General features: G+C 50.3%; 1 protein-coding gene across 3 annotated transcripts; it reads left to right on the top strand.

The window, feature by feature from the left end:
- The first annotated feature begins 570 nt into the window (after positions 1-570).
- Positions 571-35,312, top strand: OLFM1 (olfactomedin 1). 3 transcript variants are annotated; one of them, XM_075170690.1, is made up of 6 exons: positions 622-1,147; positions 14,680-14,829; positions 20,273-20,428; positions 22,913-23,132; positions 30,259-30,365; positions 33,558-35,312. In XM_075170690.1, exons 1-6 carry the CDS (start codon positions 1,082-1,084, stop codon positions 34,230-34,232), a joined length of 1,374 nt encoding a protein of 457 aa, XP_075026791.1. In that variant the 5' UTR covers positions 622-1,081; the 3' UTR covers positions 34,233-35,312. The 3 variants fall into 3 exon arrangements, with proteins under 3 accessions (XP_075026792.1, XP_075026791.1, XP_075026790.1); XM_075170689.1 differs by lacking the exon at positions 622-1,147 and adding an exon at positions 12,262-12,675; XM_075170691.1 differs by lacking the exons at positions 22,913-23,132; positions 30,259-30,365; positions 33,558-35,312 and adding an exon at positions 22,354-22,712 and having other exon boundaries at positions 571-1,147.
- Positions 35,313-70,382: the final 35,070 nt, after the last annotated feature.

Consider the following 70,382-nt stretch of genomic DNA (forward strand, 5'->3'; position numbering starts at 1 on the left):
AAAATTGTGGTTTGGAAAGCACTCAAGGAGTGTGTGTGAGAGAGAAATGAGGGGTAAACAGTTCCCACGGACCCTGGGGAGGGGAAGGGCACAGCCAGAGCAGTGTGGGGTGGGCACTGCCTGCAGCCCCCCTGCCCAAGCCCCTGGTGCACCAGCAGGACCCTGGCAGGGTGCTGAGAGCAGATGCAAGGGAGGATGCCCTGCAGAGCAAGACGGTTGTCACCTTGCTCCTACTGCCTTAAATTAATTTGGATCTGAGCCCTCCGGGAGGGCTGGGTTTAGGAAGGCATCTTTGCTCGGGGGTTGATACTTCGGGGGGATGAGATCCCTCTGCACCCCCCCACTCTGCCCCAGGCACCCCCGGAGAGCGGGGGCAGCTGAGCAGCTCCTGGAGCTCCGGGGTGGCAGGGAGGGAGGGGGTCCCCCCCCGCTCCAGCCCCAGCGCTGCTCCCCGCGGTGCCGCAGCAGCATCCCCCCTCGCCCGGCCCTGCACCGCCGCTCCCGAGGCTGGTTTTCCCCTTCTCCCTTTGCCGTGTTTAGTTAAATTTCCCCCGCCTTAGTTGATGTCACATCCTGTTCCACAGCCATCCCCTGCTAGTAGCCAGCCCTACCAATTCCTTTCTTTTTTTTTTTTTTTAATCCCTGTCCTCTCCCCATCACCCCCCCTTTTCAAGGCAAACTTTTGGCAATAGCAGAGATAATCATTTCGTGCTCCGTTGAATTTCTCCTCGCAAATGTCTTTCGATCAAGGGAGCCATTAAAAAAAAAAAAAAATTGCCAGAGAGCCAGCACCGAGAGCAGAGGAGAGAAACTGGGATCCCAATAAATATGCAAAGTGAAGGCTCTGCTAAGCAGATTTCTTGCATTGCTTCCTGGGGGTGCTGAGAGCCGCCCGGAAAATCATTCTGATTTTTTTTTTTAAATTGCATTTTGTTGTCTTTTTTTCTTTTTCCTTTTTTTTTAATTAAAATAATAATAACAATAAAGGACTGAGGAGGCAGCGAGGCGCTCGGTGATCGGCACAGGGAGGCTCGCCCGGGAGGTGATCTGTATGCAAGGTGCCTAGAACTGGGTGCGAGACATGCAACCGGCAAGCAAGCTCCTGACCCTCTGCTTTCTCATCCTGATGGGCACAGAACTCACTCAAGTAGGTTTCTCTCTTGCTTTTCGCACACCCCCCTTCCCTTCTCTCCCTTTCTCCCCAACGCCATTTTCTATTAAACCTCGAGAGCACAAAAGAAAACTGGAGTAGGAAGCTGCACCTTCGTGCCGCCCCCTCCCCGGGCACCCCCCTTTGCTCAGCCCGCGGTGCGGGTGGACACTCCGGGCTGGTGCGGGGGCGAGCAGGTCGGGGGGCTCAGGAGAGCGGACCCCAGCGCCGGGGAGAGAGGGGGGCTGCCCTGGCGTGCTCCCCCTCCCCGGGGGGCGTGGGGGGGCCCCCACCTGCGGGGAAAGTTGCCGTGCGGGGCAGGGGCGGCAGCGGGACCCCCGCTGCCGGGCTCGGCTGGCCACGACTGGCACCGCAGGGTTCGGGCTCTGCGAAGTTCGGGGCTCCCTGTCCCGGGTCCCCGCAGGGACGCGACGTGAGTGCGCGGTGGCGGTCCCTCCTCGTCACACACACCCCCCCCAACTCCTCGTGTGGGGGTAGCTTTGCTGATTTTTGGTGACATTTAAACGTCCCTGGACGTTTCCATCTGTGACAGGCTTGTGGGAGAGGGGAGCATCTTATTTATCTCCCTCTCCCCCCTCCACTTTTTTTTTTTTTCCTGTGTTTTAATGCTTGCCTTTACTGTCCCGGCCCCGGGACTGAGTGAGTAGTGGGACTGGGGCGGGGGAAAGGAGGCACACAAAAGCCATCTCTTGCAAGTGGAAATAAAACTCCATTTGACTTTAAGATAATTGGGTAGAGGCAGGCAGGGAGGTTGTCTTTTGGTTTTTTCCCAGTCACTGAGGAAAGCAAGAAAAGTAATTGCAAGAGGATGCTCTAGAATGTGGGGTTAATTGTGATGCTGCCTGGAAGCAAAAAAGAAAGAAAAAGAAGCTATAAATAGGAGGGGAATGGAGGCTTCTTAGTGTAGGAGCAATTAGCAGCTGGGCTTTCATCCTGGATGCTTTGTGTAGACTGTGTAGATGCTGACAATGCTCTCTCCTGTCACTGCCCTATTGCTGAAGTTTCAGTAGCTGAAGCCTTTTGGCTTTGCACCCTCAGAGTATTTCTCCTGCCCCCAGGAAGAAACAGCTAAAGTAAGAGCTGCTTTAATTGCATGGAGCCCTCCAGAGAGGGGATGAGAAGGTAGTAATTTGGGGGGGAAGCAAAGAAATCCAAGAGCTGTGTGGATGAGGAGGGGTGGGAAGGAAGCAGAGCTGCGAGTGCCCAGGAGAAGCCCATTGTGTGCGAGAGGATGCGCGGGGATTGCGCATGCGCCGCGCTGGACAAAGCAGCCAGCGACCGCCAGCATTGCTCGGGAATCAGCAAAAAGGGGGTTCTCGCTATGCACCCAGCCCGGCAAGGGCACGGCCAGCCCAGGGCCATCATGGTGAAGCAGTGTGGTGGGACTGCCCCTTGCCCCGCTGCCCCTCCAGCCTCCCCTCCTGCCCAGCCCCAGGGAGTGCACTACGGCCTGGGGACCTGGGTGGTACCCCCCTCCCTAGCGGCTGTCACCGTCCCTTCTCAGCCTTATCAGCCCCCATCGCTCTGCATCGGTGGGTTTTTTCGAGGACACCGAGTTATCACCTCTTGTGTCATGGTGCCGTTGTGCTTGGCTACTTTTTCCTTTTCTTGTTTTCTTTTTTTGTGAATGCAGCACTCCAACTTTTCACCCAACTTTCAATCGGGGTGGGGATGGGGAATCAAATCTGCTCTGAACTGTGGGGCTGAGCGGTTGCTGGCTGACTTTGGCAGTTACCTCCCAGCCCGTCCCTGCCCGCTGGCGGGAGGTTGGAAGCCCCTGCTGAAGCCCTGGCGTTGCTGAGCTGCCTTCGGCTGGGGCTGCTTTCTGGTTTGCAGCGTCTACCTGGGCTTTGCTGCCTGCAGGTAGCTGAGTCCTGCCAGGCCCCGCGCGCCGGCCATGCACAGCTCTCCCGCCTGCTGACTCGCTTGGCACTGCAGAGCCCTTTCAGAGTTTTAGCATCTCATTTCTGTAGCACAGCTGCCAGATGCAATCCCCAAATATGCCTTTCAGCCCAGGCACCGCCCAGCTCAGTGTCTTCCCCATTTAATTCAGTGCCGGATTCACATCTTCAACACATGTGTGGAGTCTCTCCCATCCCCTACAGAGATCCCGTGCCAGGGGAGGAGGGATCGAGGTTCAGAGGAGAGAGGTTGCTGATTTAGGCAGCTTTCCTTGATGATGAAGAAGCTACTGCTGTCCCCTCCTCTCCCTCCCTGCAGTGACACTGGCAGGCCAGCGCACAAGAAAGGAAGAAATGGGGAGAGGGACGGCTGTTAAATGGGGCTGGAGGGGGTGAGCACATGGCTGTCCTTCCAGCTGGGTGCTGGGAAAGCTCTTCTCGTGGAGGGGAGGGAGTTGTCTTCAAGGTATTGGTACTGCAGCATCCTCTGACGGTCCCCCCCAGTGGGATGAAGGATGCCCGCACCCGGCTGGGAGCACACGGGTGATGCACACACTCTGAGCTGCACCCCAGGTTTGGTAGGGGCTTTGAGACCTGTCTAAGGTGGATGGTAGTTTTACCTATGTGAAACAAGTGGAGAGCTGTCCCTGGACGCCCCCCAACATCCCAGTCCTTTGCAGAAGCCCCTGCCTGCCCCTCGATTCCCCGTGTGCCCCCGGGGGGGCAGCAGGAGTCCCAGCCCCAGAGCGAGACCTGCACGAGGCTCTGGGATTTCTTCTAGCTGCCAAAGGTCTCCTGATTTATTTTGCGCCTTGCCTTGCTCTCCACAGGTCAGTGATCAAAACCTGAAACAACAAATGTTTCGGCTGAGTCGAACGGGCTGGGTATGGGTGCTGGGCTGGGGGTGCAGAGCTGCTGCTCTGGGCACCCTTGGGTGCAGCATCCTCGCTCTGGCTGTGCATGCAGCTCTAGCAGAGGGCTTCCCAGGCAAAGCGTGGGGCTTTCTCTCTTTTTCTTCTTCTCGGTGAGACCCAGGGCGGCTGTCCCGGTGGCCATGGAGGAGCAGAGCCAGCTTACGCTCTCTAAGGATCTGTTTGTCACGTGCAGAAAGATAGCGCTGCCAAAAGGGCAGAGGATTTGGGCTGCTGTAGTAAAGCCAGGAGTATCGGCAGAGGGGGTTCAAGATACCATCTGCTTGTCTGTCTGTCGGACCCGTCCCTTTGTCATGCCTCGTGCTTGCTGGCGAGCTGCTGGGATATTACCAGTGAAAACCTCTTTGCATTCCTCAAAGTTTCACAGGCGCAGAGCAGGGCAGCCAGCGCTCTGACATCCACTTACCCAGTAATCAGTGAAGCCACACAGGAGGAAAATACCTTTCTGGAACAGGCAGTTATTAAACATTTAGGGTTTCTGCAAGGGGAAAAAAAAAAAAAAACAAAAAACAACAAAAAAAAACCCCAACAATTTTGCCATTGATTTTCCTAAAAGCATCAGGTCCCTCTTGGGGCTATTTTCAGGGGAAGGGGGAGAGCTGCCAGGGGTGCACGCTGCCCTCCCCAAAGCTGCCCGTGCCCCTCTGCCTCAGCAGCACCCAGCCCGGCCGTGCTGGCTCCCCTCCCTCCATGGGGGACTTCCCAGTGCCCAGTTTGGTGGCCGGGCTCTTCCCTCCCCTGCCAGGGAGACACAAACTAGTAGGATTAAGCTGCAAATCTGCAGCCTGTTACAGGAGGCAGCTGCCTCATCTCATAAACCAATTTGTGTCTCATTTCACTAACTTCAGCTTTAACCAATAAAAAAGAAAGGTAATTTTCAGCCTTGGGTCATATTTATTACTCAAGTTATCAGTCCTTGTAATCAGTATTAGCATCACTGCGTAAAGTAACACAAAACTAATTACTATCTGAGTGAATTAGATAGATGAAGGCTGTAGACTGCATTGACAGTGGAAGAAGCTAATTCTCGCGTTATGAGTGATAAGTGTTGGCTTTGCTCTGCTGTGATGAAGCTACGAACAAAAGGGAATAAGGCAGGGACAGGGACACCTGCGGAATGTCCCTCTGGGGTTTATTGCCTGTGGGTGCCTCGGCCGGGCTCTTTGGGAGACCCGGGCGCGCAGGGGGATACCTGAGAGGTTGAGTCAGTCAAGCAGTCCCCCAAAAAGGGGAAGATGCACTTGGGGAAACTGAGGCACGGAGCCTGAGACATGTCTCAGCACCAGCAAATCCCACTTGTGGGGGAAGAGCACCTCAAAATCCTGATTTTCCTTCTTTTGTAGACTGTAGCCATTGCTTGCCTCTGCCCTCCCGGAGCTGAGCCCAGGAGCCCTGGTCCCAGCCTCCGGACTGGCTTTGTCCTGGGTTTTGGCCCTGGGAAGCTTTCTCCCTGTTCAGGTCCTGGCTCCCAGCCCCCCTCCCCGTCCCAGCTGGGAGGCAGCATTTAAAACCAGCCAAAATGCAAAAGATCTCCGGGAAAGATAACAGCGGGGCAATAGCAGGAGCCAGCCCTCGGTCCAGGAGCGCGCAGCAGCGTGCGACCTCAGAGCAATGCTGTGTTTTCTAGCAAGCAACGTGCAGAACAAGTTTTCAGTGTAAAGGCACTTTCTGACTGGAGGCGTGCGACTGACCCAGGGAAATATGCCCAAAAAAATCATCATCCCTAACCAAAACATCCGAGTAACAGGAATCCACTGACGCGCCCGCGAAACCCGCGCCGGCTTTAACGGGCTCTGCCTAGCCCAGAGGCTCTGACGTGTGTTGGCACTCGCTGTTAGAGCATGGGTTTAATGTCAAGAGCAGCTTTAGCTAAACACAGATTTAGCGAAGTGAAGACCTGCAAAGGGGATTATTCTGTTCCAGCGTAACATAAGGAGCGTGTTCTCTCTGCTGCAGAGCGTTTCTACTCGCCGTGCGGATAACAAAAGGAAAGGTTGCAGAGCGTTTTGTGTGCAGGGTAGTCCCAGTGTCCATAGCTGGGGGTTAACTTTCCAGAGCGCGTTGGGCGGCCGAAACGCGGCCGCTCCTGGAGCCAAGCTCAGCACCAGGCACAGGCAGTTTCACACAAAGTCCCACCAGGAGCTGGCAGTGATCTACAGCATCGTGATCACCGTTTCCAAAGCACTTTGGGATCTTTAATTGCCATTTTCTTTCCTTCCTTTGCTTTCCCTGTCTGTCCATCCCTACCCTCCCCATGATGGGAGAGGATGAGTTTGCTCTGCAAGGGTACAGTGCCGAGGGGACAGGGTCCAGCTCCAGGACTGAGGCTTGTGTGAGTGATGGTAGCACAGACAGTCATGAAAAAACAGGCAAAAAAGCAAGGACATTTGGAAGTCAGACCCAAAAATCAGGGAAACCTGGTATCATTTATTGCTGCGGCAGTCGTGTCCTGCTGAGGGACAGATGCCCCACGGCAAATGCAACAGAAGATTGTCCCACGCTCCATAGGTGATGGGGGTACAAAGTGTATGTTCCTTAATGAGGAGGAACTTGCCCACGCTGCCTGGCGCTGCTCACAGCCCTCCCGCTGCCCACAGGCTGGTGCGGAGGGATTTCGGATACCTCCTGCCACAAGCTGAGGCAATGGGGCGTGCGAGGGAAGAGGGTGAACGTCCACTGAGTTGACAGAGGGATGAGAAACATCGTCATTCGCTCAGGAGCAGAGTCCAGGGCTCTGCCCCCCGTGATGCAGAAAGCCGAGGGGCACAGTGCGGTGCTGGGGCGGGCTTGGAGCCCTGGCCTGAGCCTGCTGAGCAGGTAGGGCTGGGCTGTACCGGCAGCTCCTTACCCTCAGCCTTGAGCCCCACGGCAGGGACCCCCACGCAGAGCTGCTCGGCATTCCCACGGCCTTCGGCTGCCAGACGTGCAGTGCCAGGTTCGCACTGGTTCTCAGGGTGCTCTCCCATCCGTGTGTGTCGGAGGTGGTCCGTCCCACCCTGCGGCTCGCCTGTCTCCCTGCAGTCCACGCTCCTTTCCAAGTGCAGCAGCACCTGGAAGTGGGGCAGCAACAAGGACTCTGGCAGCCCGGCATCAGTCAGGGCTCCAGGAGGGATGCAAAGAGTCGGTGGAGGCAGAGAGTCCTCCAAGAGGCTGGTTCAGAGCCCCTCCATCAACTACAGGAGAGAGCCTTGGAGAAAAGTCACTTAGTCCAAGTACCTAAGGAGGATCCCTGAAGGTACATAGCAAGGTCCTTCCGGAAAAGACAAGACTTTTCCTGCAGCCCCTGGCCAGAGGACACGGCACACCTCGCAATCTCCAGTGCAGAGAGGAGGAGTCAGAAAGAGCTGGAGCATGGGCTGTCACGTGCACCATAGAGGAATCCCAGGGCAGGCCTGAGTGCCCTGCCAAATTACTGAGCCCTGTGCTCCCAGGACAGGAGCTGCCAGCCCTGGGAAGGTGCCTGGGGCAACTGCCCTCCACTGAGCAACCAGCTCAGCTGGATACATCCTCCTTGCTGGAGATGTCGAGTGTTAGCTGAGATGCCTCCTGCATTTACTGAGCCAGCTTGGAGCACCAGCAAGATTTGAGGCTGTTAAAATACAGGTGTATGCATTTTAAAGCAGATCCCATCCTCTCACCATGCATTAAATACGAGTTCTCTTGACTGTGGTCTACGACACCATCTCCACCTAAGCTTGGGAGCAAGAAACTTGAGCACCTCTTCTCTGAACCAGCCAGGAGAGGGAGACAATGACCACCGTGTCCTGCACACACACACACACACACACACTCACACACACACTCACACACACACACACAGAGCAGCATTGGCCTGTTTGCAAACCTTGACCCTTGTAGGGCTCCTTTAGGCAGACAGTCACATTTTGCATTATCACTTCCCAGCAGCGGAATTTTCCACTAAGTAGCTATTTTGGAAGACCCCGTTCTTTGCTTTTATCTATCATTCCTCCTCTTTCTCTGCTCAGAATATATGCATGCAAATAGGATCTTTTGTTCCCTAACAGTTCATCTTTTCCTGCTGTTCGCTCTCTGCTTACAGCAGGAGAGGCACCGAGAGGGCAGCTCTGCACCCCCGGCTCTTGTGGGGAGGGCGGCTGTAGCGAGTGCATCAGGATAAGAGGAACTCGGTGACATGAAGGTTTTTTCCAAGGCAATGCCCTGTGCAAAAAAAACCCAAAGTGATCAGGGGAACAGTGAACTCAACTCAGCAAAACTGGTACTGAACAGATTTCTGCAGACGTTACAATGGAAAGTTGCTCTTTTAAGGAGAGATCCTGCTTTGCTCTGGAAAGGCCCATCAATGAGTGCTGTCAGGTCAAAAAGAGTCGTCTGAGTCCCCTCCTTCTTGATTTCGCTAGCGTTTCTTCTGATTTGCTCTAGCATGAGAGAAGGCAACGACAGGTCTCCCACATCAAGTTCATGTCCCTACTGGGTTTTTTGCTGTCTGTGTTTCATTTTGTTGCCATGCTAGGCTTCTAAAAGAAGGGAAATCATTAGGGTAGGGAAGAGGTTTCCATGTTTGCACATCACCTACTTCAGGCACAGAGACAACAGAGGTCATTTTCCTGCTCGATGCCCACGACCTAGCACAGCACAAGGTGACCGGCAGCGTCTCATTGCACAGCAGCCATCACCACCTCTTCCCTCTGAATAACCCCTCGCCGCTAAAAAAGGGACACAGCGGCATTTCTGGGAGCCTCGTTTTTGTCAGGTCTCTGCTTTGGACCAGCTGACGTGGGCTCAGCTTGCATGGCCGTTCCCCAGGCTGGTGGGGAAAGGCCGTGGCTCTCTGCCAGCACGGGTTGTACCCTACGGGCTCACAGCCATCCTGCTCCCAGCGCAGGTCGTTAATGGATTAAGTCACTGAGCTTTCTGAAAAGGTATGGAAGAACAAGCGATCTCTTGATGTCCCTAACTTAACTCCCTTTATCTCACCAGCAAAGACAAGACTCCGCCAAAAATTGCTGCTTTTGGCTATTTCATAAACACCAGAAACAAGAGAAAGAAAGAAAATCACCTGGATTTCTCTCTCCCCTGTTATTACACGCACGGCCCCTTTTTCAGCTGACATGAAGGGTTTTGCTCCAGGGAAGCGGAGCAGCTCTGCTGACTGCCGCTGCCGGAGCACAGCCTCCCCCCGCCCGTACAGACCCTCTGTGCCGGCCGCTGGGAAAAGACTCCCGGTAAGGGGCCCCCTCCTTAGCAGGGACTTGGGGCTGCTGCTCCTCTCGCTGTGCCTCGTTGTCCCCCTCTGCAGAAGCTTTAATCATTGCAAAGCGCTTGAAGGGCATATGAATGAAATCACCTGCGTGCCCTGGTAGGAAATGAGTCTTTCTTTAGTCCAGGTGGAATCCAGAGCAAGGCAAAGGAGTGCTTGTTACCCTGCTGAATACCATTTTAAACAGTAAAGTATCCATAGGTCTAATTCCCTTTGTATGTATTTGGAGTAGGCAAATATGAGGGATAAAATTCACTTAAAACTCATTTTCAAAATGAACATTAAGATGATTTAAGTGTAGCACTCAAGTGTTTTGTATGGTATGAAATCAGATAAGCAATCAGGGTCTCGGCTGCTACAGTGCTGAGCACAGCGTAAGCACCTGTTAGAGCAGAACAGGCTGAACTGGAACAGAATGAGCTGTGATTTATTCCAAAAGATGGAAGCCATCTGAGGCTTTTGCCTAATGAACCTGTTTCTACAACCACAGCCTGAAACACCTCCTTGGTGCTGACCACCTCAGGTACGAGGCTGCACGACCTGGCGGCAGTTTTGCCGTGGAAAGGATGCCCGGGCTGGGTGAAGCCGATTTCACGGACTGGAAGTAGTTTAGCTACTTTGGGAGCCCTAAGCAGAACAATGATTCAGAGGGCAGGAGTGTTTTCTTACTGATTTCAGCAGCAGGTTGACCTGTCTGACTTACCTGGATCAGAGCTCGTCTGGCCTGAGCAGGAGGAAAGGGCAGGGGTGACACGGTCTGAGGGTGCTGGGAAGCAAGGGAAGGGAATGGCATTTCAGCTGCTGCAGCCTGTGACATGCACCAGCCGCTGCCTCCCAGCTGCCAGCATCTGATTCTGCCACCGTGTTGTCGGAGGGACAGGATCCGACCTGGCGTCAGCGCTCGTACTCTAACTCATCTCTTTTTCTCCACCTGGTGGACTTGCTAAATGTGCTTTTATTTAGTGCTTTACAGAAACTCCTCAGCGCTCTCTGCAGAAACAGCTCCACTTGGCTGTCGCCAGTCTCTGCTCTCTTTGCCCAGATCAGCAGTGCTGGGGTGCGCTGGGATGATCCCACACCAAGGGTCAGGTCCCAGCTAGGGGCAAGGTCCCGTTAAGGTGGGACAGGCCAGCTCGGCAGCAATTGCATTTCAGGGCACAGCTCCCTGCTTCCCCGGTTGGGACTTGCTCCGCACACTGACCTGGATGCTGTAGGGCAAGGAAGTACTGGTGGGTCAAGGCCTTGGGGCACCCCTCAGTGCCTTCGCAGCTGTATCCCAGCCAGCTCCTAGGGAGGGGGCCATGAGACCCACGACTCCAAGGAACCATGCCATCGGAAAAGTGGCTCTGGAGGTGGCAGTTTTGAGACTGTGCTGATCAGACTCCAGTGGGGACGTGGTGGCTCCTGGGAGCCACCAAGGCTGGATGTGGTGGGGCCATGGGATAGTGTAGGGTCTCCTAGAGCAGGGCCGTGGTGGCTGCTCCAACATGCTGAGACTGGTGGTATACCAGTGGAGCAAGGGGTGACAGTGACACTTCTATTGTCTGGAGAGGGCCAGGGGATTAATTTCATAATTTGCTTTGCACAGAGTGTTCACAGGTTCACTTAGGAAAGGATGTGCAAGGAACTGCAGATCTCTGTTGCTCGGAGTCTTTGGTTCTGAAGTCACCAGGACAGTTCTGCAAACGCCTTCAGGAAATCTGAGTCGTGAACAAGCTCCGTCTCGCTGCAGACTGTACACCGGGCCCGTACAGATGGGCTGTATGCTGTTTGCAGTGTAACAGCCCATGGGGTTCCTCGGCAGGGTTTGCCTCACAGCCACACCAGCCACAGAAAGCCAAGAGTTTTCTTCAAACTCTGGGTGGGATGCTCTGGCAGTGTCTGACACTGTCCCATCTCTCCTGTCCATGCAGCCCTGCCTGCTGGGAATGGGGCAAGAGCAGCGTCGGGGCAGGAATGGGGCAAGAGCAGGGCTGCCAACTCGAGGGCAGGCAGAGTTGCCAGGGCATTTTGATTTAGCTCGGAGTGTATTGGGTCCTTCATGCTGATGGAGGGCTGAGGTTGCAGAGTGTGGTGAGGGAGCAAGCAGGGGTGGGGGGATCCTCTGATGGCCCACAGCCCGGGAAGACCACAGGCTTGGGGACCACCAGGTGCCCCGCCTGGGTCCCACACCTTGTGGGTTTGCGCAGGAGTGGTGCAGCCCTGGCGTGCACCACAGCAGGGAATGCTGCTCCCCACTGCCCTGGCTGGCCGCAGCTCCCTTTTGTCCCCTGGAGAAGCTGCGTCTCCGGCACGGCGCTTTCTTCGCCGCGTTCCCACCGACCCCGGCCCCGCACCGCACCGCGCCGCGCCCGGGCCCGCACCGCGCCCGGCGGCCGGCAGGGGGCGCCGCAGTGCCGCGCCGCAGCGGGGCCGCGCCGCAGCGGGGGAGCCGCCCCCCCGGCCCGGCCCTGCCCGGAGCCGCGTCCGCCGCCCCGTCCCCACACCGCCCCTCGCCGACGCTCTTCTCCTCCCTCCCCAAATCTTTTCCGCCTCCTCCCCAATTTTTTTCCGCTCTCCCCAAATCTTTTCCCCACCCCACCAAATTTTTCCATCTCTCCAAATCTTTTTCCCTTTCCCCAATTTTTTTCCCCCTTCCCAAATCTTTTCCGCTCTCCCTGAACCCTTCTCTCCCTTCCCCAAACCTTTCCGCCTCTCCCCAAGTCCTTCCCCCCCTCCCCAATTCTTTTCCCCCTCCTCAAATCTTTTCTCCTCTCCTTCCCTCCGCTCCCCCTTCCCCAGATCCCCCCCCCAAAAAAAATTTCTTTCTCTCCCCCATATCTCTCCTCTCCTCCGCTCCCCGCTCCCCTCCCCAAATCCCTTTTCCCCTCCTTCTCCCTCTCTCCCCCCTGCCTCCCACCCGCCCTCCGCAGTCGCTCCGGCTGGCTGGGCGCTCCGCGGCGCTCACGCCTCCCCTGCCCCTCCCTCCCGCCCGCCCTCCCTCCCGCCTCGGTCCCGTCCCGCCTCCTGCAGCCGCTCGCTCCGCTCCGCTCCGGCTGGGGCGCGCCCGGCGGCGGCGGGCGCAGAGAGGCAGCCCCGCTCCGGTTCCGGCGACACCGTCTCCGGCACAGGCACCGGCAGCACCATCGCCAGCGCCGGGCAGGGCCGCGGCGGGGCAGCGGCGGATGATGGGCCGGCGGCGAGCGGCGGCGGCGGCCGGGCGGCTGGCGCAGCCCGTCCCCAGCGGCATGGAGCCCGGCGCCGGTGCAGAATGAAGGGTGCCTGGCGCCCCCCCCCGCAGACATGTCTGTGCCTTTACTCAAGATTGGAGTCGTCCTTAGCACCATGGCCATGATTACCAACTGGATGTCGCAGACGCTGCCCTCCCTCGTGGGGCTCAACACCACCAAACTCACGGCGGCCACGGGCGGCACCTTGGACCGCAGCACGGGAGTAAGTGCGGGGGGCGGCGGGCGGGGAACGGGGGGGGGACGCGCCCGGCTGCCCGGAGCATCCCTGCTTCCCGGGGCAGCTGCGCCCCGCCACCCGCCCCGCTGCCCCCCGCCCGGTCCCTCCTCGCCTGGGTGTCCCCCGGGCTGCCTAAATCCCTCCTTGCCCTGGTGCCCCCCCCCGCTCCGTACCCCCGGCTGTCTGGCTCCCTCCCTGTCGCCCGCCCACCTCCGCCGGCAGGCCCTGCAGGAGCCCCCCCGGCTGCAGAGAGCAGGGCCGCCGCCCCTCGGGGTGATGGGGGGGGGGCGGGCATCGCTTGCAAAGTGCCCCCCCGGGGCTGTGCAGGCGCGGGAAGCGGGGTCGGGGCGGTGCGGGACCGGGGCGGGGCTGGCAGGAGACGGGGAGGGGGGGGGACTGGGGTGTCGTTGCGGGGAGCACCTCTCCTCTCCTCCTCCTGCTCTCCGGTTTAGCCATCCCTAGCCCTGGGCTGGGGGCGACCCGGGTGGCCCCCCCGTGCCTTCAGCCAAAGGATTGCAAAGTTTCCCTCGTCACCGCTTTGCTGTCGCTGGGCGAAGCAGCTTGGGACAGCGGTGCGAGTCCCACAAGATCTCATTTGCTTCCCTGCCTTTAATCAGTAGTCGTTAATGGGATGGAAAATGCAGTGGAGAAGTTGCGGTATATTTTTAGTCGTGCCGTATGTTTCCTGTCCCTGTTTTGCCGGAGGGCTGGTATAGGTGCCTGGTCTTGCCACTTTGGAAATGCCTGAGAAAAACAATCCTTCTGTCTGTCTTCCCTTAGCAGGAAAAAATGGGCACCTTTCGCCTCCAGGCTGCATGCTCGTGCCTTATAAAAGAGCTAACGTATTACAGCTCTGCTGTTTCGAGACGAGTATTTCATGTAGTGGTTCTGCTGATTGTGAATGAAGCTGGGATTTTTTTTTCCCCATGTTACCAGGGATTATGAGACCCATTTATTATTTTTTTTTCTGGTTGTTTTAGCTAGAGAATCAGATTGTCTGTCTGCCTAGCCGTCTCTCTCAGTGTGTGTCTGTCAACATGGGTATTCGCAAGATTATTTGTACTATATTGAAATAGTAGAAAGAACATTTCCCTTCTGGTTGGCAAAACGGTGGTACCTTCAAAGTGATCGGAGGCTGAATTGTGATTAAATAATGTATTTTGCAAAGTACTGTGAGATCAAAGGAAAATTAAGATCAGAGAGGTTTGGAGAGCACAGGGGGCACGAGGGGGGCTGGGAACGTGCTGTGTTTGTGGCTGGGCTCCCTTTCTGCGATGTGTCCTGGAAGCTCAGATGGAGGCACTGATGGTACCCTCCGGACCGCATCCCTTCTTTGCTGGCATGCTTCGCAGGGCACGGCACCGGACTTTCCCTACCCGGGACCCACAGAACATTTGGAGGGAAATGGTTGTCTGGTGAACCTCCCCATCCCCAGGAGAGTCTGGGAAGGGAGGGGGGGAAACGTAACTCCCGGTGTCCGTTTACTCAGAAGAGCTAATTTTCCTGCTGCCGGATCTGAGAGAGCTCTGCAGAGGCACATTGATCACTGCTCAGCCCTCAGCCAGGACACCGTATCCTCACTGGTAGCTCGGGCACATCCTTCTCACCGTGTCAAGGAGAAGTCAAGTGCTTTGTAACAACAACCGGGCAGCGGGTTCCCCACCCCGATGCACTCTGTGCCCTACAGCACGCTACAGCCCTCGCTGCTTCGTGGCTTTCCTCATGTCCATGCTTTCCCACTTGCGTTGCCTTCTTGCTTCAGCTCTTGCTCTCCTTTTTAGACCCTTCTTTTATTTGTCCCCAATCCATGTTTTTGCATTACAAGTGAATTTTGCGAGCTGGGCCCTCGGAGGAGCCTCCCTCTGTTTCCAGCACAGCTCCAGTATCTGCCACATCCATCCTGCTTCCTCCGCTCAGCTCCCTTCACCTCCCACACCCCTGCCAGGCCTCCCCCCATTTACTTAACCCGTCTTTCCCTGTGTTAATTAGGTGTTGCCTACCAACCCAGAGGAAAGCTGGCAGGTCTACAGCTCTGCCCAAGATAGCGAGGGACGTTGTATATGCACAGTGGTGGCACCTCAACAGACGATGTGCTCGCGTGATGCCAGGACAAAGCAGCTGAGACAACTATTAGAAAAGGTAATGGTTGTCCCCTTCTGGGGAAGGTGGTTTGGTTTGGCGTGACATCGGGGGTAGAACAGCGAGTGAGGTGGGCTGAGCCTTGGTTTCCAGGGAAGACGGACCCCTTGGGCCAGCCCTCCCATGCCACAGCTGTCCCCACGCGAGTAGTGGGGAATAATCAGCCGCAGTCGGGAGTTGAAATCTCTAAGTGTTTCTGAGGCACAGAGGAAAAGGGACCGTGGCCTAAGGCCAGGTTAAAACTGCGGAGATGAAAGCAACAATATTGAACCACATTGCTAAAAAAAAAAAAAAAAAAAGATGTAATTTACTCATTTTTTCTTTACTTAACACAAGCAGTTTCAAAGGATAAGCCTCAAAAAGATGAGAGGAGATAGAATTAAAAACCCAAAGCCCATGCATTCCTAGCCAAGCTGATACTAGAAAGGTTGAATAAAACAGTACAAGCTGTCAACATCAAATAGCACAGAAATAACAGTTAGTGGTTTTCTTTCTAATGCTGACATCCACTTGATTAGTTTTTAATAGTCTGCTGTCCAAAGAGATCAAAGAATCTCATTAGGGAAACATTCTCGATAACAGGAAATTTTCCAGATAATGGATTTCATTGAAGAAATGCTGTTTCGTGTGAAATGGTGCTCCTCTCTTTAAAATATAAGTGCATGTCCTGCACTGGATATGTAATTATCCCTCAGGCCCTAATGCTATGTTGGCATGTGTTGTGCATGACAAAATAATTTTTATTCCGCTGCTTTCGGGAAGTTGATGTATTAGTCACTCATAACAATATTAAACCTACACTTAACTATTTTCCTATGTGATAAGGACAATAAAGTAAGGCAGGAAACATTTAGCCCTAAAACACTTCTTCGGAATGTCAGAGGCTTCTAAAAATAATCCCACTCAAGCTTTTATTTCTCTAAGCAATAACAGCAATCGGTCCAACAGCGCATTTGTCTAAGAGGCAGCAGGCGTTAATATTAGCAGCTGACATGGGCGTCCAAGAGCCATCGTGTTCCCAGAACTGTTCATATGCATTAAACAAGCAGGATTTGACCCAATACCCCCTGCTAATGGACAGGCGAGTTGGGCATACGAACCTGGGATAACATCAGTTCCCGTGCGGAGGATGTAAGTGCTCTGGGATTTTTCCCTTATGCAGCTCTCCGGCTGCCAATGAATAAAGTGAGGGAGGAGCAGTATTTCAAGACATGTGTTCTGGGGATATGTTACCTGCCTGCTAATCTGTCTGCATCTCACTCCTACGCTAACCTATATGAAAACCCCCAAATAAAGAATAGGCTCTTAGTGCCAGACATCTGATCTTGACGAAGGCTGAAATGATAATCCCTATAGGAAAATGCAACTGCAGACAAGAGCTTCCAGCTTCCCAGGAAGGATTTCAAACCTGAAGACTCCTTCCCTCATCTGACATTTTAACTCTAGCTTTGTGATGGGAAAACTCGCATCCCCTGATTTCTCTCTGCCAGCAGATGAAGCAGCATAATGTGTTAAAGAGGTAATCGTGTTTGGATTTTCAAAGGAGGAGACCTGGCAGTCACCTATGGAAATAATAAGGCATTGCTTTTACGGGCAAGAAATAAGCTGCATTTTTGTGTGTGTACACAAACCAGTTATAGCATCTTCAGTGAAAATCTCCACACAGAGGCTTCAGCAGCTGAATGTACTTTGAGGTTCAAAGCTGCCAAGACCCCACCTACGCTCGACACACGGGCACAGGCATAGGCATAGAAACCGCAGTTCATCCTGCTTGCAAGTGAATCCTGGGCACCCCGTCAGCTTAAAGAGCAGGCGTTCAGTGAGGTAAGGTGAGCCAGGCCTGCTCGCCACCGCACAAACTGTTCAGCCCGTGTTTTGACACCGAGGTGTCTGAGCTCATCTTTGGCTGGAGTACACGGAGTCCTTCCAGCCTTATATGTGTCAGGTGCTGAGTCCAGATCTTGGACTGCATCCAAACCAAGACATCACCTAAATCCTGTTCATAAACAGATTATGTTTTATCTTCAAACCAATTTTTATTTATTTTTTTTGGCCCTGTTATCTGGGAGGACTTCCTCTTCTGATGGTTAAACCATTTTTGGTTTCCTGCCAATTCATATTCTTTGCCAGCACTGATTTCCAGACTAAACAGCTCTTTTTGTCCCTTTGATATTCACTCAGAGGTGTGTATAGGGAGGACAATGACATCTCTTCTCAGCCTTCACTTTGCCTTCTACAGACCTTATGAGAGGAACTTTTCATGTCCTGGTCCATCGGCTGAGTCCATCTCTCTGCTAATTCTTCCTGTAGACCACAAAAATCTCCCTCAAGATGTCTCATGCCATTGCTCCACGTTTGTCTAGCTATGCAAAGCTAAAGATTCATCCCAATTCAACCCCCAAAGATGGGCTTAGAACAGCTCTTTTGAGCTGGCACGAAAGGCTGATCCACAGGGAAGCTTGAGCAGGGTTTAAATCATGGCTTTGACCATGTAAATCTCACTGGGGTCTACAGGCCAATATTGACTCTCCATTACTCTGGTTTAATTCTGAAACAACTCCGTGTCAAACAAGATGACAAGAACAGCACTGGAAGTTTCATTTGTATCAATTTTCTATTTCAAACGCTAAAATTAACACTTTTCCCCAAGACAACCACAGGTATCTCTCTCCCATTAGCTTGATGGAAAATGAGGTTTCATGTTGAGGGTGCGTGCTCCGCCAATGGAGGCAAAAAGCATTTTAGCTGATGTTTGAGGATAGTGGTTAATGGATGAAGCTGAGGGAATTTGAGAGACAGTATCCTTCGGTTTCAGTTCATTAGAGCACTCATGTACATGCTTAAGTTTAAGCTATGAACAGTCTCATTGAAATCTAATCGTGCCAAAGTACTTTGCTGGATCAAGGGCTTAATATGCTAATGAAGGAAAACAAGTAGATCTTCAGCTGATGAAGCACGCAGACATCAGGGATGACGGAGACTGACTTTTTACAAGCCTGGCCAGGGTCTTGCCTGGTTGAAAACAATATGGGCAACAAATAGCGAGAGTCTGGACTTGTAAAACACATCCCCGAAATAGCACAGCAGCTAATTTTAGGCGTCTCAGTTTAGAGACATGTGAGGAGGCTATTTTCCTCTGCAGTCAGGGGAGGGGCAGACTCCCCCAGAGGTGATTCAGAGCACAAGCCTGAGCGAGATGCTCTGATTCATTTCCTAGCGGAGTCTGTCTCTCCTTCTCTGCCATCCAAGAGGCAGCGTAAGGAGCCTCCCGTAGCCTCGCTCAGCCCCAGCAGGGTTAGATACCAGCGTATCATTGCAGAAATGCTCTTTTCTGATTACTTGCAGCTTGGTTTTTAATTGGGGTTAAGCATTAGTGGAATAAATTAGATCAATTTTGTACGATCCCTACAAGTCATTCCTATTCCAACCCATTGGAACAATTCTCCTGTGTAAATACAACTTGACTCAAAGTAGGATAGACTGGATTACCAGGGTAAAAATACCTGCAGACCAGTCATGCTTGTCTAAGACTTCCCTTCTCCTGCCTTGGGGTAGAGAGAGGTCTCCAACTCCTCCACATCCAGCGCAGGTAAATCAGCATCCAGCCGTGACCACTGAGAGCTCCCGTACCCCGGGGGAGGCACGGCTAAACGGGAGCCGCACGGGCTCGGGCTGAGCTCAGGTTTGGTCTCTTCCTCTTCAAAGCAAGAGGGTCTTGTTCTGTTCTTCTCTGCTCCTCACACCTCCCTGAGCACGTCCTTGGTGGTTGTCAGGATGGGTGCTCGTTCATCTCTGGGTGATGTGTTGGGACTCAGAGACTGAAAATAGCTTCACCTTTGCTGAGGAAGACTATTAGACCCCTGGAGCAGTTGTACTGCTTGTACAAAATGTTTCCTCACTGTTGGCCTTTGAAATATAGGTTGTCCATACATCTTTAATAGTTCCCTGTAATAGTTTTCTTGTCATCGTGCATGAGCAATGGGCATTTTGATCCCTTCAGAGATGCAGACACCAAAGTTGGCAGTTGACCTATGCTGTTTTCAGCAAGTAGTCTCCGAGACCTGGCTGTGTGCGGGTGTCCTGCTGTCCCCTCACGCTGTCACCCGAGGTGAGTCGCAGCAGCCCAGTGGGATTTGCTGGAGGCAATATTGCACTTGCACCGTTCTTGCCCCGTCTCAGCCTGTCTGCGCTCGGCTTTGGCGAGGACGGAGACGGGAGCAGATGTGGCAGCATGGGCTCTGGGAAGTGTCTCGGAGCGGATCCGCAGAGACGGTGCTGGCTCGCATTTGGGTTTTGCTCAGACACCCACAGATGAAGAGACTTGAACCAGAATGGCTTTAGTTAGGGCCATGACGCAGCAGCGTGCTTGAACGCCTGATTCATTTTAAACACGGGCGTCATCCCTACCAATGCCGGCAGTCGTATTTCTGTGGGTGACGCGGCCGTGGCAGGAGCACCAGTCGTGGGCTGAGCCCCGTAATGTACAAACTGTGGTACAAACACAACCATCCCTGATGCAAAGACCTTAAATTACACCCATTGCTTAATGCTAAATAGGTGCTTAGGTGCCTGCCTAAGTCAGAGCTTTATTTACCCTCTCCTAGCCTGAAAAATGAGAGAAGGGAATATCTTAATAAATCAGATGGCAGCCAACTTTCAAAATCAGGTCAGCCTAGCTATCGTTTCCCTCCCCTCCTTACACCTTCAGCTCTTTTTCTCACGATGAGCCCAGCCAACCTCCTTGCATCATTCCTTCGGCAGGGCCAGATGGGCGCTGCGCGGGGAGCCGCGGGGATGCGGCATCGCTCGGCTAGAAAAGATGCCGACGCGGCGCAACCGCCCGAGTGGGCAGGCACCAGTGGGGCCAGCCGGAGCTCCCGCTGGTACTTCCCAGCTTCAAGATACCCTCACTTGCAGCTGGATTTGTTGTGGCAGATGCTGTATAAACAGTAGGGCTGTTTGGATAATGAAGTTTTTACTAGCTGGGAGTAAAGTTTGCACTTAGGCAATCAGTAAGTGTCACTTGCGTACACGAAGAAATGATAATGTGCACCTCAGCAGAAGCGCTTCTCGTAGTCGATGTGCTTCTGCTCAAGTACGAGCCTCTCCTTGCGCGACGGCGGGTGCCATCCCAGCCTCTCAAAGAGGCCGTCGTGAATGATGCGTTTTAGCCTTGACTACAATCCTTATTTGCATGTGTGATTGTTAAATTATTCTCTGCAGCGTGGCAGAATAAATGTTTATGAAACCAATTTGCTCTATTTTAGAGCATGGGGGTCATAATACTATGAGATGCTGTTGATGAACTAGTAAATAATGCACAGGCTGATTACCCTTTAGCTTTGTTGACTGTGTAGGAAAAGGTCAGCGTTGGGATGTGAGCGGGGCTGCCTTGTTGCTGGGGAAGCGACACCTTCTTAATGAACCCCTTCTCGTTTGGCAGGTGCAAAACATGTCCCAGTCGATAGAGGTGTTGGACAGGCGGACTCAGAGAGACCTACAGTACGTTGAGAAGATGGAAAACCAGATGAGGGGACTGGAATCAAAATTTAAACAAGTGGAAGAAAGCCACAAGCAGCACCTGGCAAGGCAGTTTAAGGTATGTCTGCTTTCCAAACTGCTAATGAAGCTGTGGCCAGGGGTTTAGCGGAGATTTAATTGTGGCCCCAGTCCCCCATCAGCTCATGTAGCCGTTGGTCCGGTCATACTTGGCGCTGACGGCCGCCCACCCGTGCAGCTCCCTCCTACCCAAAGCAGGGCCAGATCCAGGTTGTGGCATCGCATCCTCAGCCGCAATACATTTTTCTATAGGGTAAAAGCATAAATCTCTGCGTTCCCATACCCACGAACCACCTGGGTGCCTCAAACAGCGCAGGATTGCTCCGTGAGAGAGGGTCTGCAGGGAGACCCCGAGGCGGCTGAGGTCAGGGTGAGGTGGGTTCCCCTCCACGGCCGGGCAGCCCTTCCCCACGCCGTGCCCGGGACCCAATTTGCTTGGGGAGAGCCAGGAGCTGGAGCTCCGTTTCCATTTCTGCAGCATGTGGCAGACCGCAATGGGCTGTCACCAAATCACAGAATCATTAAGGTTGGAAAAGACCTCTAAGATCATCGAGTCCAACCAAAAATCGCTTCCCTCCTTGGGGTGGTTGTAGCAACAGGGCAATCAATCAAACAAATCAACCCCCCCAAAAAAACCTCAAAAGTACGACTATTGCAGCTGTCCTCGGGCTGGCAAACTGCCCATCCCAAGGATGTGCAAATGTCCAATGTTGAAGCAACGGTGTTGGCAGCAGAGCCAGCACCTTCTGATGGATTATGTGTGTTTGGTCCTGGTGTCGTACAAGTGAGAAGATACCAGCCTTCTAAATGAAGCTGTCATTGCGAGCAATGGTCAAACTTTCAAGACCTTGATTGAGAACAAACGAAATTGCCAAAAAGAGGCTGTCAGCAATATTTGGAATGTTAAATTTTAGTAATGTTGTGGATTAATAGATATAAAAAACAGATTGAGAAGATTTCTAGTGAAATTTAGGGACATTTCTGATCAGCCACCCAGCTGATTCCTATCCTCATTTCCAGCCAGCTGCCCAGCTGGCTGGTGTTTTAAAGCAGAATTTTTGTAGTTGATATGTTAAATACTGAAATACCAAGATTACATCATAAAAATCTGGGAAGTCTTAAAACTTTTCACCAGCTCCACCTCCTCCACTCCCTATCTCCAGTTACTGCAGGACCCTAAACTTAGCTCCGCAGTCTGGATATAAGGACCATCTTTCTGATTTAAGCATGAGTTTCTTCCCCCCCCACCCCCATTCTGATGAGTTTAATCCTCCCCATTGCCTGCCAGGGAGCTTGCACCGGGAAGTGCAAGTAAATAAGAAAATAAATCCATTCCCCACATGCAAACGGCAGGAGGGAAAGCCTCTTGACTTAAATAGGAGGGGGTGGGAAGGAAAGAAATGAGGCTGAGAGCCAATTTCTGATCCCGTTCACCCCCGAGCTGCTTCAGCAGCCAGCCAGATGTCACAGCCCCGAGCGCTGTGAACCTGGCCACTGCGCGACAGTTCAAGCAGCACCAGGTATGCTGTGTACACGAACATGCTTCATTACGGGTAGGTGCATGCATATTTATGTCTACTCATTAGCTGCTGGAGCAAAGCGTCTTTAACAAAATGCTGCATACCGTGCCTTTAAACGAGGCCTTCATTTAATTTTTAAAAAAAAAAGTCTTCGTTTCTGCAAAATAAATTTGATAATGACTTTGATTTTTATGTTCTTTATAGCATGCCTAAAAACAGTAAGGAATTTTTGTCTAATTTGCTGCCAAAGCACCATTTTAAATAACAGCCACAGCATTTTGTTTCTGCTAACGCCAGCATTAAAATGTGAGTGGTTTGGAGCTCTTGTGGTTGTTTTTTTTTTTTCTTTTTATTTTCCGTAAGAGTATTTGTCTATGAATGGCTATCTATATAAGGCAGGTTAGTGAGCTAGATCCTCAACAGTATTTCATTTTCTTGCTTACAGGGCTAACTTAAAAGCAAGTTTTTTCAATGCTGCAGTGACTGAAGAAGCAGTTCACTCCCATGTAACCATGAAAAGAGGGCCACAGAGCATTTTGCACCATGCATTTATTTTTTTGATTATTTTCCAAATTAGCACCATATCTCACTAAGGAACCTTGAACCACACAACCGAGATCTTCCTTTGCATGCAATTGTAGATGCATTTCATGAATAGTTTGAAACCCTTGTCAATGCATATATATATATTATTTTATTTTATTTTTTGGAAAGAAAAAAAAAAAAGAACTCTTTGTGTATGTGATCTGAAGCATGTAACCCTAAGATGTTGCATTCTAAAAATGACAAATAAAGGCCTTTCCCAAATATTTTGGTGTTCTGCAGCCTGTTTAATATGTTCTTTCCAATACATCATTTGGACCAAAATAATAATTAAAATAATTTTAATGATAATAATTGTGGGATATGAACATTGCACTCACGTAGGAAGCAACCAGATCAAGGCAGAGTGTTGCAGATTTTTGCACGCATAGCACTGAACCAAGCTTATTTTAACCTTGCAGGCAATAAAAGCGAAAATGGAGGAACTTAGGCCTTTGATACCAGTGTTGGAAGAGTACAAAGCCGATGCAAAATTGGTATTGCAGTTTAAAGAGGAGGTCCAGAATCTGACGTCAGTTCTAAACGAACTCCAGGAAGAGATTGGCGCCTATGACTACGAAGAGCTTCAGAACAGAGTGTCAAATCTTGAAGAAAGGCTTCGTGCATGCATGCAAAAATTAGGTAGGCTCAGAACAACGTGGTGGCACTGGCTAAACACCATCGATGTTAAACCACGCATCCCGTCTGGAGGCAGAGATGCCAGACTGGACATCTCCTTGTGCCTGGCCTGGCTGTAAGGGATGAGCTCGCACAGCCAGGTTTGATCCTGTAAATATTTATGCTATAAGTAACATTAATCTTGGGGGTAGTCCTGCTGAGGATTACTTGCATAAGTGATGTTGCTCATGGCGTAAGTGCTTCAGGATCGGGCCCTTACCTAGGCATGTGACTTTTTGCAGCGTTTGCATAAGTGGCCGGTGAAATGCGGTAATGCATAGCCTGTTGCACATAACACTTATGCAAAGCAAGCACATGCACCCGTTTTGCTTATGCATCAATGTCCAATCTTTTTGCTAACTGGACCTGGCCCATCAGCAAAGGTCTCTGCGCACCGCTTTAAGTAGCGCGTGTGTGTGCGCGTGCGCAGGCTGTGCCTCGGTTTCCTTTTTCCTTTCCTTTTGCATCTTGCAAGTCCCTGTTGAGAAGAGCATGATGTAGCCGGTGCGGGTTCGTGTGTTGGTCCGGACTATGCCATGTGCAGGATATAAATGCTACCCATCTCTCCCGTTCCCTGAGGGAGCCCCTTCCATCAGGCCAAGTAACCAGCAATGCTAAAACGCGAGAGATTCATCTGTAATCTCGTTCAGAGAGTATTAATTGACTGAAGCCTGTGGGTCTGTCGGGGGAGACACAGCTGTCGCTAAACCCAGCGTCGGACCCCAAGCAGGGGGTGGAGAAGGGGGGAAGAAGGGCACTGCCTTCCGCAGCTGCCAGAAATCTCCCCACCGGTTGTTGGCCTAGCTCTGACTTGATTTAATTTCTACTTACATTATTGACTTTCTTGTTAAGCAATTTAGATAATCTAAACACATTAACTGCTCTGCAGTCTATTTTGGTAGCACATATGAAATTACACTCTCAGGTAACTTCCTGGAAGATCAGATCTCTTCTGAGCACTTTGTATCCTTGGCAAGGTAACGCTTTGTTTCTCTCTTGTCTCTGCTGGTGGGGTTGCTTTTGCTTGTTTCTAGATGCCTCCACACTTCTGTAAGCAGCCGCCTCCCCTGCGTTTCCCCCTGCATTTCCCTCCTGTCCTCTGTGACCTTGTATGTCCCTGATAAGCTGCCTCTCACTCGAAATCTCGGAGAGGAAAGCGAATTTCCACGTAAGCCTGGATGCTCAGAGGTATTTGAACTACGAACGTGCAGTGAGTCATGCACCGAGATCCCCCGGGGAGCTGCCCGGGCAGCAGGTATAACCCCCTCCCCGGCTAAGTGAGTCTGATTCCTCGTTTATTAACGAGCGCTGACGTGCCCAGGTTTGGTTCGGGGGCAGGACGGGCTGAGGTGAGTCGTGCCGTCGCTTTCTGCACGGTGTCTGCGGTCCCTCTCCTCGCCCCGTGACGGCCACGGGGAAGGCAGCAGGGTTGGGGGATGGCAGGGAAGTCCTGACCTTGTTCTCAGCCACTTGAGTTTCACCCTGAAAGCTTAATAGGGACAGAAATGATTGAGGTTGTAATGACTTGGTGCTTTCTGTGTTAGCAGTACCTAATACCTGGAGCGTTCTCACGTGAGGACCATGCAAACATCTCAGGAATGACAGTCCTGCAGTGGGTAGGATAAGAAAGGATGGAGAACAGGTCCAGGAGTGTCTGGTTGACCAAGGTCCCATAGCAAACCCCCCGGCAGCCCCACACCGCCAGCACAGGGCAGCTCTGCCCTGCAAACGGCTTTTCTCATTCCTCCCCTGCCAAAGGCAGAGGTGAGTGAGATGAGAGGAGGGACCCACTTGCTGCATCCGTAGCCTTCAGCCCATCTCTTGAAGATGAGGAGGAGCTGTGGGTGATAGGGAGAGGGAACAGCAGCAGGACCAGGGATTTGAGTCTGGGCTGTAGAAGTACTTTCCCAGGGATAGTTCTTCAAACAAAACCACCCTGGACCCCACAGCCCCTCTCCAGCTGGCCTCGGTGGAGCTGCCCAGCCCAGGCTGCCTCCACCAGAGCCAGGGAAGCTGAGATGATCCTCCTGCAGACCCTGGGCAGACTTTAAGAAGTAGCTCCCAAACCGTTCAGGACTCCAAAAAAAATAGAGTTTGCTCTTGGACCATGAGCCCCTTCTGCTCTGGGCCATGTCCTGGCTGCTTACACCCCCCTCAAGCTCAGGTCCTCCAGCTGGGACATCCAGCCAAGGCATTAGCCCAGGTAAGACTGACTGAGGCAGCTAGGATGGTGAGCTCTTGCAGGCAACTTTTTTTAGAAACTTTTGGGGTTTTTTTTTGAATCTTTTTGAAGCTTTATTTCGGCTTTTTGGCTGTGTCCCTTCTTTCTCCTCTTGCACTCTCTGTGACCATGGGGTCAGGGCAGCTTTTTTGCCTTGGGGCATTGCAGCACCCCTGGGTGCTTGTGGAGGTGGGCGCTGAGTCTTCCAAGGGTTCACCTGGGAGGGTTTGCTGCTCGCCTGGGAGGGTGATTTATTTGGTCACTTAACAGCAAACAGCACGGATTGAATTTCCAATGTTTATCGCTCCAGAGTGTAAACCAGTGAAAATGGTAGTTAATTGAGTTAAATTCAGATAACAACCTTACAGACACTTTGCTGCTGCACGATGAGGGCCTCTTTGCTGAGGATTGCTGTTTGCTGCAAATTATCTGCTCAGAGGGACTCACTGACGTTTCAAGTAGCACGTTTTAGCTTAGGTTTGCTCCTGCACGGGCCAGCAATGCTGCTCGCCTGGTGTGTGTTCGCCTGCTAGAGCTCGGGATACAGCTTGGAGTGGCCAGAGCAGGATCAGGGAGCTGCTGCAACAAGCCCAGGACAAGGGGAGGGGAGGGGAGGGGATGTGCCATGTTCCTGTCCGGTTCGCCTCTCCCCATCCTCCGGGAAGCACTGATGCTCAACACTGCAGCAGCATTTTCCTTAGACAAGGTCCTGTTTTGCATTTTGGGTTTCCTAAGCATTATTGATGGATCAATAGTGAAAATACTTCCTGACCCTGGCATGTGTGTGAAGGAAAAAAAAAATCAATAATGGCACGTTCAATCTGTTACTCTGTTTACACTCTTAAAGATCACTATTTATACAGGGATTTTAACGTTTCCATTAATGTTCCTAAGAGGAGCCTTGGAGGAGTGGAGAGGTTGTCACTCCCTGATTCGAGGGGGAATTTAACTCAGCTGCGCTCCGCAGGCTCACGTTGGCTTGATAGCATGAGCTTTCCCTGGCTCCTGCAAAAAATCCCAGCCCACAATCCTGGTGCAGAGATGGGGACAGAGCCCTGCCAGCCTGGCCCAACTATTTTTGGGATGGGGTGCTCCCACCTGGGCAGGACATGACCCAACCGCCGCAGCCCCGTCCCTGCTGCGGAGGGCTGGGACCGGGATGGGGGGGGGGGATCAGACCTTGGCTTCTTGGGAAGCCCAAGCTGGGAAGGCGCTGGGCTGTAGCAGCAGCAGCCCAGGCAGAATCGCGGAGTCCAGAAGGAGACGGTGCTGGTGTCGGCGCGGTGGCTGCGTTGGCAGATAAATTGCTGCTGAGCTGCTAAACATCGCTTGTGGGCTGGATCTTAGGAGAAATATGGAGCGGGGGTGTTGGTATCCTGGGAGGATGGTAGCGCTTGTTGTAACTGGCTGGAGGAAAGCGTGTCTTCTCCTGCTGGAAAATTCCTCGTGCGGCTAGAGGAAGGGGCCGTGTGCTGGAGGTGGTGTTCCGTCGCTGAGCTGCAGGAGGGCAGGTCGGAGGCGGATGGCTGGGTCAGCCTGGAGGGTCACTCGGGAAGAGGCTGATTTGTGCTGTTTTCCAGGAACAGGGACCTGAATAGTGCTGGGGAAACTGGAGTGAAAACAGATCCTCTATGCGTGACCCGAAAGCTGCTGTTCACAGGCTTCCCCTGTGTCCTGGCCTCATAGATGAGCACCAGGTCATGCTTTCCTGTTGTACGTTCATCCGTGAGTGACTTGAAATGCCTGTAGCATCCCATGCTCCTGCAATCCCAATGGGAGAGCAGGTTTGCTGCAAAAGGCTTAGCACCCGCGGGTGCTGGGCTGCCTGGGGCAGGAGGGCTTTGCTGGGCAGTCAAGCAGGAGCTTTAGGGCAATTGCAGCCAGGGCTTAAAAACTCCCCTGTGCGAGTCAGTAGAGTCTGATAGAGGAAGGACTTGGATGTTGGGCGTCTTGGGCTCTCACCCCAGCTCTGCTCCGAACCCACCACCCCACGCTCAGAGGAGAGCACTGCTGAGACTGGCAGGCGCTGCTGGTGGGTGCTTTGAGGCTGTGCGGGCTGCTGCTTCGTGCCGGAGCATAGGGAGACACAAGAATCCTGTCTTGGGAGCTACTGCTCTGATTCAAGCTGCGACATGTCCAAGGGAAGCAGTGAAAGACAGAGTCCCCTCTGCTCCCTGTAATCTTCCTGCTTTTAATGATTGCTGGCCCCACAGAAGGGGGAGGAAAAGCTGATGGCGTTAGGAGTGTGGCGTGCATCTCAGCAGGAACGGACGGGTGAATGAGGGTCGCAGAGGCTGTAGTTGTCCATGCCTGGGTGGTAAGCCCATGAGAGCTGCAGGAACGTAGCTGACTAGGGGCCTTCAAGTATTTGTTTCCAGGATCCATTCGAAACCTTCCCCCTAGCATCTGGGTGCCTATGATAAATTTACACCAAGAAAGAAAACACTTTGCCCTGTGTAAGAGCAACCCTTGCATTGCTGAAGAGCTGTTGTGAATGTGCCTCCAGCTAAACGTGTATGAGATGTAGCCTCACTACTTGCAAACAACACTAGTTTACCCTTATCAGCTGCTGCTACCTGGGGTTTTTTTTTAATCAATGAGCTTTTATACAACCTTTCTCTCCAGGGAAATGGAAGGAAAGAGATAAAGTGACAGCAATGTAGGGCTGCAATAATGGAAGGCAGTGTTGAGCAGATCTGTGATTAGAGTAAGGCTGGTCCTCTGCAAGGGGAATTTGCAAGATGTTAGCCATTTATGATATTAACCATTGCATCCCTTTGTCAATACCTTGCTCTCCTCCTGAGCTGAGAGGTTTTGAATGCATCAGACAGGCAGGAGGACAAATTCCCATATGTTGTGTCTCAGTGAGGCCAAGAAAGCTCTCTGCTTTTTGGTGGGTGAAAAGGTGTCTGAAGGCTGTGGGAAGACTGATGGTCCCCTTGGCCATGTCATTCTGGTGCATATCAAGAATATCTTCATCTATTTTATGCCCCAGGCTAAGGTGACCCCTGTGCCTGCAGCTCAGGGCTGAGGTAGGTGGATGCGTCCCGTGGCTGTAATGGGGAATATAGAGGGGCAGATGAGAACAGGCTAAGGAGAGAGGCAGCTAAGGGAGATTGCAGAGTGCACGTACTGGAAGCATTCAAGATCAGGCTGGATGGGGCTTTGAGCAACCTGATCTAGTTGATGATGTCCCTGCTCATTGCAGGGACGTTGGACTAGATGACCTTTAATGGTCCCTTCTAACCCAAACCATTCTATGATTCTATTTGGTAATTTTGAGCAGAAGAACCTTGTCCTGAGCTGGCAGAGCTCCACATGTGTTTCAGCAGCACCTCCATGGGCTCCCACCTGCAGCCTCGGCCCCGGGTACCCCTCGCTGTGCAGCGGAGCCAGTCGTACTGCAGTGCAGCTGCAGCTCAGCCTGCAAACCCAGCACCCGGAGCAGCCTCTCCGTCCCAGCACCGCCACCTTCCCCTTCCCCGGCCTGCCAGAGGCTTCCACGTCAAAAAGGAGAAGTCAGGAAACACCTTCTGAACTTCAGGTTGCGGCTGTCCCCCCGGTGCCGCCGACCTTCGCTTGCCTTGCTCCGGAGGTTCTGCTGCAGGTCCGCTGAATGTGTCCGGGTTTTAAATGAGTGCTCCCGTAGCGACAGACCATCCAACACCAGCCCCAGTCCCTCCCGCGGCCTCTTCGTCTCTTCGCCTGTCATTCCTTAATGCACATATGCTAAAATGTTGCAGGAGACCAGAATGGCAGCTTTGCTGAAATTTGGGGATATCGTTGGAAATAGGAACCAGCGTGTGGCTGCACCTTCGATGCTGAGGCTGTAGCATTGCAGGCGTCTATTTGCGGGGGTCCGTGGAGGGATGCTGGGTTCGGTGTCAGGGGACAGAACCATGGAAGGGAAACAAGCTGCCACAGGCAGCCGGCACGGCAAGCTGGGGGAGAGGTGCCGCTGCTTCACCTCCTATTTAGGGCTTAAAAACACAGCGAGGCACTTAGCTGGGCTTGCAAATGTGCTGACGTGCCCACTGAATTCAATGGCATGAAATCAACGGTGGGGAGCACCTAAATATGCTTCAAAACCTGGCTCATAGAACTGTACGGGTGCACGTCCTCGTGGTGATGCTGAGTCTGGGCAGGATTCCCGGGGCAGCTCCCTTGGGACACCCCACCTCCTGCCTTCCATCCTGCTGCGTTTGGGTTCCTCTCCCGGAGCTGGCGAAGCCCAGGCTGGCGGAGGAGACAGGAGGAGGCTGGTGAATTCATTACTGTCCCCTAAGTGTGCAGACATGATAGGGAACAGAGAAGGTGGCTGGTAGCAGCCAGTAAATGGTCTTTGCAGTGAAGAGATTTATATTGCATATAATTTCCCACCTTTTTTTTTTTCTCCTTTGCATAACCTGTAACAAATGCACGTTTCCAGTAGGGCTGGAATAGACACGTCTGTCTTTTTATCTTGGCTGCACCCACTCTATTACAGCAGAAATGAGCAGAGCTATTCAGCTAATTTCTCCACCTGGCTGCTCGACCCTGGCTAACTCTTCTCATTTTCTATTCTGTGACATGAGCAGCACTGGTTCAGGAAAGCTTGTTTTCTTGGGGACAGTGTGATAAGGACAGTTGTTACTAAGAGGCACGAAACAAAGAAAAGCATCCGACAGTTGCTCTTGGCCTAATTACCTCTAATTACATAAAAACAGAGCTGACAATCAGCAGGGGAGAGCAGTGGGCAGAGTGGTGTGGGTGGTGGCTGGCGCTGGTGCCCCTCATCGGGGCTTCGGGGCTGGCTGGCAAAGACCCACTGCCAAACGAGCCGCGGCGGTGGTCTGACGTGGCGCTCACCAGCCTTGCACTCTTTTTCAGCTTGTGGCAAGCTGACGGGAATAAGTGACCCAATCACAATTAAAACCTCGGGGTCCAGGTTCGGATCGTGGATGACGGACCCTCTCGCTCCCGAGGGAGAGAACAAGGTAAGACCGCGACAGCTTCATCCCTGTGTTCCCACCTCCGCCGACGCGGCTGAGATCATTGAAAACTCATTACATCCAAGCATCGAAGCCCGGGTTGTGCCCTGTGAAATCTGTTGAAGGTCCTAATGCATCTCACGGGGCTCTGCTGGCCTCTTCTGCAGGGGGAGGGGGCTGAGGATCAAGCAGGGAGGGAGGATGAGGAGGGGGCTGAGCAGCCCCGTGCAGTGGCCCCTTCCCAGGGCAGGTGAAACTCGCTGCAGTGATGAGCGTGCATGGTCTCGGAAGTGTCACCGTGAGGTCTGTGCCCCCCCGCAGGAGGGAAAAATCAAATATTGGGTTTCTCGTCTGGGTTTGGCAGCCAGGAGGGAGCTGGGGCCGAGCAGAGGGACCCGTGGTCCTGGTCCCCGCTGCTCTTCTGCTGCCGGCGCCTCCGATAATGTCATCTGACTGCATTTGTCCTCCGTCCTCCACCTTCATTGTTGTGAGGAATTAACTGACTGCAGCCAGAGAGAGATTTGTTTTGCTTTGTTTCGGTCTTTTTTTTTCCGTTCAGACCATTCAATTTTGATCCCAAGGAGGTAGGAGGCCAATAACTGGCTGAAAATCAATCCAGGCTTCCCATGACTGATGGAATGGAAAATATCTCGAGTGTTTGCTGAGGATTTGCAGGCAGCAAAACAAAACAAAAACCACAGAGCTTGGCTGCATGGTAATTCCCTCCTGCATGCAGCATCCTTCATCAAAGGATGAAGGCACCAGCAAGGGCTGTATCGGGGCAGCTATTTTAGGAGCTCTGCCCTGTGGTCGGCTTTCTGTAGCTACGAGAGGACGAGGGATGCTCTGGAGAAGCCACTCCTGGGGCTGGCTCCATTTGCCCATGGATGTGCAGCAATGAAGCAGCGGTGACTTGAGATGTCAGGCTCTTTCCCTCCAGTAGCCAACTGGTTGGCACTGGTTCCCCAATACAACACCTCCATATTTTACAGTTATTAAACAAAACTTCGCCTATAGCCCCAATAAGATCCTGAGTAGAAGTGGGATGGGAAGGCTTTACCCACATCACATCTTGTTTTGCTCAAGAGAGGAGGCAGACTTGTCCCCTTCAGGCTGTTTGCCGCATCCCTCGGCACTAGCGTGATTTATACATCTGGGAAGGGAGAGTCAGTCTTGTTGCAGCTGAAGCTGGTTGATCAAATGCTAAAGATTTTCCCATGTCTTCAGAGAGTTTTGTCTCAAACCAGAAGGTTTTAATATTTTTTTTACCCATGCTTTTTTCAGCAGTGTATTTTTTGTCATGAGAGTAGACAAGCAGTTTTCTCTGAACTGTAGCTCAACCTTCACAAGCGTGTATGTGTATATAATATATGAGTCTACTGGGAATTTTATTAGAAACACACAATTAAGTGAACTTCATTGGCTTCCCGGCAGAGGGGGAAACTGGGGATGGGGAGAGATGGGCAGTTTATCATATCCCTCTTATGTCGCCAAGCCCCAGGAGGTGTTTGGTGGTTCGTGTGGTCATTTGTTCATGTCATGAAATCATTGAACACAACTGGGCAAAATTGCAAGTCCCGCAGGAGCAGCCCGGCGGCGAGGCGGCAGGTGGACGCCGAGCCCCGGGATTGATGTGTATTGGCAGGAGAAGGTTGCTCAAAGCCAGCCAGTGCGATGAGACGTTGCTATCCATCAATCTCTGCTTCTCCAACGCATGAAATGCTGTTGGGTCCTGCCACCTTGCAGCCCCAGCGTGATGACGTGGGGTTCTGCTCTTCTGGGCTTCTCTTCGTCTCTCTAAAAACTGAGCACAATTCATTGGCATCCGTAATTTTTTAATACCAAATAATGAAATGGGAGCAGCAGAGAGACAATCAGTTTTCTGGGGTTTTTTTTTTTTAATTTTCCAAGCTGGTTTAGTTGAACGCAGGCATTTCATTAAGTGAGGAATGCTCTCCAGTGCCACGTCTGACAGCAGGAGCTCTCCCAGGCTGGAGGCACTTCTCTGCCATGGGCTCAGGGACACGCGTGGTTTTTCTCTGGTGCTTTTGCAGCCATGCTTAAGCCCACAGTGGAGGTGTGAAGATCAGAGCCGTTTGCCACACGTTCATTCCCCACCTCTGCAGTGTTTCCAGGGAGGTAACGATGGAGGGCTGAAGTTCCCTACAAAGTTCTTGCAGACCCCACTTGGCCTTTCAAGTACAGCAGCCAAAAGCAGTTTACATGCACACACGGTGTGTAAATGTTTGTCTGCTCTTCTAAGGGACCCTGGAGATAGCCATATTGCAGAGACAATACCATCACATTCTGCAAGGGGTTTGCAAAAGAAGTTTGCACTACAGCATTACCCAAATCTGCATCCTTAAAGGCTTCCCTCTTGCTATTTAATTTACTTTTTCTCCTTCCTAAACAGTTTCTACAGAAAGCAGCTATCTTATTTTTAGGCAGCGACTGCATACAGAATGTCACTCACTGGCTGGATATTACTTCTTGGTATTAACTGCACAGCTTTGTCATTTGCCTCGGAATTGGTTTCATATGACAAAAGGTTTTTTTTTTATGGAGTCTAGACAGTGTCCCTAATGAACTGGTGCTTAAATGATGATCTAAAATCTCTCCCCCATCTACTGATAGCAAGATTTTGATGTCTTTGTCCCTTATATTTTAGCGGTCTTGGTTTCAGCTTTTGGTGCAGAAGTGTATGATTTTTAAACCAATATGGACTTTGCCTGAATTTCCTTGACAACGAGCGATTGCATCCATCGCTTCTGCATGCCAGATTAATGGAGTTCTGCACCGCAGCTGGTATCATTTACTGACTGCTACCACGATGGGGCTTACGGGAAGCAAAAGTGGCATCAACATCATATGCTGGGTTTAGCCAGAGAAAAGATGTTAATTGCCCTCTGGAAGGACGGGGTCCGTCCAGGGAACCACTTAGGCTCCCATGTTCCTGGGGAGATACCAGGTTACCCCCAGGAAAGCTTTGCTATTCAGTTGATTTCTTGGCTGATTTGGGGTTCCAAAAATTGGGTTTATTTCTGGGCGTAGGTGGCGGGCGTTGGACACGTCGTTTTCCAGCGGGTCGGATTCCTTGTTCTGGGTGTCGCTCCCAGCTCAGTTTCTAGGGTGATGTGCAAAGGGCTCAGCCGGGTCTCTGCTGTTTTCTAACGCCGTGTGTTTCTGTTGCTCGCTCAGGTCTGGTACATGGACAGCTACCACAACAACCGCTTTGTCCGTGAATATAAATCCATGGCAGATTTCATGAATACTGACAATTTTACCTCTCACCGTCTCCCTCACCCATGGTCGGGCACCGGTCAAGTGGTCTACAATGGCTCTATCTATTTCAATAAATACCAAAGCCACATAATTATCAGGTTTGACTTGAAAACAGAGACCATTCTCAAGACTCGCAGCCTGGATTATGCCGGCTACAACAACATGTACCACTACGCCTGGGGTGGCCACTCGGACATTGACCTCATGGTGGACGAGAACGGGCTGTGGGCCGTCTACGCCACCAACCAGAACGCGGGCAACATCGTCATCAGCAAGTTGGACCCCAACACCCTGCAGAGCCTCCAGACCTGGAACACCAGCTACCCGAAACGCAGCGCCGGGGAGGCCTTCATCATCTGCGGCACGCTCTACGTCACCAACGGCTACTCTGGAGGTACCAAGGTGCACTACGCCTACCAGACCAATGCCTCCACCTACGAGTACATCGACATCCCCTTCCAAAACAAGTACTCGCACATTTCCATGTTGGACTACAACCCCAAGGATCGGGCCCTCTATGCCTGGAACAACGGGCACCAAATACTTTACAATGTCACCCTCTTCCACGTCATCAGGTCTGACGAATTGTAGTCCATCCTTGTTTAGAAACTGATTTAGAGGAAAAAAAAAAAGGAAAAAAGGGAGAAAGGAATTTAAAAAAACATACTCATATCAAGGAAACACACTTTAAATAAGTAAATATATATAAACAGCTGCCAAAATTAAAACCAACATCACGGAGGATTATTCAGCGTAAACCTGACAGATCAGCATTACCTCTACATTTCTAGAAGTCTGGCCCTGTGTTATAGACTCACGAATAACCATGTACTTGCAGCTGGAACTGCACTTGAAAACCACTTCAGTTTTGGGTTTTGTTTTGTTTCTGTTCCGATAGCAAACCTATAGTACATACTAAAGAAGTAAGGCAATGACTGTTGAAAGTTTATCCTTGGGAGACTCGCTCTCTTCTGTGTGTGGGTTGCATGGACATTTTCCGACATCACGGTCAGCTGCGATGGATGTGTGGTTTGTATTTCTAAGCAGAAAAAGCTGACCCGTGAGGAGCTCTCGCTGTCTGAACAAGACCTATCACAGGTTAGTCTTCTTCGCCTTCCATTGCAGCTACTGTCTCTCAACTGTGTTCTTGTCACTTAGATTAACTGTGCTGAGACCCGAAGTAGCTCATGGATCTGTGTCTTAGTAACTATTAAACACGATGGTTTAAGTATGTATTATGAACAAGTTGTTGTACCCATATTGTTTGAACTTATGTATTCAGCAACTATATTGTATAATGTATGTCTGTTATTTACCAGAGGTGGCAAAACTTTGTATGTCCAGTTTATGCAATGAATGTTGTAAATGCAATGATGTAGTTTGGATTAATAAATGATGGTTTTGTTTCTAAAAAGAAAAAAAAGATCAGTGTTCACCCTTATACACAGATAACCAATTCCATGTTGATAACTACAAGAGTATTCTCTTACTGTTATACTATCTACATAGCATTATGGTGGTTGGAAATCGCTTCTGTGGAAATTCTGTGGCATCAGAGTCCCATGGGAAGCCCTGTTTATGGACGTGTGAAGGTAATTAATTTTTTTTAAGAGGAAAACTTTGTACTATCCACAGTTATCTAAGGAACAATAAAAATATTAGGAGACTTCCCTGCTTTGTTTATTGTCTTCTCTGTACAAGTGGTCAAGTGTAGGGGAGGGGTAACAGGAATTACTGTGGGGTTTTTTGGGTAATCGTTGAGCAACCATCCTGACTTTCCTTACACCTCGCATCAAGCGTTACCCCATGGGTAGCTGCAGCTGGGAGCCGGAGGGGCCGGCAGCGAGGAGCCAGGGCTGACAAGCTGGAGGGTTTGGCTCTCTGCTCCGCAGGGCTCACGCAGCGGGATTGCCTTCCCGTTTGCATTTGGAGCAGATACTGCTTCAAGGAGATAAAATCCTCCCTCTGCTCCTACGGCTGCTCTCCGCTGCGAGGCTGTGCTGCTGCTGCCTGCTAATGCGGGCAGGGGCTGCGGCTGCCGGTGCTGTGCTCAGCCTCCTCCCCATCCCGGGGCTGACGGCAGAGCGGGGCCGGGGGGTGACAGCGTTTCATATCAGTGCTACAACAGGAGAAAATTGTGTCGTCTGTCGCGTTCAATAGAGTTGGAGACACAGTGCCTCAGAGTGCAATTGGATCGTTTTCCTTCTCAAATGCTTAGAGTGCTTCTCATCCTGAATTTGCTGTAGTCTTATGCTAGTAAAAATCTCCTTCTATTTAACGCAGCTAGCGCTGCAATGCTTATTGTAATAAGCAACTGTTACTGCTGGGGCCTGAGCGCTCAACACAATCATTCCTCTTGTTTTTGCCAAAGCAGGGGCCTCACAGCGTTGCAGGATGCTGCAGCACCGCAGCACACACCTTGAAATGATCCGAGGCACTTTTCCAGCTGAACGCTCCTAAAGCTCTTGATATTTTGAAGCTTAAGGTGCTGGATGCTAACATGCTTTTCTCAACCATCTTTAATAAATCCTGCACTTCCCCGCTCTTCCCTTACACACTTCCACCGAACGCTTTCCCCATGGCAGGGCTGGTTTTACCGGGAACCCAGCACCACCAGCAGCTTCATTCTGCCACCACTGTCTGGTGTGAGATGCGGGGTCCCATCTTTCCCCTTTGCCCCAAGGAGAGCAGTATTCAGCAATTCCCACACCGCAGCAGCCCCAAGCGAAGGGACAGGACCCGTCCTGCCTTCGCTGCCCGCCCAGGGAGCCCGCTGAGCTGGATCCCGTGGGCAGCGGGGATGCCTGGTACCTGTGCAAGCTGCAAAGGGCTTGCTCTGGTGTTGCCTCCTTTCCAAACAGCGAAGCAGGTGACTGTATTCAGCAGCACCAGGCATGATGATTTTTCAGCCAAGAGGTACGTGAGCAGCTATATTCACTGATGAGGCTCGGCCTTCGAGCTCGGCAGACAGATGCATTAGGGCCCGTGGAAGGAGTGCGGATCACTGAGGTCAGGAAATTGAATATAAGCAATCGGTGACTGCTGCAAATTGCACATATGGATTTCAACCTCTCGGCCTTAGCAGAAGGTCCCTGCTGGGCTCTGCAGCAGGAGGAGAGGGGAAAAAAAAAAAAGGAGTAATGTGGTTTCCCAGAGCTGGATTAAAGCACAAGCAATGAGCGATCCTCCACATGTAGATGTTTAAGCCAGTTACACGGGTTTGAGCTGCTGCCCTGTGTCAGCACTGCTCCTCTTACTGAAATGCTGGCTGCATCCAGAATGGGGACAGCTCTCTGAGGACTCGTTTCTGTGCTACACATCATATTTCCAGGGCTCTGGACTGCCAGGTTTGTGGAGATCTTCAATATCTAGCAGTGGTTTTCCCTCCAAGAAGCTAAAAAAGGGGGCTAGAGACCCATGGTGGAATTGGCAGCAGTATCGATCTTCAATACACAAGAGAAATCTGTTAAGCCAAAAAAGCTGTAAGGCACCTGCAGTCATTTCTATTTAATTAATGTATTTCTTCAGTGCAAACTCATTTAAGGGGAGCACGCTGTTTTTATAAGATTTAGAGCTGGATCCAGTGACGGTTGCAATCAATGGGACGGACGCTGATGCCCATAACGGGGGCTGAGCTTTTGCAGCCAGCTGAACCTGCTCGCTGCACAGCTCCTCAAGTGCATCGGGGTGATCCTCTTGCACAGTCTTGCTGTAGTTTTGAATGACGGCTGTTGTCAGCTGTACTACACGCTGAATTGCTTTTTGGGGCAGATTATTGCCCCAGCAGCTGGGCTTTGCATACTCTTGTTTCCTACCTGCCTGCACACCACGGAGCTGCGCTAATCGCCCTGAGCACCAGACAGTTCTTCTCTAAGACCTCTATAGGTGTTCATGGAGATTGTCCCAGCCAATCTGTCCAGTTTTGGGGAAATATTTCAGGTAGACCAGAGCACATGGCAGGGCACCACCCGAATCTGCCAGCGCCCCGGCCAGGCACGCTGCCACACGGAAGCACTGCCATGCCTCTTTGTGCACCAAATTACCCAACGTCAGCTTTGTCATTAGGCAAGATTTGAAGACAAAAGAACAGGTTTGCTTCAAAACATTGATCTGCAAAAATAAATTGAATTACAGAAAGGCAAAATAATGCTGTTTGCTTTAAGGCACAGCTACATTTAGATTCTAATTTTCCTAGTGCAATTCGTTTAATCCAAGACTCAACAGCACAAAATGTCCTTGAGCACAACAAAGACAGAGAAGCTTTTCTGTAACATGTACCCAAAGTTAATGAGATGAGAAAAGTGCTTTACCTTTGTCCTATTTGCCTGCAGTGCAATATTCTATAAATGGATGCCATATGGTCATATACTTAATGGTATGTATTATTTTTCAAGTGGATGAGCCATTCAAAGACAAGTACGTCCCGGAGGATTGCTTTCTATAGCCTATGACTTAATTATTTGGTGCACGAGGCTTGCTAGTCCAAATTTAGTCATGGGAGTCAGTGAGTTACTTCAGAGAAACATGTGACCCTCCATTTGTATGCGTTTATGTGTTGTTAATATTTTACAAGGGATTAATTCAAAAGCACTATACTAGATATTTGTGAGGGTTTCGGCTGGATGCAGAACCCAGGTTCTGCTCCCAGCCCCATCAGCTGCGCCGAGTCCCAGCTCTGTAGCTGAGCGAGTAACTGGACACATCTAATTTTGCATGCCACGACGTTGCTGTCCTTCATCCTTCGAGCCAGCTGAACCAATGCTGGTTCACGCTTGCCTTGGGATGAAGCGGGTATCTGATGGGGTTTGCTTTCGTTCCTGCAGTTCGCCAAGCCACGGTCCTTTTCTGTCCTCCACTCCCAGACAGCCCCCTTCCCTGGAGCCCTCAGCCACCCCGAGGGCGCCCGCCCAGCTTTGGGCACGGTAGGACAGGAACGCAGCTACCTGCCTCCCGACAGCCCGGCTGTCTGCCTGGCCAGCTCAGACCACAGGCGAAGCAGCTCCCTGCACCTCATCAGCACTTCTGTCATTCTCCAGGCTGAGTCTAGCAACGTGGGTGACTGGTTTTGTGTGCAGGGCAGAGCCCGGCTCTCGGGGCTGACATACGGAAACGAAGCTCATCCTTCCCCCACCGGTGGCAAAGCCCAGGAGGAGCAGCAGTGGGCTGTGAAACGCAGCTTAGAGCTGCCGAGTGCTTCCACAGACTGTCCCGTTGAATTAAATGAAGCTCGCTCAGCACCTGGCCTAAAACCCAGGCAGAAATACTGACTGTTGCTTAGCATCAACACTGAGAGCTAAAATTTTTCCCTTCTTCTTTTGCTGTTACTTCTCTGACCTTCATTAGTTCTGCAAGCACCAAATGCAGAGCCCATATGGAGACAGTTATCATAAAAAAATGAATCCTGGCCCCTTAATTAGCTCCTCATTATCTGAGAGCTCCATATTGAAGCATTAAGATGTTGCAAAGCAATTTGTTGAGTTTCCAATTAAAACTTTTTAGAATTGTTGAGCCTTTTAATACTTTGTGTTTACAAATTGCCTTGGACCTACACCAATACACACATTTTCTTCACTGGGGAAATATAGCTGAGGACCTGATAGTTATTAATATAAAATCCTTATGACTTTAATAAAGTCATAAGCCATGTCAATGAAGCTGCTCTTTTTACACCTGGTACAATAGAGATGACTCTCTCTGAATGAGTGCAGAAGAGTAAGGATCATTAAGAGGGCAATTATAGGCTGATTTCCTAATAACTCCACTTTTACAGCACTGTAAAAACAAATGTACACATCCCTCTGTATATTAATTTACCCTGGGTACGTTCCTACCAGATGACGGTAGGTGCCGAGACCCTCCGTTTCTGCAGGGGTGAAAAAGGAGTTAGCAAGGCTCAGCTCCTCCCAACCGCACATTGCAGGATCAGGCCTGTCATGAATAAATAAAAGCCAGATGGGCATGGATTACATTCACTGTATTGCACAAGCTGTTAGCTGGAGGAGTGCAGCTACCAGACACGAACACAGAAGAAAAATGGGTCTCTCCTATGAAGCACAGGCTTCGCCTGGGTTCCTCGGATGAGTCTATGGCCTGATCTACTGTGGTGGCCGAAAAAATGGGGAGGTGGGTGGCCGATTGAAAAGCCCAGGGCCGAGCTCTTCCTACAATCTGCAGAGCCAACGTGAAGCAAGGGGAGCAGCAGTGGCTCCGCTGACCCGGAGAGGGATTAAGTGATTTGCTTAAAACCTCTTAAAAGTGGGTCCCAAGCCATTTGGAAGGGATGGCCATCTTCACATCACATCCAAGGAGTGTAAAGGAGGGATGCAGCTTGTCTGCAGCAGAACAGGCACCAGCCCAAAGAGCTTTAACTAAGCCCAAACAGCTTCTTCCTCCACTAAAATAGTCCCCAGGTCCACCAGGCTGAATAAGTTCATGGCCATTAAGAGTCTGTCGTATAATCATCATAGGAGGACAAGTATCGCCGAGGGGAGCCGACCGAGGGAAGAGGCTTTGGTGTGTGGCAGAGCTTAAGGAGGGATCTGTGCCAGCCATGACAAACAGCACCGCGCCAAAGCGACGTGCGCTGGGCTTTTGTTCTCAGCCTGTGCCGAGGACTTGTGATAATATGGTACTTATGTTCTTTGGGATGTTGTAAAGCCATGAGCTAATCTGTATTGAACATGTCATTTGTATTCCCTCGCTGTTTTTTAAGCAAATCTGTCAAATAAAACCAAAAAAAGTATGAAAAGAGGAAGGCAAAGGAGTGATCACAAAGGAATTCCCTGCACAGGCAGCCATGGCCACCCCGGGCACCGGCGGCTTCGTGGCTTTGCTGTCCTCCAAGAGGAGGTAGAAATGACCCCGAGAAACAGCTTTGGTCTGGAGCAGAGAGCAGCATCCCAGACCCCCGGCTGACGCCCAGACAGGGGCTCAGGGCCGTCTCCAGCCGCCGTGCCTCTGCATAGGCTGCTACTTCCCTCCTGGCCCTCAGCATCCTCCGAGCTTCGGGGCTGCTTTGCAGTGAATCATCTCCCTCTGACAGACAAGGGCTGAGCTCTTTCTCGCCCTCCCTCTGGCTTTATGATCTGGCTTTTAAAGAACTCATCACTTTGAGGATCATTTTTTCTGTGCATACTTTCCCGTTTTTGCACTTTCTGAGCACCCGGCTACCAAAAAAAGGCAGATCAGCACCTGCAGCAGCAATGTGGGTCCTTCCTCAAACACAGCTAGCGAGCCCCCAGCAACACAGGCAAGGGACCTTGGGGAAAGGAAACATAAATCTGCCATCTGTGGCAATTTAGCATTTACCAGTCATGTTGCACTAGGGCACTGTCACTTTGAATGAACGTTAAAGTGTTTTCTTTCTGTGGCCTGAGCAGTCTCTTTTTCCCATCAAATTGGCCATGGCGTGCCATAATAAAACAGACATACTGTGGCTGCGAAGGGTCACTCCGAGGGGCTGACTTTAACTCAGGGAGGTCCCCTTTTGAAGGAGGCATTCAATTAAAGTTTTATTGCAATTCTGCAATGTGAAGCTGTGCTGGGATTTTAAATTAGCAGCTGAGTACGAATTTGCCAGTAATCAGCTGCAGGAGCAAGGTCCAGGACAAATACACTGGTGGCTTGGCTTTGCTTTCCATGAGTAGCAGGATGAGCAAGCACAAGCGTGGGATGACCTGGGAGCAGACACGGTGGAAGGATGGAAGGAAGATCTGGCTTTCTGGAGCGCCATGGTGAGAGGGACTGTCGGGGGGATACAGGGTGGCTCTGGGAGCTGGGGTTCAGGCAGGACTTTGAGAAACGAGACTTGGGCGAGTCCTGCAATCCAGGAGGAGTTTGCATGAAGAAAAGGTTTTAGGTTGGGCCCACTGTCTTTTGAGCACAAACATTAGTGGTCTCAAGCAAGACTGACTTTTGCAAACACCGCTCGAGAGCTGGCAGCCTTTAGCTGCTAACGGACAGGCTGCACGGTGCATTGAAGAGCTCAGACAGGAGCTGAGAAATGTTTCCAAACTTCCACATTTCTTCTTTCTTATCATTTCCCCTGAAAGAGCAGGAAGAAACAGCCTGAATCCCTGATGCAGCAGGTGCCAGAGGCATTCAGGACTTGCAGTGAATGGAGCAAAACGGGGCTGCGATCCTTCGCTACAGCTGCGGTGACGATAGCAGTGATGATGATGACGATACCAGGCCAGGTCTGAGCGCCTGTCTCCTTGCTGGACACAGGCAGGGTGCTGGTTTTCCTCTGCGGATTTTAGGTTCAAAACCCCACTCGTCCCTGGGAGGGAAACCAGCCTCTGGAAATGCAGGGCATTCTGCAGGAGGAGATCTCGAATTTCTGCCGAGCATCCCGAAGTACCACACACGTCACCGACACACGCACCGCTCCAGCGCAGGTGCTTGGAGCACAGCCGTTGCTGCAGTAAAGACAGAGGAGGGTAAGCTGTTGTAAATGAACAGGGCTCTGTGCCCAGATTTTACTTTCCTTCAAAAACTCAATAAACCGGTGTTCTGCACAGGAAAAACTGTCAGACTTTTAATTACCAGCCATCGTTACTGTGTTATCATAATGCGAGCGAATAGAAGCTGCTCTGCGACTGCCAGATGTTCACGCTCCCGCTCATTACAACAGCAATGAGCCCGACGCTGCCCGTCCCCGGCTGGGAGCCAGGGCGAGGAACCCCGGCCCCGCCGCCCCGGGCACGCACAAAGCCGGGATAAAGAGCTGTAAAATGTTCCAGCCTTCGGCATAAAAATAGCCTCTGCAGTTAAACCAGATGGGATAAAACCTGCGGAAGGGCAATCAGTCCTCATGCACCAGGGCGTCAGCTAAGGGTCAGGAAGAAATTTGTCCTCGGGGTGACGCTATCTAATGGACTGTGTTAGGAGTTGTAATGCTCTCTGCTGAAAGCGTGCAGCGGTAGCTGCTGCTGCTGGAAGCAGGCTACCAGCCCCGGTAGTCCGCAGTGTTGCTTTAATACGTTTTGCATTTTAAATGTTAAATGCAGTATTAATATTGTAATTCCCATCTGTTAAATCAATATCGTAAGTACTCTGTTACGTCAAACACCCGCCCCGACCCTTGCAGGAGTCCTCGGGCGCTGCAGAAACTGCCGGGGCTCTGCCGGCTCACTGCAGGAGCCCAGACAGCCCGGTGGGTTTGGCTGGTTTTGGTTTCAGCCCAGTTGCAGATGAAAATCCATGAGGGCATAAAACTGGTGGCAGCTAATTAATTCCCTGGCAGCACTAATGAAGGGAATGGAGGGGCAGGGTAGGGACACTCCATGGGACCCTGCAGCCGGCCCACCCACCCTGCGGAGCACAGCCATGGGTGTCCTGCAGCGAGGGACGACAGCTGCGTGTAAGCAGAGGGGAGAAAAAGTACGAAATGGGGGAACTTGGATCACTTTATCCCATAGCAACAAGCCTGTTCAACAGGAGGAGCGTGTTCACAGCAGAGCCCTAAAAAAGGAGCTGTTAAAATAGACATTGGCATATCTCACACCTCCCTCTCCCCTGAAGGATGCTCTCTGGAAGCACATGTGGACAAACTAGGGAAGGGAAGAGAAGGAAAGATGAAGGGGAAGATTAGAGGTACTCTAATTAAGTGCTGAAATTAATCCTCTGTTGTCTTTCGCTATCTAATATGTTTAATCATTACGGCTTCTCTGTTGTTCACTGATGAATCCAGCAGTCTCTTTCAGAGCATCTGGTCATATTATTCCCTTGCTTAATGATAGCATAAAAAACACAAGCGTTTTCTGTGGAGCTTTTGCCCTACATATCGAATGCCATCTTGTAGGCAGGTAACGAAGAGGCCCTGTAACCAGAGGCTCGCAGCCTGCAGCGATGCTCAGCCCGTGCCCTTGCGTGTCGAGGCTGTGGAGGGCTGTGCGTGGCCCCATCTCGCACCCCTCGCTGCACCCCGGAGCACCCCCAGCCCAAGGAAGGAGATGCTGCCATCGGAAGGAAAAATCCTGCCAGGGCTGAGAGGCACCAGAGGTGTTACGGCAGCGTGCCATTAGCACGCTTGTAAGTGTGGGAATTCATCACTGGAGCAGATAAAAGGCCTCTCTGTGAGCGCCCTTCTAGCTGCGAGGCGGATGGCTGGTTTCAGGGGGTTTTCCCTGCTTTCCGTGTGTTGCCTTGCTATGTGGAGGGATACAAAAAATCCCATTTTTATTCTGCAAACTGCAATAAGATTCCTGGAGCCTTTACAAGCCTGTGCTGCCCTTGCTCAGGACCTCCTGGGGTGGATGCTATGAGCGGTGGAGGTCTCTTCGGTGGGTAAGCAACCTCCCTTCACCCTGGGCACGCAGCCCCCAGCAGGCAGAGCTGGAGGGTGCCCGGGCTGTACCAGCCCAGTCTCTGTAATACCCGCAGGCAGCAAAGCCCCCCGTGGCCTCCAGCAGCAGGATGCTCGGGGCCGTGGTGGAGAGCCAGCGTGGGGCTCAGGAGATGGGCTGAACTGCAGCTTTCACCTCAGGCTCACCCACGTCAGAGCTCGCTGCCCAGCTGCGCTGGATGAGCATGCACACCGGCTCCGTGCAGTACATGCCACTCAGAAACCCCCTTCATGTATGCATGTAACTTCACACGCCACCATCATGTTGCCTCCAGTGACACCACAGACCCGAGCAGAGTCACGTATGTCCCTGTTATCTTCAAGGACAGGGCAGGACAATGTTATTTTGGAGTTAGCATGACATTTAAATTTGCTCCCCTTCCTCTTTCCCCTCTTTTTGTTTTTATCTTTGCGTCAGAGCAGACCAAAACACCAACATGTCACTGTCACCACAGAGCAACTGAAAATGTGACATGATTAGAGATCAGGGCAATAATGAGACAGTTTATCTTCCCTATACATACAGTACTGGATGAACCACTGGGAAATAAAAAAAGCTTCAATAAATCATATTGTCTCTGCCGTGGAAGTAATAACGCCAGCAACCCCAGCTACAGGGAGAAGCTTGCTCTGACACCAGCTCCCGAGGCATCGCGGCAGCGCGCGAGGCGAGTCCCAGCCAAATCCTCCCGGCCGCCTCCGGGCACGGCTGGAGCCGCTCCTGCGGGCAGCGGGGCTCCGTGGCTGGGCTGGGGGTGCAGGGGACATCCAGAGCCCTGGGAAGCCCCGTTCCTATTGAATTCACTCCTGTGCTGGAGTGTGGACTGTTCTCTCATTATTTTAGGAGATTTTTGCCCTGAGAAGCCACTTAACTCTTTGTAATGGGGTTGTTGGCTTGAGGAAGGCTGGTTTGTAAGGGAAATTCAGCAGGCAGTGCGCAATGCAAGGTTAGCCAGGCTTTTGTTCTTTGCTTTTCCTTGCTAAATCACAATTTCTCACTGAAAATACAAATGCAAAGAGGCTTTGTCCAAGCCCTAAAACCAACCGCATTTGGAGGAGCAAAGTCTGGCAGCAAGCTGGGTGCAAGGAGGAGACGGGAGCAGACTACAACTCCCATGAAGCGCTGAGCAATGCAGGGACCTGGCAGCTGGGCTGGGGGGAGCAGGGTCGTTTGTCACCTCCATCCTCGGGCAGGACACCACGTCCCACCAGACACTGCTGGGGGGTGGCACAGCTCTCCCTGCCCCTCTAACAGAGCCGTCTCTGCAGGACAGACCTCCAGCCGAATGCTGCAGGTTGGATGCTCCATCTTCTCTTGCATAATCACTGGGCTGAAGAAAAGCGACTCATAACGACTTCCCACTCACATGTCCAACCCCCTGCAAATGGCTTCTTACCCCGGTGGAACAGAATATTGTAAGACTGCCATAAATAGGTAGCAATCAAATAATGCTGCAACCCACTCCCATCTGCTAGCGAAAAATCCTGCCCAAGTGAAAGCAAGAGAGAACTGGGAAGAATCGCTGTATCCTGCACCGTACCCTGGGCACCGGCACCTGATTCATGCTTCGCACCCATTGCACTGTTGGCGCAGGAATTGGGTGGGCAGCACCCCTCCTGAGCCGGGAGGAATTTGCTGGTTTGCAAATGAACGTGCTGGAGTGCAGACATCTGGCTAACAGTCGTGCATTTTCTTTTTATAATATGGTATTGGCAAAGTTACACAAAAACATTGATGAAAAATGAAGCCAGACACTGAGGGAAATGTGTAAAACTCTGTAATTCAGACTCTGTAATTCAGACTTGCATCACTTTGAACGTGACCATGTGGGCTTAGCTTATAAAACAGCAAGAGACCAGTTCTTCTGCTGGAAAAAAATCAGTTCAGCAAAAATCAGCGTAGAAGACGGGGCCCCTTTGCAGCAGCCGCACCGACATGTGCTGGGGGTCTCTGCCCACACACTGGGATGCGGCTGCTCCCGCTGGGTGACAGGCCACCCCCAGGGTCCTGCCTGGGGGAGATGGGGCATCCACCATGCCCTGAAGCAGATCAGCACTTTTCAGGACTCCCCCCCGCCATGTCCCCTGGCTCCATCTTGTCTGGGTCCTTAGGGTGGCTTTGCAGGCTGTGACCTGCCCAGCTGGGCTGGTTTGGGGTGAGCAGGGTGTTGCTACCCCCACCATACCCCTGCCTTTGCAGGTGCTTATCTGGGTTTGTTAATGGGGTATTGGATAAATGACTTCAGCTCTGCAAAGAGCAGATTCTCTGCAGCCGTCTCAGAGGACGCTTGTGCTGAAAGGTGAGAGCGATCCCCCAACACCCAGGGCTTGGGAGCTGGGGCAGGATGGGGGGACACCCTCTCTTCTGGCATAATCAGCAAAGGCAGGAAAAAAAAAAAAAAACAACAAAAAAAAGGTTAATCACAAGAAGCCTTTTCATCTGCTTTCTCTGGCTCTTCTCCTGGACAAGTTGTCGCAGCGTAAGCTCCAGCTGATCTATGGGGAGTCCCACAGATGAGAGGAGAGGCAAGGCAGGACCAGCTCCACTCGTGTCCCCCCCCCCCCGCCCCTGAGCGAGCCCATCATCCCCGGGGACACGTCAGGGCTTGGGGTTCTTCAGCCTGAGACTCAACTGATAGCCTGGGGATGCCCTTGCCTTTAACTGCCGGTGGTAGGGCTATCGAAGGCACATTGAGAAAATGCAGCACTGGAGGCTTTGGGCCGGGGTCCTGGGCGAGGGGTGAGCGCAGCCCCCCCTTCCCCTGCTGTGGCTTTTTGGAGGGATGGGGCTGCCAGGAGCCGGTCCTGAGCAGAGACCTTGCACGCGTATGGAGAGTGCTGATTCATCTCACTGCCGCTTGAGACAAAAGAACATCTAATTAAGTCACCGGCATATAAATAAATGTACAAGGTATAACCTCAGGAGCACAGAACAGCACTGGAAAATCTCAGAATTGCACAATATGCTTTTCCTCCTCTCCAGCAGGACCAGAGCTCACCTCTGGGACTATGCCTTTGTTTAGAAAATATCAAAGAACGCGATATTTAATTTTTTTCTGTTGCAGTATTAGTTTTTACATTAAAACTAAGTAATTTTCTCTTTCCCTGCAGTTCAGCTGTGTCTTAGGTACACCAAGTCTTTGATAACCCTCCCAATCTAACTCGGAGCAGGGCCCAGTTTCCAGCTCGATCAAAGGGTGCGTGGGATCTGCACCTTTCTCGGAAGAGAGTGAAAAACAACAGCAAGTCCAACAAAAACAGGAAACAAGTAATTGCCACTGCTGTTTAATTGCCAGCACGCTCTGGTACGAATGGCAAAGCTGAGGTGCCTGCAGCTGCAGGACACGGCACCAGTCTCTATATTTTAATTAAGCCTCATTAAGTGGACTTTGCATTTCGCTCAGAAAGTGGTCAGATCCTGGCTTAGTCCTGCAGCAGGAGCGAGGAGTGTGCTAACAAGGGCCCAGACCTGGGGTTGGGAATTATTCAGCTTTTTTTCTGAAACGCCACAGCTTTGGGACGGGGCTGCGGGGGTTCTCCTGCCCTGTCCCCCAGCATCTTCCCAGGCTTTGCAAACCGCTGGTGGTTGCTCAGTGTTGTTTTCCCAGGCTGAGCAGGTGGCCAAGGCTGGGTCAAGTCTCCACGGCCGTTGGATGTGCACAGGCATCACCTCTTCCCTTTGGAATCTCTCCTTACCATAAAACTATGCATCATTATTTTTATGGCCCTTTTCCTCTTTGAGCTCTTACCATGAACGTCCCAAAAGAGGCCTTCGTTGCATTTGCATCAAAGCTGTGGCACTCCGAAGCATCCAACCGATTTGTTTTGATGGCATAACGAGGTTTATAAATTACCACCTTGGCTGGGAGCTCTGGGTGTTTGTGAGAAAAGAAATCCCTTGGCATCTCCCCTCCGCACGCCGTGCTCATTAGGGCTTTTACAGGGCCACCTCTGTCCCGAGGCTAACACGAGCCAAAGGGAAAATAATGGGAAGAGTCCTCGCTCATCCCTGCCCTCCCGCGGGGGGACCGGGCTGGTCCCATCCTGCTGCCCCGGAGAAGCTGGTCTTCGGGGCGTGCACGGCCGTGCCCGGTGCCCGGGAGGAGGTGGCTGTCCCTCGCCGGAGGCAGCAAGCTGATGCAGCCGGCTCCTGGGATGGACTTTCCTGCTAAGAACCATATTTTTGAGGCAGCAAAGCACTAATTATCTCCAGCAGTTTGACTGATTAAAAAAGAGAAAATCTGAAAGTTCTTGCATTGAACGTGAGTATAATAATGTTTCCCCCTGACTGCTCCAAACAGGGGGCTGGGAGATTATAATTGAACCTGTAATCTATGCACATACCCCACTGCTTTCCATTGCTTGACACTTTTCGGAGGTGATGCTGCTCCAGCCCCCGTCACGGGTCCATGCTGGCTGTGCAGGACTGTTCGCTGTCCCAGACTCAGAGGCATCTGCCTAATCGCACCAGCAATATTTTTTTAATGTGCTTTCCTACATTGCCTACATCTGATAAGGTCAAAACCACCTTGAGGACAGCAGCTTGGCTCTCTATTTTGGCTTTTCCTCTTCTGGATCCAGGGAGGACACAGCTGCTCTGACCTTTTAGCTAAACCTAGTTAAAGGTGATCAAGAAACACATGTATTTCCCAAAGTAGTTTGAAGGAAGTGTCTGGGATGTATTTTATTTGTCATACCAACTCTCTCAAAGAATCACTCACAGGGCAGCAGGGCTCTCAACTGTTTTTCACAGAAAATTAAGGTGAGTAAAGAAAGGCTACCTCCAGGAAGAACATCCTTGTCTAAAATTAGAATTGGAATTTTATGGCCTGAAAATGAAGGAGAGAAACAGCAACCAGCCTGCTCTGGTCTTCAGCAAGGCTGTTTTTTCTTCTACTTGTTTTTTTGAAAGTTGGGACCGACACTGCTGAAGATATGAAAATTTAAGCCAGGTTTTCTAATGGGTCCTTGCAAGGTCTGAGTTCGGAGTGACCAGATTGGTGTGACATGATGAAGACTCCCACAGGCTTGGCCGTGTTATGGATGTGAGACTGGGAGCTACAAAATGCTGCTGATTCCCCTGTGAGGTCCCTGCTCAGCACCAAGCCTGGCTGCTGGTGTGAACAGTGGCCACCTCCGCCAACACGATGGGCTCGAACGCTGGTCTATGAGGCAGGAACCAGATTTGGGAATCGGTGACTGCAGAAAGCTGCACTGACCCATTTTCCTCTGGATGATGGATACAGGGACTGGTAAAAGCTCCATAGCAACTGGATGTGCACAGTTTAATTATGAAATCCCCATGGTGCTCCCTGGCAAAGATAAATGGATCTGGGATATTTTCACCTTTTGCAGCCATTAAAACCCCTCTATATTTAGAAGGTCCTCTTCCACTTTGCGGTGTGCCAGGCAGCGGCGCAGCTTGAGGAAGGACAATGCTTTGGATGAGTACGTCTAGGACAAAGCATGGCATGTCCTTCCAGGAAGGTTTGTAAGCCTGAGGAGTCTGGTCGTCATCACATGGCACTTAGGGTTGTCACCTCCTCCCAAGCAAAGCCGGTGGTAAGGTGCTCTCCATCATGGTGGTGGCATTTCACACCCATTTGGCTGTGGTGCAAATAATAATACTGGGTATAATGGAGAACCCAATAACCCCATCCCAGGCGTTAATCCCAAACGGGAAGACAGATCGAGCAGTGGTGTTGGATCAGTGTGTATCACCCATGAAAAATTTGAGAAAGACAAGGCAATAGCAGAGGAACTGTATTATTGAGACTATTTTTTAACGTTCGGGTTCTTTCCTAGTTGTCTTTTGTTTAAGCTCTCCACAACAGCTCAGGTCAGCTCTTATTATACTCCAGCTATCCCTCCCATGCCCTGGCACAGAGTATTGAGACACAGCGAGAATTTTTAGACGGCATGATAAATAAAATAGATGCTATTATTAAAGCACTGTCCTGTTTTCTGCTGCCATGGTATCTCTTGTCTTGTCTGGCTTATTGCTGATGTCTTCTGTCAGCCCAGCTTGCCTTTTGTGGGGATATGATTTATGGTCCAGGGAGACAGAGCAGAAACATGTGAAAATTGCAAATAAGGGTGCTGGGAGGAGCACAGGCAAGAAGACAAGAAGTGACTGTGATGAAGATGTGCAAATGGCTCCTTCTCCCACTACCCTCTGACAGGGGACAATGCTCGGGACAGTGTGCTCAGACAATGGAGCAGCTTCGCTCCAGGGCTCCGCTTATAACATCCGAGCCGAGAGAAGTAAAACCCGGAGCAGAGACTGCGATCCCTGTTGCTTTCCAAGGTGAGCTTGCCAAGCTATGTGTGAACGCCTCCAGCGTGGCATCTGGTCCTAAAGGTCCAGGCAACAGCCACCAGATCCTCAACTGCTGCAAATCAGTCTTGTTCCTTCTGCTTCAAGGAGTTTGTCCTCTTTCGTATCTGTTTCTCTGCAGCCCAACGCGGCTTGTGTGTAGGCAGCATCGCAGCCACGCAGGAGAGAAACCACAGGCTGCTGCGTGCTTTACGAAGCTGTCCTTGCTGGTGGCGATGGCAGCTCAGCAGGATGCTATTTTCATTACCGTGTCTGAGGCTCGTGATAATTGAAAGCTGTTCCACTCGGTCCTGCAGCCTCCCTAAACTCCAGGCGCCTCTCATGCATCCCTCCTCCTGCCAACCTGAAACCTGGGAGGAATGTTGAAGTGCCAAACACACAGCCCCTGATTTTTTGGTGCCTTTCATTGCACCCTCCACGAGAGCAAGGCTGGGGAAGGGGGCTTGTGGCTCTCGGGTGCGTGGGACCCTGCCTGCCCGCCCCCGCTGCAGAGCAAGCCCAGGCGTGCGAGTACCTGTGTGCTGGGGAGGGAGAGCACGTCCAAAAGGTTCCCTGTAATCCTCCCCTGCTTGGATTACACTTTTGCATCAAGGATTACCATTTAAATCCAGCAGTGCTTTTAATGCCTGAAACCAGGCAAAGTTAAACCAGCAGCTGACGTTAATATATTTCGGGAGTGAAAACACAGCCGGAGGGTTAGTCATTATAAAGTATGATGTAGGACTATAATGCGAGTTGGAGAAATCAGACATACCGATACATTTTCAGCTCTGTATTTTTTTTGGGCCATGTCACCCACTCGTTGATCAGTTCTGGATTCTAGATAATTATTCCAGGGAAAATTTGACGAGCGGACCCGCTCCGGAATACTAATGCAGGCTGCTGTGCTTGCCCAGGGGCTCAGCACACCCTGCCAGACTGTTCTGCCACCCAGGGAATCCCAATTAGTGGCCTTGTGATCTACCTGTTTGTGAACCAGTGGAAACTTCAGTACAGGAGTCACTGCAGATATACCAATAAACACCAATATCCAAAAGTTGTCAAGAGGAACCAGGGAATTCAGTTGCTGTGGGTTCTGGGTGCCCTGTTTATGGCAGTTTAACATCCAGCTGAAGAGACGAAGGTGCTGTCTGTAAAGGTGCATGTGTGCATGTGCATACAAATCACATACAAAGATTAGATGATTCAGGGTGCCTAAAGCATCCCTATGAATGTGAATGGCCATAGTTGCATAGACAACGTTTCTTCCTGTGGGCAGTGCTCAAGATGCGGGTAGGTGGTTGCAGGAGATTGAGTTATGGGGGCTTAATGAATTGCCATTTATCAGCAGCCAGTATGCAGAATCTTAAACTGTTAGGGTCACAATAAACAAAAGAAAACAATTCCTTGCTTTGTCCAGTCATCTCAGGGAGGTCTGGGTGATCAAGCAATTCCCCAGCTCCTTCTGCTTGCTACACTGCAAATCCGACAAAGCAGGTAATTGCTCCTGTTGGCTAAACAGAGGGGTGAATCTGTAGGAAAATAAGTGTTGCCTCGAGCAGTGAATGCCAGTTGGGAAGTGCATCTGCTCAAACTGCTCCGCAGCCGAGGAAGCCATCACCACGAGCAGGGAGGTACACCCAGTGCCAAACCACATGCCACAGGGCATGGGGAAGGAAGGGCATTTCCCTGGCTGTGGTCTCACACCATCTTTTCTGGCTAGGGAAGGGTTAAATCTGTGCAGGCAAGGCTTGCTCCTCCGCCCTCGCCCCCTGCAGAGAGGGTGCTAATTGAACAGGCTGAACGGCCAAGGGATTAGCAAGTGAATCAGGTGAAAATGAAATCGGTGAGAAAGAAGGCTAATTAGCTTCCACCTGCCCAGAGCTATGAAATACCCCCAGCTGAGGAGCCCAGCTCCCCTGGGTGGGAGTTTGCCTTTGACCAGAGAGCTGGAGCTGTGCCTGGGACCAAGTTGAGGACAGTAATTGCTGTTTGTCACCTAGACGGAGGAATCCTGCATCCGAGTGAGTACCGGGCATCCTTGCCGGCTGTATGACCTTGATGCTATTGCTTTGCTTTCCTTCCTCGGTTTCCTTGAAGCAGCCCTGACCATCTGCGTGTGCCACGCAGGAGGCTGGGCAGCCACCGCTGCAGAAACACGGGAGGCCCTTGTCTGAAGGGCACAGCCTCAGCAGCGTTAGCTCTCTGGGTTCGGGGTTTGCTTGTGGAGGCTGTTGCAGGGAAGAAATCTCTTTGAAGTCTTTGAAGTTGCTTCTGTCATCCATCCTTCCGTCCGCTTTCGGTCACTGGTGATGATGTGACAAGGGAGAGGTAAATGTCACCTCCTCAGTGCAAAAGTGGGCTGGTTTCTCTCTGGTTTGGCTGTGCATTCGTCACTGGCGCGGTTAGAGGAGGTGCTGAGCAGCGCTGGCGACGTGAGCAGTGAGGAAGGGTCGTACCTCTGCGCGGTGCCAGGCTTCGAGCCCACAGGTGACAGCCTGTGTTAAACACAACCCAGCTTCCCTTGGCAGCACTAACCTAGGCATGGCTGTTAAACCCACTCTTCTTTTTAATGTGGCTAAATATGAATATTTTAACTCTTGCTCAGGACATAGTATTAGGCATTAGCTGTAGTGGATTGCTTTCTCTAAGTGTTTTGGAGAAAAGGTTGCAATTTTTCCAGTGATTCTCTAAGACACTCGCAAGCAGCTTGGAGTTTACTTGCAGGTGAGGTTGCACATCCTCCCTGGACCACTAGCTTCTTCTGATGGACCGTGGGATGTCTCAAGAATCAGTTGTATGAATGTTGCACACAGTAATATTTGGCAAAGCTTCAGCAGCCTCCACGGCTGGGGCCAGGCACCCCGCTGGCAGAGATCAGCTGTGCTCAACTGAGCCGTCTGAGAGGGCAGTCCTTTTATTTCATCTCTACTTGCAAGTAAAAAGAGCTCAGAATGGCTTTACCGTTGGAGAGTGAAATGAGTTCAGTTGAGGACTCTGTCTTGAATCGTCTTGGCTGAAAATCACTGGGTAAACTTTCCATTTCAGTAGATTTAGGAAAGCAGAAATTAAACTGCTTGGGGATTTTAGATGGTGGCAGAGGTTAATAAAATATTGAAGAGGCATGCCATCCGTAACTCCTGGATGGATGGGGGAACAGAAATACCAACTGGGCAACTTACCTACATGCCAAGAGCAGGAGAGACTGCTGTCCTGTTTAGATGGACACCCATCCTACAGCACAGGAGACATTCCCTGGAAAAGTACACATTTGATGGCCAGGATGACAGGATAACGAGGCAGATGGCAGAGTTTGCTAGGGATTTGTGATCCTTTTTTTCTGGTATTTGTGACTGCAATGGTCAATAACGTGCAGGTGAGCAGCAGCCCTGGGAACAGCCCGCAGTGGCTGGGTACCTGCACAGCCTGCCATGGAGCAGGACTGTCTTCTCTTGCTATAACTTTATTTAAATAGATTGTTGTTACACACATTCAATTAAAGCAAGGAACCGAAGGGAACTGTTTCCCTATAGATTTGATGTTGGTGTGGGACAAAAGAAGAAATTGTCATGAGACTTTAGATTTTGGGATGCTGTAATCCTGCATGCCAGGACTGCTTAGGGCTGCGCTGTGTAACTGATGTCTTCCTGCTCAGATAGACCTTTCCCAGGGGAGGCTCCATCAGCCCTTCGTAGCACAGGGCAAATGACACTGAGAATGGTATTGGGTCCATCTAGTGGAATAATTAGGCCCAAGCAATCTGAGAAGCCGTATAGGAGTTAAGTCATTAATTGCAATCTCAGCCTTGGCAGTCTGGCGATGAGATGCTTCTTCCCATTCTTGCCAAAGAAAGAACTAAAAGCTGAGTCTAGTGCTAGCAAAATGCAAGGCACTCTCAGTTTTCACATAGGAGGTGGAGAATCCCTGGGAGAATTGGGCTCCTTGTTCCTGCTCGGCGTTAGCTATAGACAGAGTTAAAAGAGCAGCCCGATTTGCAACACAAAGACAGATCTCTTTCAGTTTGTGTGTTTGCTTGATGTGGCCTATGGCTAAGAGATCCTGCTACAGCCGAAAGAGCTGTTCAGATCCTCCTCGAGAAGGCAACTATAAATAGGCTGCTTTGATGTATAAAGATGCTAAATGGGTAACAGAGGAAGGCAAACAACAAACATGCCATTGAAGGTGTTTACAGCTTAGAGTTCCTAAACGCCGAGCTGAGCAGCAGAAGCGAAGCTCCAGTGAAGCTGCGTGCTGTGGGAGAGGGCACCTAGCGGGGACCCTGCCAGCGGCGGGGGGCAAATCCCCTCCGGTCCTCACCCAGCTCTGCAGGCATGGGCTGAATGTGGGACAGGGGGAAGATCAGCACTGATGTGGGAATTAGGTAAGGAAACTTGCTTCTGGGATGAAGTCTTCTTCACATGAGCAATAAGGCAAGGCTTTAGCAAAATAATTAGGTTTTCAAGCGTGGTTTTTTTTTTTTTTTTTAATTTTTAAGATGGCTTCTTTCTGTGTAGAAAGCAGAGTGCTTCTCCTGAAGTTCTGCTTTCAGTTGTGCACATGCAGATTTTGCTGTGGCAGCGGAATCAAATCCAGGAGCCACAAAGGCTTGGGAGAGCCCAGCTGTCCCAGGAGAGACGAGAGCTGCTCTCCCAGCCTGTGCTCATCCTCCTGTTGATTCTGGTGATGGTCTTGGCAGCATCTCTTCCAGTTCAGGTGCAACGAAATAATCTCATATGGCAGGTTTCTGCAGGAAGGAGCTCAGGAGAAGTCTTTTTGCCAAGTTGTAATCTAAAATTGCAAGTCATATTTTATTATTTTTTTTGTTTCGTCCCCATATTTCCAGCTTGACAATTAAGAGAATTGCCTTCTGCTTTGCTGGGACTCATGCACAGTCCCAGTCTTTCTCAGTCTAAAGTTAACCGAGGTCTAGAAGCAAGCCCGAACTGATCAGTTTGGTGTATCCTTTCTTGCATTGTCCCTGAGAGAATCAGTTCAAATGCCATGATGTGTGCAGGCAACCTCCTAGGATTTGGGGAACTCAAAGGTGAGACAGCATCCCTTAGCGACTTGCTGAGTTGGTGTTGGCTGCTGCCACATCTGGGCCCTTCCATCCTGCAAACATCCTGCCCCGTGTCGAACTGGCTTTGCCGAACGCTCCCATGTCAAGCATGCCTTTTCTCTGCCCCCCTTCCAAGCAGGTGTCTATAACGCATCAAGTCTTTGATACAAAATGAGCTTTTCTGTTCTTCTCCCCAAACCTTTTGTTTTCCTGCTGAGCCTGCCGCAGGTGAAGGGATGCATCTTCTCTGCTTGCCTCCAAAAACAAGTCTGGCAGGCTGCGGAGTCCAGGTGTTCTCATTTCACCTCTGAAATGATGCATTTTCTTTCCCATAGAGGTGGCCACGTGTTTCTCAAATAGCTTTTAGACTTTCTTTAACCTTTTCAAACTCCTCAGTAGCGGGCCCTGCTCTGTTATTTCCAGATCGGGTTGGCATTTTAACAGGAAAATAGCCTTTCCATAAAAATCACAATTTTCACAGCAAAAATGGATTTATTGAATAAAAGAATGGATTTTTCCATTGGGAGAATGGGAACGACAGCTCCTCGGTGCCTATTGGGATGGTTGCTGTCTGCTTTGCTTTCTGCCTGCAGAAGAACCAGCCAGGTGGGCAACTTGCAGCTGAAAACTGGCTCCCTCAAAAGAGATTTAATTTTTCTGGAATGATTTTCTGTAAAATATTCCACCTTCCTATTTTCTGTTCCAATTCAGAGCAAACAAATACAAATAAATCAACTCCAATTATTTCCCCCTCTGTATTTCCCCTAGGGCTGTATTGTGATTATGTGCAGATAAATAAATTAGGTTAAACAATGGTAAATTGTCCTGAGCTGCCTTTTATTATCAGAAAGTTGCGTTGGCAACTAGATAATTTGCTGATGTTATTTTATCTGGTCTTAGTTCCTGCATCTATTCATGAGATTATTCCAAATGTTATACTGGAGCATTTAAATTAAGCATGAAAGTGTTTTAGGGCTTTTTGCAATGATTGCTTATTTATTTTATTATCAATAATAAATTTAAACTAAAGCTAGGAGTCCCCACTTTCAAGGACAGTAAAACGCAGAGGAGAAGATGCTGGTGGCACATAAAACCAGCAGCTCTTCAGGAGCAGAGCTGAGCCTGCTAGGCTAGGAAAGGCTGAAGAGAAACCGAGCCGAGACTTCTGGGTTCTTCTCCGGATTCTTCCTCTTTTGAAGCAAATTGTTATCTTCACTGGGCTTCACATCCGTTTGTAATGAAAGGAGAAGGATGATCTTTCTTGATGTTGTAATGTTGTTGCTGTGCTACATGGGGAAGTACTTAAAGGCTTTTGGTAGGACTGGCAGAAAATTTGACCCTGTGGTGATTTTTAATGACAAAATTTTGTTTTTCTGTAGAGAGCAACTTTTACAGCCACTGCTCTCTTTTCTCTGATATTTTTATAGCTTTTAAATAATGATATTTATGTTGGGGTATTGTTTTTATGTAATTAATTGGTCTCATTTTCCGTCCAGGCTTCTCAGGGGGAGGGAAGGAGTAGCGACAAACCACACCTTCCACTTCAACTCTACCTGTTTTAGAATTGTGAAATATTTTCTCCCCAAATAAGCCAGCATCCTCGCAGGGCATCTGCCCTGCAAATCAAACAGTGGAGGTGGAGCAGCGGTGGGGTGAGGGAAGTTGGTATGGGCGTTCAGGTGGCCATGGGGAACGGTCACCAGCCCTTCTTTCCCTCCTACTTCAACCTAGAAATGCTTTGTTTGCAGGCTCATTTTCTTTGCGTTACAACTGAGCAGCTGGAAAACGTCCATAAAGACGCTCACTGGGGAGAAGTGGTGGCTGCCTGAGGCAGCTGGGGCACAGCGGGTCTGCTGGGTGGCTGGGGTCTGGCTCGCATGGTGGACGGGCGATCGACTCGCTTAATGAACAGGTCTGGAGCTGATACTCCATCTCCCTGACTGTCCAACTCCCCAGCTCTCTGCCCACCCATCACTGTGCTATCTAATTGAGAAATTGATTAATTGACCAGGGAGATTACAGCCTTTCTTCTTCTATGTCTTAATTAGACTTGCACTGCTACTCTGGTCCTGGCACAGAGTTTCCAGCACCATGAATCTTAGAGCTCCATTACAGTGGTGATGGCTTCAAAGGAAAAGGACGTTCTAGTTTCCTCCATAAGATGGAATTAATGTAATGAGAGAAAAATCAATGCACAAAATTAACTCAGATACGGATGGTGCTGATGTGCATCAAGGATTTCACACCTTGTGAGCTGTGTGCAGCTGGGTGGGTGGTTTCCCAGACACCCAAAAAGATGACCCTCAAGTTTCCAAGCGGGAGGTGAGGCCAGTCCTTTTGACAGCCATTTCATTTGAGCAGGACAACATTGACAGAAACCTTATTTCCCTAGAAGATGTTGGCCCTTTAGGTCTTCCCTTCCCGCGCGCTAGCTGGGTTACCACGCGTTTGCAGCTCCGGCAGGATGTGTAATGAAACACCTAATATATTATGACAAGTAAAGAGCTTTGCAGCGTGGTAGTTAATGTTCTTTTTTTTCGTGTGTGTGGTTGATAGATCCTCTGCCAGTTTGTTTTTCAATTACTAGGTACAGTTTTAGTGACAAGGATGCTGTTTCTAGCGTTTTGTAGTAGAATCCTGATTATAATAATTATTTAAAATTAGAGGGTGAATGGAAATGCTCCTGACAGTGAGGGATTATTAACGCTGATTAAAACCAATGGCAGTACAGGCAGGTATTAATAGACTGTTCCCTGCCCATTTTTCTCCCAGCCTCTCTCTCCTGGCTTGCATGCTTTGTTCTCTTAGTTGTGCTACTTTCCAGGATGTTTAATAGTAACGTCAGGACCCTTGCACTCCCAGCTGTGGGATTATTCCACAGCAGAAGTCATCGATCTTGCCAAACTGGTCAATATGTCTCCTGCAAGCTACTGGGTTATACTGGTCCTCTGGTACAGTCCCATCAGCTGCAGAAGCTGATGCTCTGAAGAACCATGGGGCAGTTTCACTGCACTGGCCGTAGCAGCAGCAATCGCTGTCCTGTGCTGGGTGCATCTGTGGGTCAACACCGATTTGGACTGGAGGACTGCAGTGCTTCAGTTCGAGGTTGTTTGGTGTTTTTGCAAGACTTTGCTGAGATCCCATAGACCCCGCTTGTCCCATGCAACCACTACCTCCTGCTGTTGCCAGATTTGAAAGTGCAATTGCTGAATTAGTAGGTCTGAACACACATTTGCAAGTGTAACTTGCTGATTTAGTCACTTTTTTAATCTAACTCCTGGGTTTGCTTTCGCTAACTTGAACTAGAGGCACATCTTAAGTAGTGCTATGTATTGTGGATTGATCGGATCTAGTGACACCTTTTCCTTGTGCAATCAGTGTTATCTTCTCAGGGCAGGAAAGCAGACTCCTTTATTTCATGAAAGTAAAGGCTCCAGCCCTGTCAGAGAAGACAGCAGAGCTATAGTCCTCTGGAAGCAGAGGGAAATATATAATACAGCCCCTGCCATAACTGGCTCCTGAATAAAGATCAGGGGACTGAATCGTCTTGGTGCAACGTAGAAGAAAGAGGCACGTCTGAAAACGTGCCTGGGGCACCGCAGTGCCGAAGGATCAAATGGTGGGTGCAGGCAGGGAGCTTAGGTGAAAGCCCCACGGAGTCAGTCGTGAGGGCAGGTGCCCGTCAGACCTGGGGAGCCGGGTGGGGGAGGACGACGAGGAGCCATTTCACTGATCACGGTGGATTTAATTTACTCTGTGCTGGAAGGACTATGAGAGGTGGGGGATGGCTGGGGCGGGGGCAGTGATGTGGTGGGTACGTGGGAGCCTTTTGGAGAGAACAAAGTGGGCAGGATGGGAGGGGGAATGCTCTTGGGAATTGAAGCAGCTCTTCTGCTGCAAGAAACAGCAATCTTCATGCACTGCTGGGCGCGGAAACTTTTTGCCAGTATGACGGGCCATCACAGGCAGGGCAAATTTTTGCTTTTCGTATGGACTTCTGCCAAGCAGGCTTGCATTTCCCTGCGATCAGAGGAAGAGCTATAGCCTTGTGCCTGCTCTGGGAATCCAGCCTGCATCAGAACTGCAGGTTAGGAAGGACTCCCATCTATCTGGCTATTTCTTGGTCTCGGAGCTGAACGAAAATTTGACACGGAACCAAATTGATAACAAGACATTCTGATGGCAGTGATGCTTAAGATAAACCCTGGGATCTCTTGAGCCCCAGGAGTTGCTTCTCAAGAACGCCAGGGTTTTGCCTTAGAGATAAACTGTGTATATATATGGCATCATGTAAAAGTCAGGGGATGGGTTAGGAATCATAGCTATTAAAGCCTGTAATAGTGACTGAACAAGAGTCCTTGAGTTGTACAATCACACAAGGCGCGATCATTTGAACTGTCTGGCTCTCTATCACTTTAACGAGTCTATAAGCCAAACATCTTTCTTGTATTTGGACAGGGATTTGTTCAAAGCACAGATGCTGCCTGGTGAGAATAAACTCAAAAGTGTGGTTAATGAATAACAGAAGATCCTTTTCTTAATTTTCTTTTTGCCCTTTTTTTCTTTCCCAGCGTGCGATCTTGGGGGTCAGCATGAGGGATGGCAACATGCCCTTCCCAGGCCAGTGAGCATTGCTTTTAAACCAGCTTTCATTACCCTTTCAGTCTCGTGGAGCTGAGACGTGGTCCAGGATGTGTGTCTCTCCTGCCACAGATAGTATGGGTACGCAGGTGCAGAAAATGCGCTCCTATTTCTGCAAACTTCTGAAAAAGGGCCATACTGCGTGTTCCTTACAAGCTCTTTACAAGCACAACTGTTATCTCTCACACTGCTGTCTGGGTAATTCAGGGCTTTGGCTGGCCAGGGTCCAGTTGTTTGCTGCTCAATAAGATCCTGAATTTCTGGTGTTTGGTGGCTTTTGAGTGCTTTGCCAGGGGAACACTATGTGCTGCCACTGTTGGAGATCACAAAATAAGGGTGAGGCATTAGTCATGGGGAAGAATTTATTAAGCCTAGATTAAACGCTGTTTGTATAGGAAAGCCTCAATGCAGCAAAAACCTAATATGTATCAGTGGAATGAGTTATAGCATTATGAAGACTCAAACTGGTTAATCATATGAAGTTGCTGAAAGTAAAAGAAAGAGTTGATTCCCCAGAAAGGCAAATTAAATCTTACAGCCCACAGCAGCCCTATAAAGAGGAGCGTGCTCTGCTGCCTCCACCACGCAGGGGGTGCAAAGGGAAGGGGCAGCTCCCCTCCTTCGGGAGGGGATGGGGCAGATGCCTCCTGGTGCCTTGTCTCGGGTGGTTTACAGAGTAGGAAAGCAGCCTCTCTGCTTCCGAAATACTGGTGTTACTGCCATGGGAAATGCAAGTCTCCGTGACTGAGGAAAGCTGATATGATGCTCCTGGAATGAGGGTGACATTTCTCAAAGGTAGGATGCCTCCTCTTCCTAGTGTCAGACTGATTTACGCTCCTGGGAGACAAACCAAGTCTGAGTGCTCTTTCTGTGAACTGCACATGAGCTTGCCCATCCCAAGCTGCCTGCCAACCCCTTCACCTTGCAGTGGTCTGTCCTCCTGCCATGCCCTCAGGGCTTTCCTAAATCTCCTTGGCTTGTCTAGTAGCTAAAAAAAAAAAAGCAGAGCTGACACCAAAGATCTTCTTTGAAGGCTTCCTGAAATCCAAATTAATGATGTCATCTGTGATAGTCTAGAGCCTGACCTCCAACATCTGTGGAAAAGAAAATGTTAAAAAAGAAGGCCTAAAAATAAATGTGGCCCACAGAAGTTGGACTGTATGTCTGCACCCTCCACCTCTCCGCTGCTGTTAATGTTTCTGATAATCCCCAAATCCGTCCCTTTTGACTAGCAGTTTTGCACTTAGAATTTCTTGTGGAGGTTCTGGGGTGCCTTGGCTGCCCTAAAAGGAGCAATTGGCAGAGGGGTGGTGTTTGCTGTGCTTGAAGCTCAGGTGCCCAAATCGGGTGATCCCTGTTGGGGAGCTGTGGGCTGAGCAGCCTTTGGGGATGAAACCTCCCTTCTTGACCACACTGTGACCCTGTGGACAGAGCAGAGATTATGGCAGTGCTTTTCATCCTAAAACTCCCCAAACTGGCCTGAATTCTGCAGTTGTTCTGCTTTGGCTGGAGCATTTGCTGTCCTAGGAATCAGGATTCTCCACAAGCTAGGATTAAAAATAAATTAAGCAAACAACAAATGTCCCCTTCCTCTCAGTTCCACCTACCAGTGTATAAAATGAAAAAGGAATTTTACATATATGTCCTACCACAGTCAATCCACACCACCCTGTGCCTTCCTGCTGACCTGCGAACATACCTACAAGAAACCCTCCAGGGCAGCAAGAGCCTGGAGGCTGCAGAAGGCTTAAACAGAAATGTATCTCTCTTCTTCCTCTCAGCACTTTCTGTATGAAAGGAAGAACAGCTTTCCCTTCCCCCAGCCTGGGATATTAATAAAAAGCTGGATTCTGGCCAAAAGTCTGCCTCCATATCTTGCTGGAGTTGATTACTTCTAGCTCATCCTTCTGTGCAGAAATGGCCCCGCACCACCTTTGGATGGCTGCAGCCCTTGGGGAAAGGCTTTGCTGGGCAGGGGAGCCCTCCTGCTGGGGCCAGAGATGGTATGGGGGAGAAGGCAAAGGGATGGCTTGGATGAAAAGGCATGACGGTGGGTCAGGTCACTGCTTGAGCACCAGCCAGGACATCGCTCTCTCCCTGCTCAGTGCTGAGCCTTTGAGTCAGTGGTTTACGCTGCTTTGCAGTTTTATTCGTATTGCTCCTGCAGCACCATCTTCTCTCCTCCCGGAGTAAAACATATTGTGCATCTCAAGTTGTCAGTGCTAATGTTTCCCATCTGCAAGAACAAAAGTAGCAGAAGTCAGCTCCTTCGCCCTTTGAGACTCACCAGTTATTTGCCACTAGGAATGGCAGAGAGATTACAAGCCATTAACAGGAGGATTTTTGCCTTGTAAGGGGAAAACCATGTAGGAGAAATTCAGCTCTTGCATATTTTTAGCAGCTGAAATGAAGCTTTAGATGGATGCTCTCTACAGCTCTGCTCCAAGTCTGTAGCCCTTCTTTTGGGGTGCAGTCAATTAATGGACTGTAGAGCTGCAGCCAGTGATGCCACGGAGCTGTTGCTCATGTCCTGCTCCTGACTTCCTTCTCCTCATCAATCCATGTGCAGCATCTACTGCACGGGGGCTTTTCTACACCCAGGAGCAAGAGAGGCCAAACTTTGAATGGCTGGGGGGATGTATTTTACCAATCTAACATAGGCAGGCTGCGGGGGTTGTCTGAGATGAGACCAAGGCCAATTGATTCAGATCAAAGGTTTCCTCCCTAAGAGACCAGCTGGGCAAGCAGCTGGCACATGTGGGGTGAGGGATTTGTGATCAAGGATGGCCTTGCCACAGAGCAGGGTGAGTTGGTGGAAGAGGAAATATCTGTCTTTAGTCCTCACCCCAAGAAAAGAAAGACCCTGGAATGAGTTTAGAGATGCTTTTAGGAAGGCCCATTCGTCCCACCTGATGGTAGAAGGTGGTTTCCCTACACATGCCCCCAGCACCAGGGCTCCTAAATCAGCTTTGCAGAAGTTTAGCAACTGCCTATTGTTCATTTCATTGCAAGATGGATTGCATCCTTCCCCAGAGCTGGCAGCTTTGCAATTCAAAACTGGCTGTCCTGGCTCCGCATAGCCTGACTTATGAGATGTACCATGGCCTTATCCTCAGATATCACCCCTCCCCACCCACTTTATCATTACCAGCTGGAGATGTAGCCAAAAATGTTGAGAAGTCCTTCTGTCATTGTTGTGGTTTAACCCCAGCTGGCAACTAAGCACCGCACAGCCTCCGGTGGGATGGGGGAGAGAATTGGAAGGGTAAAAGTGAGAAAACTCGTGGGTTGAGATAAAGACAGTTTAATAGGTAAAGCAAAAGCTGTGCACGCAAGCAAAGCAAAAGAAAGCGTGTAAGCACTGCTCAACAATAACGAAAACATTTCTATGTTATCAACACTCTTTTCAGCACAAATCCAAAACACAGCCCCATACTAGCTACTATGAAGAAAATGAACTCTATCCCAGCCAAAACCAGCACAGTCATGATCATTACAAAAAAACTTTGAGTTTGAACATCCCAAACCACACGTTGGGTCAGGAAGAGCCATGTGTTTCAAGGAGGTTTTCCTGCATCTTTGGAGGAAGTGATGAAGTGGTGGTTATTGCCTGGAGACGGAGGGCATAAATCAGACTGTAGGGTTGGCCACTCTTTATAGCAACAAACAAATTCACAGTAGAATGAGACTTAGATGACGGCAGAGAAGCTTAATGAGAAACGTGCTCCAAGAGGAGAGGTTGGGAGAGTGCCATTCACCTTCAGGTTTCTGTTTCCTGTGGTGCACATTTTCTTTTGGTAAGTGATGGGTGGATCTGTTATGAGAGACTGGAGTTAGCAGTCCTTACCTGAGGCCAGACATTTTGAAAAGCTTTCCTTTAAAGGTGCTGGCCCTGGAGTGTCTCAGTTTCCCCTTAGATGATAAGATCAGAGTGAAATCCCACATGAATTCTTCTGCAGCCCTCACATGTCTTGCCAAGAACCATATGAAGCCAAACTGACACTTCTTTCTGACCTCCCTCCTGGTTGGATGAGACACTGAGAAATTTCAGATAACTCTTGAAGGAGTCTTGTTGCTATGTCTTGTTTTAGGACTCTCACTTAAACATGGGTGGTTGGAAGGAAGAGCAAGAAAAATGGGCACCTCCCAATGATAAGTCAAGAGCCCCTAAGGCAGAGAGCAGGCAGTAGGAATGGGTGCAAGAAAGCAGCAAGTAGGGTGAGGGGTCCAGAGATCACCTCAGCAGAAGAAAACAACAGGATTTGTTTGCTCTGTAGAAGAAAAGGCTGAAGGGAAAGATAGTTCACCCAGTATGTTCAAGTCTTCCACAGAGAGGAAGAGACTTCAATTTTTTTTTTTTTAACAAGTTCACTGCTCTCACGAAAAGAAGTGGTGGGCTTAAAATAACAGCAGAAGAAATTCTGGAGGAGAGATCAGACAAACATCTCTCAGGAGTGGTTAGGTCGAGCTGATCTTGCCTGGAGGCAGGGAAATGGTCTCAATGATTTTTTTCAAGGTCCTTCCACCCTGTCTCCTGTGACTCAGAATAGCCCTCTGGACCATTTACTTCTCTTTTACCCCACTGTTCTCTGTCTTTAGATGGCTAAGGTCTTCACTGAGGCTTTTGAGTTAGATGCCTACAGTTAGGCAGTATGAAAGGCCCCCAAAAGGCTTTACAACTTCATTTTCCCCACTGTGAAAGACCATATGCCTTGGAGTAAGGTGAAGTCCTGCCTTTCACTCAAAGCATAGGAGGTAGTTTGATTTTATAAATGTGTATAGGGAGAGAGACATACATATATTGTATATGTTGCATCTGTCTTTCTCTAGGGTTAGCTTTGTGATGAGTGGACATAGATGAACATGCAGGATGGAGACTGGACCACTTCAAAACCTGGGGCACAGGTCAATTAGAGTGCAGCTGAACTGAAACTTCAGGCAAGGTGGCACATTGTTCATTTGTTTCACTGTTTCATAAGCAAAATGCCCTGAAAGGTTAATGAAAGTGCTAGGCAAACTCAGCCAGAATGAGCGTTGTGAGGCCAGATGACAAAAACAGGAGCTGACACTTCCCAACAAGCTCAACATTGAGAATTTGTTTAAATGTAATTAGTTGGTATAAAAAAGAACAAAAAATCCCTCTGGAGCCAAGGCCCTGTGACTATTTGCTGTGCCTTTAGATTGAACCAATACATCTTTCCGCATTCAGCTACAAGGGAGGGGAAAAAAATCACTCTCATTTCCTCTGAGAGATGGATGAAGAAGTGTGAGCTGGTAGCTAATGCTGGTAGCTAACGCGAAGGGTCACACCATGATCAACACCATGATGTCTCGCTCTCTGACCTCAAGCAAGTCCTCCAACTCCCAGCATCTGAGGTTGCTCAAGTGTCAAGTGTGCAGCATTAATATTCACAGGGCGAGCTGTGATGTTTCAGTGTCGTTTACTGAAGAGCGGTGGGGACCCAAGTACAAAGTGCTCCAGAGACACACAAGTTGCCGCTGTCACCATGCCCGGCTCCGTGGGGACCTGCAGCTCTGCTGGCAAGCCTTGCTCCAGCCTCGCTCCCTGGGGGCTTTGACGTGCTTACAACCGCTCTTTCCCAGTGAATCTCAGCCTGAGTTTTCCAGCCAGATCTTTCTTTCTTCCCTTTTTTTATCTCCTTTATTGATTTCCCATCCAACCCACTGAGAGAATGAAATCCTCGTGACCATCCTTAAGCCATTCTCTCCCTTCCCCTTACCTCTTGTTCACCCTGTTTTGTTCATCCTTTCTTTTGGGCAGTAAAATGTCCACATCCTTCTCTGGACACTCCTGTGATATCATTAATGGCACCACACTGAATGACTGGCCTGGCTTTTGGGGTACGCAGCGCCCCTAATTGGTCTCAGCTTGACTCCAAGCCATGAAGCATTTTTGAACCAGAATTAGCCTCATCTCCAGCTCAGAAGCAAATTCTCCACCCCTTGCTCTGTCCCTCCAAGCAAAGGGATGCACCTTGATGTTTCTTTTTCAAGTTGCAAACCTCTTGCAGAGCTCCCTGCGCCGGGGAAAGCCCATATGGGATGGAAAAGGCACCCAGATCGCTGGGCTTGCCTGCTGCTGTCCGGGGGATGGTGTCTGACAGAGGCAAGGAAAGAAATTGCCTTGCCAGCGCAGGTGAAAAGCTTGGGGAGCAGATGGCACAATCATTCTTCTCATTACTTTTATTGCCTTTAGAATGGGAGAAAAGCGAGTGCTTTGGGGCTGACGAATAGGTGTTGGATTCTCTCCGGCACCTCGGCTGATGCTGTAGCTTGGGGAGAAGGGACCAGGGGTGGCACAACACGGAGGGATGGGGTGAGATGCGTCGTCAGCTGGTGTCCCCTTGGACATGAAGGGTGAGGGGGGCTTTCCCTTGGAGAGCAAGAGGACAGCTCGGAGGATGCTGTAAGCCAGGGAGGACAGTGGGGTGTGTTGGGAGTGACACCCACCTTTGAGGGAAGGCTCACTGGCTACCTCTGTTGTGAATTTAAAGAGGGCCGAGGAAAGCGCTGTACATCCCCTACAGCATCACTGAACCAGAAGTACAGTGCCTTTCAGCGATGCTGTTAAACCATGTTTTGTTAAATATTGAAATATAACCTCCTCTCTCCGTTCCTTGTACTCTCCTCCCCTCCCTCCCCCACCAAGCAATGGCCTGAGAATTGCGCGTTATGGCCAGAAATTAAAACAATCTCTTTCTGGAGCCTTTCATCATTAACTGCTCATCACTTTGGAGTGCCTCCTAAGGTCAAGAGCATTTCGTCAGAGCCATTCATCAGCCAAGCGTTTGGTGCATTATCTAGGGCTGTCTCTCAGGGAAGCCAAGGTCGAGCAGTAATACACCAGTGAGGTGACCTGCTCATTACTTTTGGAAACATTTTTTGTCAATGAGTGGCCCTTAGTGAGCATTTAATTTAGATTTAATAAGGCATCTAATGTTTGTTTAAAAGGACACTATACCTTCAAGGTATTTGTCATCATTGGAAGGAGGATATTTACCCGCGCTGTTTATTAATAAACCCCTTAGAAGATGGAAATTGAAATCAGCTCCTTTAATGTCTCTTCTGGTACCCAGAGGGATGGTTCTTGCGATTACAAGAATCCCCACTCCCAACCTGCACCCAGAACTGGGAAAGCTGGAGTGGGACCAGAGCGCTGGGTCCAAGTCAGATCTGCTCCCCAGCTGTCCTCTGCACGGGGAGGTTCACAGGCATCGGTACCTGCGAGGGCATCTACGTCCACGGGCTGTGACTGCATTTACCCTGCCTTGGCCTGAGCCCGCCGTGTGCTGTGGGTCTGCCCTGCCAGGAGCAGAGGGAAAGCCCCAAATTTATTTTGAGTCCATCTCCCTCCACACCTTTTTCTAGGCATCTGCGCCAGGGAGCCAAACCTCCTCTCTCCCCCCGTTCGAATGGCAGGCGGAACGTCGTGAGCTGGGTGGTGACACCACGAGGAAACTAAGTGATCTTTGCACGAGATGTGCCATGGGATATCAAAGACTCGTCGTCTTTGTATTTCTCTTTGTCTATGTAAAACTCTAAGGCTCGAGCAAATGGAAAAAAGAAATGCTTTTATGTACTCTCTCAGCCGGCGCCCTTGACAGATTTGTACACCGAAGAAACAGAGTGGTGTCAAGGCTGCAGTTAAAACCGGGACACGATCGTCAATTGAGAGCACAGGCTGCAATACGCGGGAATATAAATTTGGGAATGGTGCAGCCTGCCCAAGCCAGCAGCTCTGCCGCCCCTGGCCAGCCCCTTACCCGCTGTCAGGGGAGGAATAGGGTGATCTCCCAAACGGGAGCTCCATTTTCCATCGAGCCCCCAACAACCTGTACGAGGCCAAGCTCTGCCCAGTGCCTGGGAGCAGGGCGAGGGGCTGCTCGCTCTTCTTTGCTAAGAGAGCAACGGAAACACCAATTCCCCCCCAAGAATTCACTTTGTTTTATTCTGCAAGGCACCATTGCTAAGTGAAGAACCCCTCGTGTGTTATCAGTATGTAAAAAAAAAAAGATTAGCTGATATTTAACTCTAAAATGATGTTGCCAAATAGCAGGAATTCATTCAGAAGATCATTAGGAAGAGTCTTAAAATGAGATGGGCTAATTTCAGGCTGCGTCTTCGTGTTCCGTTGTTTGGGAAGCCCTGACAGTGAGATAGATGCTGGTCGGAAGCGATTAGAAATGGCAATTCATTTTTAATCCCATTACCTTGACACACATCAGTTTTTAAATCAAGGGATATACCTGTTCAGACAATCCTGCTGTTATTAGGTGCTGTCTATTGCTTGGGGGGCAGAATAGGTAGAATTAATTCTAAATATGTGCTATAATGTTAGATTGATTTCTTTATTAGCACCTTTTATAGTCAGTTCTCTTCATCGAAGAGCCCTGTCATATCTCCTACTGACATAAAAAGATAGCCATGATGTTTTAAAATGAAGCCAATAAATGTAGAAATTTGTGAATGTGGGATATTTAATGGGATATATTAATGGGATATATAGATGGTCCACCAAATTGGGGAAGCAGAGACTGAATTAAGCCTCCTGAGATCTGACATCTTATTTGCAAGATAAAAAGCACAAGCAGAGGCCTGGGTTGGGGACTGATGAATAATTTGGAGTTTTTACGCTACCTTTCCTGGGTGTATAATAGTTCCTTCAGTCATGGTCTGCATTGTTCTAAGTTGATGAATCACCACTGGGTTTCGTGGCGTCTTCCCAGTACAAGCAGCGTTGCCGATTTTAACCTTTCTCCTGCACTGATTTCCAGCAAAGCACAACAAAAATTGTCTCACAGATCAGCTTGTATCCATCCAATATCCCAACGGTGAAAAAAGCAGCTGCAATTTATTAGCAGCATCAGTGTATTTTACTGCTCACCTAAGAATATCATTAATATTCTTTCATCACCTCCTCTACAGCTTTAAAACCTGCTTCATAATATTGAACTCACGGCTAACGGGGAATAAGCAAAATTTAAAATTTTTATTCCTCAGAAAATCCCTGTGTTTCCACATTTTGGCGTTGTGTCATAACATCTCAAAGGATGGTGTGCAAAAACCAAAACCTGATTTCAGAGGTTTTTGGAACATTTCATTTGATATTTTTCCGCTAGTGCATTTTCTCACTCCAAAGGTGAAATGTTTTGGAGCAGTTGATTAAATTGCCCCGCTGTCACTGGATTCTGAATCAGTTCGAGATTGGTTTAATATTGAAAAATAACATTTCCCTCCATCAGCAGGTTCCTGCTGAGGGTGGTGCCCGGACCCCGAGGCATTCGTCATCCTTCTGCCCAGCTTAAATTCCCTTTCTCTCTCTTTTGCATTTATGAAAATGGCAATTTCCATGGAAATATCATTTCAGTGCAGCATTGCCAGCCATGGCTGCTGCTTCCTATGGACTTGTTCCAGCAATGGGAGCCCACCAGCAGGTTTCTCCTTAGCTCAGGATGGTCCATGGGGAGACACCAGTCCCCCTCGTCTTCCCCCCAAGCAGCTCTTTGACTCTGGATCTCACCCCTCGTTTGTTCTCTGATGAACAAATCCCCTCTCCGCTCCCATCACAGATACCCCCCGAGGCACCCCCTTCCCTCGGCCCGTGCAGATGGGCCAATGCAGTGAGTGGAGAGGGAGGAAGGGGGTAAAGGTGTGCTCCAGCATTGCTCACGCTCCACCATGCCATGGGGGATTTGGGGTCCTTTGGTGGGATTCCTCATGGTGGAGGCTGGAAGGGGGCAGTTCTCCAATGGCCAGACCAACTCTGCAACCCAGTGAAATACTGTGTTTTGTAATCTGTGTACTTGTGTAAATTAGCGTCCTTACAGAGCTTCAGCCTGTGTCTGGGTTTTAATTCTGGAAACTAACAGCAACGTAGCAGGAAAGAGCATTCATCATCTTGACTAATGGATTTTCTATGACTAATATACTTGCTCCTGCATTCTTCAAGGGCAATGTCTTGACTCTCCCTCCTCTCTCTTCTCCCCTTGAGGCGCGGAGGAGCACGGTTCTCCAGAGCTAACAGCAGCAAAATACTTTCCATGAGGGAAAATTGCCGTTGGTTTTCCTCCCAGCAGACCCGAGTGCAGCAGTTGCAGTAAAGCTCCGTGTGCTGCTTGTGTTCCTCTGATTAGCTGAGCAAAACGCAGACCACATGGGGACAAAGAAATAGGTGAAGAGTTTCCCTGTGTTGTATGGATATTGTCTGGGACCCCACAGAGGTGGATGGGGACCGGCGAGATCTGGGTTGCTGTCGGCTCTAACTCAGCAGCTAGCAGGGGGGTTGGCTTCAGCAGGAGTGAAATTGAGCTCTGTGGGATTATTGCAGTAAAAACATCCCCGCCATTAAAGCCAGATGCT

This window comes from Calonectris borealis, chromosome 21 (genome assembly GCF_964195595.1).
Source record: "Calonectris borealis chromosome 21, bCalBor7.hap1.2, whole genome shotgun sequence".
In the NCBI taxonomy this organism is placed as follows: Eukaryota; Metazoa; Chordata; class Aves; order Procellariiformes; family Procellariidae; genus Calonectris; species Calonectris borealis.

Coding starts and splice junctions, on each gene's coding strand:
- OLFM1 (XM_075170689.1), top strand. CDS start 12,526: ATGTCTGTGCCTTTACTCAAGATTGGAGTCGTCCTTAGCACCATGGCC. Junction 12,676..14,679: donor CCTTGGACCGCAGCACGGGA/GTAAGTGCGGGG, acceptor TGTGTTAATTAG/GTGTTGCCTACCAACCCAGA. Junction 14,830..20,272: donor TGAGACAACTATTAGAAAAG/GTAATGGTTGTC, acceptor CTCGTTTGGCAG/GTGCAAAACATGTCCCAGTC.